At 44.0% G+C, this 72,089-nt stretch overlaps 1 protein-coding gene across 2 annotated transcripts; it reads left to right on the top strand.

The window, feature by feature from the left end:
- Window positions 1-43,939: 43,939 nt before the first annotated feature.
- On the top strand, window positions 43,940-67,357 carry ISX (intestine specific homeobox). Of its 2 annotated transcripts, none has more exons than XM_081928808.1 (4): window positions 43,940-45,082; window positions 61,844-61,995; window positions 64,563-64,679; window positions 65,589-67,357. In XM_081928808.1, the coding sequence occupies exons 1-4, from the start codon at window positions 44,896-44,898 to the stop codon at window positions 65,826-65,828; spliced, it is 696 nt and encodes a 231-aa protein (XP_081784934.1). In that variant the 5' UTR covers window positions 43,940-44,895; the 3' UTR covers window positions 65,829-67,357. The 2 variants fall into 2 exon arrangements, with proteins under 2 accessions (XP_081784934.1, XP_081784935.1); XM_081928809.1 differs by having other exon boundaries at window positions 44,910-45,086.
- Window positions 67,358-72,089: the final 4,732 nt, after the last annotated feature.

Genomic DNA, 72,089 nt, shown 5'->3' with positions numbered 1-72,089 from the left:
CCTTACCCTCCATAAATTTGTCCAGCTCTCTTTTAAAGCCATCCGAGTTGGCAGCTGCCACATTTCATATATATTTCACATTTATATGAGAACCATCATAAGCCAATATTGTTAACAAGGCCAGCCAAAGTTGTGAGCAAGCTTTTGAATCCTCCAGAACACTTCTTCAGGCTGGATGACTTCACCTGGTGCATTCCCTGAAGTTAATTTTTATCTTCGCTAAAGTCTTCCACATTTCTCTTTTACTTCTGCTCTCTGCCTCAGAACTGTGAGTTCCACTCTATAGGCTTGTCTGGGGTTCCTTATGTTGTTTATTTGTGAGATACACCACAGCTGCAAAAAAGTAATCTCAATTCAATACGTTTCATTGACTTTTTATATTTCAATAAAATATCGTTGACATGGGGAGAGTGCTGCTGAAATCAGATGCTTCCCAGAGAATAGAATGATGGTGCAGATGGGCCTTTGAGAGCCAGTGTGGTGTAGTGGTTAAGAGCACTTATAATCTGGTGCATCGGGTTCGCGTCTCCGCTCCTCCACATGCAGCTGCTGGGTAACCTTGGGCTAGTCACACTTCTCTGAAGTCTCTCAGCCCCACTCACCTCACAGAGTGTTTGTTGTGGGCGAGGAAGGGAAAAGGAGAATGTTAGCCACTTTGAGACTCTTTCGGGTAGTGATAAAGCAGGATATCAAATCCAAGCCGCCGCCGCCGCCTCTTCTTCTTCTTCTTCTTCTTCTTCTTCTTCTTCTTCTTCTTCTTCTTCTTCTTCTTCTTCTTCTTTGCCTATGATAATATGATTACACCTGAAACAACATCCCATCCCTTACATACCCAAGCAATCACTGTGCTCTGCAGATAAGGGCTTCCTACAAATTTGATCTTATCAGGAGGTCAATTCCACACAATGTAGGGATCTGGCCTTTAGTGTGTAGGTGAGTACTTTAGTAGGTATGGTAGCACCGACTCTTTAGAACTCCCTCTCCTAGAATTAACAGACATCATCTTTATAGTATTTTTATCGCTTTAGAAGACCTTTATCTTTTAACAAGCTATTTAAGTCCAGAACTTTCCCAGTCTTCATCTGTAGTGGAATCATTTTTAAGATTAGATAGATAGATGATAGATGATAGATAGATGATAGATAGATAGATGATAGATAGATAGATAGATAGATGATAGATGATAGATATAGATAGATAGATAGATGATAGATAGATAGATAGATGATAGATAGATAGATAGATGATAGATAGATGATAGATAGATGATAGATAGATGTTTTTATGGTTTTATTACTTGTTGTGTACCACCCTAGGCTCCTTAGGAAAGAAGTGTGGTATATACATTTAATTTTAATAATAATAATGCCTCTTTTTTGCCTGGATAGAGGATAGTGAGAGGGGGGTAGAAACAATATTACTGTATGAAGATAAAGTTCACATTCCTTGCTCTGCCCACTTTGGCCTCTAGCTTTGTCCACAGTGGCATGTGGCCCCTGAAGGTTACATAAAAGGTTTCCCCACCTCTGCCTCCATGTACCTTTGGTGTCCTTCCTGTCTCTTTATGGTTGCTCCCCCAGTCTACTCTTCAGCCAGCTTCTCAGAGTGAACGTCACTCTCTTCCTATGCTCTCTGATGTGATGTGAGCTCTGACCGAGGAACGGAAAAGATAACTACTACCTGAATCTGAGTGATTCCTAGAATACCGAAGAAGCCAAAGCAGGTGGGGATGGGGACTGCAGATGGGAACATAAACTGACTCAATTTCACATGCCGTGGCATTGTGACAAGGCTGATGCTGTCTGAATGACTTATGAATGACTTTCATGTGCCTAAGGTAAAGGGACCTCTGACCGTTTGGTCCAGTCGTGGCCGACTCTGGGGTTGCGGTGCTTATCTGGCTTTATTGGTTGAGGGAGCTGGCGTACAGCTTCCAGGTCATGTGGCCAGCATGACTAAGCTGTTTCTGGCGAACCAGAGCAGCGCATGGAAACGCTGTTTACCTTCCTGCTGGAGCGGTACCTATTTATCTACTTGCACTTTGACATGCTTTCAAACTGCTAGGTTGGCAGGAGCTGGGACTGAACAATGGGAGCTCTCTCCATCGCGGGGATTCGAACCGCCAACCTTTTGATCGGCAAGTCCTAGGCTCTGTGGTTTAACTCACAGTGCCACCCACGTCCCTTTACCTAAGTACAACACTAAAAGTGGTTCTAGGACTCCCTCTGAATTTTCAACTTTTCTCTCTCTCTTTTTTTGAAAAAAGGCTGTCAACCAGTCTTCCCCAACCCATTGCCTTCCAGATGTTTTGGACTAAAACTCCCACCAGACCCAGCCAGCTCAGCTGTGTTGATGGGAGCACGCCGAACCCAAAAGTAACCAAAAATGTCTCTAAACACATCACTAAAAAGGTGGAATGGAAGTTGGGTGGAATGAGGGCAGGATGTGCTTATCTGCTGACACACACAGGGCTGGCAACGAAACCCTCATGCAAATTGGTCACTGGCTGTACAAGAAAAAAGCCCAAGACTTACATATATCCCCCCCTCCTCATTTAATCCCTCCCACAACCCATTGAGGTATTTTAGGCCGTGACTGGTCCAAACTCACCTAGTGAGGTTCATGGCTGAGTGGGAATTTGAACCCTGGTCTCCCAGGTGTTGTACATATCTGAGAACACCCAGCCAGAAAAGGATGTGGTTATAGTAAATGTAATGCTTATTGTTTGCATAGCTCTTTTCCTGCATCTTATTTTCAGCATAAAAACTCATCCAGTGTGCTTTTTCCGCCCTTTACTCTTTTTTTACCTGAATGCAGAAGCTACCCCTACAAACAATGCCGGCTAAATCATTCCAGGGAGACTTGATATCTTAAAAATAGAATGATTAATATTAGAGGAGACAAGGGAACGCAACAGAATTGGGGGCGTCGTAAAGCACTCGATACCATGTCTCGCAAAACCTTCCTTGAAAAATTGACTTAAATTGCCTCTGGTTAGAAGTGCTGCCACATGGATTGTAAACGGACCACGAGCCCATTAATGAGTGGTAATGATAAATGGCGGTGTGCCGAGTTTTTGGAGGAGGTAGCTACTTGGGGTGCCAGAGCAATTGGTGTTAGGTTTCATTTAATTTATTGTCTTCACTAATTGATCTGGAAAAGAAAATAAACAGCAGGTTAATGAAATCTGCAGAGGTTACTAAACTGGGAGAGTTTTCAAATGCTAGTAGAAATGGAGCAAAGGGAGAAAAGAAAGAAAGAAAAGCCCAAACAAAAGGATTTAGAAAGATAGAAGAGGATTGGAAATGAGTCATTTTGGCAACACGGGGAAATGAAAATTCCTAGTTAAAAGAATAATAATGTTGCAAGATGTAGGGACAGAGCTGATTATCTCCAGACCCTCCAGACTCTGTTAGGGTACAGCTCCCTTCAGTGGAGATTGGTTTCCACTGGGACTGGTGGGATGGAAGAAGACTGGGAGGCCACCAGTAGGTGGAGCCAGTGCCAATGACAGGTGGAAATTTTGGCTATGTTTCCATCCTCCTCCTTCTTGAGTTCTATGAAGCCAACACTGATATTAAGGAGAAGGCCAACAGCCCATGCTGCCCCCTGGACTGGTTGTAAGCAAGGACTAGAAAGTGGGAACTGGTTGAGCTTAATTGGGCAGTATCCCATTTGTCCCAACCAATCACTGGTACACAACATCCCTGAGCTTGGGCTATATTGGATGGAGCTGTTTGGAATCCAGCAACATCCAGAGGACCACAGGTTCCCCACTCCTGATCTATGGAGTGACAAAACAGCAATTTAAAAAGTACTATAGCCTGTATAAAGCTTAGTATTTGAGTCCTATTTAAAGTTATCTTCTCCTCACATATGAAGATCCCTGGGCAAGCAGTCCTGTGTAGGAACAAGTTTCCCTAATGGGAATGCAGATCCACAATTGCATTAAAATACATATTCAGGCAGCTCAACGGAGCATAGATGAACATTGCATGGCAGAGGGAAATGTGTGTGGTCAGCTTTACCAGCAATGCACATATTCATTTATTTTATTTATTTTACACATTTTTTCAGTCATCACTCAGGGCAGAAGCTCTCCCAAAGCAGCTTCTGTAAAAGTATAAAATTATAAAACATCATTTCAATAAAAGTATCATAATTTAAAACAGCTCCCCTTAATGGCCCATCACCCAGACAATCCCCTCATCAGGAAGCTAGTCTGACTTATATTTTAACACTTGCTTAATCCAGGGAGTAGAAGGATTTCTCCTCCCCACCACAAATCCATAACAATATTTTTGTGGAGTGTGTGAGGGTTTTTTGTTTTTGTTTTTCCTGAGTATGGAGCCATTTATTTTGGAATTTTGAGAAACTTTCCCTCCAGCAAGCAACGCACTATGTAATTAAGCCCTCATTCAACCTGGCAGATGTTTTTCTAACATTTTTTGACTGCAGATAGGCATTGTTTCAGACCTGACACATCTGTTTCTGAAGCTTATGTATGGCTTGGAGTAAATGGAGAGTGAAGTTATTTTTGACACTGGAGCCAGACCAGGAGGAAAGCCATTTTTCCCAGTTTCCCTACCGTAACTTTCCAAAATGTCCTGCAATGACAATAAGACAGTCATTGCTCAGTAACAACCATATCCAAAGTCACATTGAGACTAACCAGAGGGGGGGTCACTATGACCCCATAAACAGCTTGTTGTGGGTGATTTATAGGTGTGTGTGGGAGATCATTGAAAGTATTTGATCTAAGGGATCTAGTGCTTTCCTGGGTGACTGACACACATACACAACCCCAGGAGAAAATGCTGGCTGGCATAAACCAATCTCATTTATTACCCTCATTTTTAAAAATGGGGAAAGGTGGAGGAACACAAAGGCACTTCTTCACTGATACTTCCAGCCTACAGCAAGAGCCTTGAAGGGTGTTTGATAGGGTGGAGAAAAACTCATTCAGCCATACACACCCATGCACACTTTGTTGTCTAAGTGATTTATTTATTTATTTATTTTGATGCTTTAGTTATCAAGGAGGTTTTTTGCTCTCCATTTTAATAACCTCCTGAACCACTTCATTGCAAGGGTCTGGATCCTCCCCAGTCGAAAAAGGATGGGAGTGTCTGGCCAAGGAGGGCATGGAGATTCTGGCATATGCTGCTTAGGGATCCAGGTTTTAAACAAAACTTGGATGCATTGCCTGGCTTGCAGATTGCTCTGGCATTGCTGGGACAAGGTTGGGATTGTAATTGCAATGCATTTGGTGGCCGGAGTTCAGAGGCTATTAGGCAAGAAGCCACTTCATAAAGGGAACCAGCTTTGCACCTGTTTCTTCCCAGCTGGCATCCACAGACCTGAGAAAGGAGCCATGCAGCTGAGTTAAAAGGTGCTTTTAAAAACAATAGGAAATCCCTTTCAGAGGAAGCTCTGAGCCAAGGACCTTCTCCTTTTCCTTGTCTTCTTTTGCCTGCCTCATTTTCTTCTTTCCCTTGTTACAGGTTTTTCTCTGACAGCTTTCTGCAGTTGTTCCAGACAACTGCATTGGTATGCCCGCAGGAGATAATAAGAATTAGTGGGAAGCATTTGAGAACCTGGAAGGGAGGGCTGTCAGTCTGTGAAGTTGGAAGGAATTGCATGAGATATAACTTCCAGCCCTGAGTTAGAACTGTGTTTGCTCTATCTCAGTGAAGGAGAAGGCCTCATATTGCTTCCATCAAAGGAGAGGAGCCTGTTTTGGCCAACGGCCTTCAGGGCAGAGGGTTGCCTGTAAAAGGCTGCTCCCCCCCCCCCCGTCTCCTTCATTTCTGTTGCAGCATCTCGCTCTCCGAGAAGAGTGGGCTTTGCCAGTTGCCATTTGGGGCTGAGTAATAATTTTTTGGGTACACCCTGGGTGCACCTTTTTTATTAATATTGTGTAGTTTGAAGCAACTGGAAGCATAAGAACTGAGTCCTTTTGGAAGAAATCATTGTCCAGGCCCATAAAAATGCTATTCAAACTTTTACTTGCGGAACTCTTGAAAACAAAACAGAATACATGAAATGATACATGGCAGCTGGGTAGCCACAGTGTAAATTTTGTGGGGGGCAAGGCCTGCAGGCTCCCAGCCCCCAATATGGCACCTATGGCAGGGAACTATGGGAACTGTGGCTGTGTGAGAGGAATAGGGATCACCTAACACCTCTGAGTACCCCTAACAAGTTACAGTTCTCAGCAGGGGTACCAACATGAATGAAATATTGGGAGACCCAAGGAAACCCCGCCTTGCATAATCAATCACAAAATATGGTGAATGACAATGCCCATCATCTTTGGGGGGCAGCCCCCTCAAATATTTTATTGGGGGCCCCAAAGGGACCTTAGCCCCTAGGAGTTGGCCCCTATGGTTCCCAGGATTCTTTGGAGGGAGGCATGACTGCTTATGTGGTATGATACTCCTTTAAATGTATAGAGCAGATGAGACTTGAGTTCCTTGGGAGACCATGACAGTAAAAACAGGAAGGAAGGAAATTAAACATTGCTCTCCCTAGGGCACTTCCACACAGCAGCTTATTGTGGACTTGCATGTAAGGTTGTGTTTTGTTTTTAACAGCATCCACACGGCATCTTCCTCATCAGAATATTGTCTTGTATTTTCCCATTTAAACCAGATCGACCATTTCTGTCTGCTGAAAAACCAATACAAGTGGAGGGCATGTAAATGGTAGATTCTGATTAAATTGCGGGGAGGGGAGGGATTGCATTTGAATGAGGATGACATTGTGTCAATGCTGTGAAAAAGCATGAGCAGGACCAAGTCCACAATAAACTGCCCTGTGGACATGCCCCTATTGATTCTGTGTTTATTGAATTCAGTATCCCCCCGCAAAAAATAAAAAAAAAAATCCTGTATTATGACTACGGTGATACACCTATAAGCTGAAGAAGGTATCTAAAGAAGTGTGCATGCACATGAAAGCTCATACCAAGAACTAACTTAGTTGGTCTTTAAGGTGCTACTGGAAGGAATTTTTTTGTTTTGACTATGGCAGACCAACACGGCTACCTATCTGTAACAACACCTATAAGCTGTAAGCCAGCATTCAGGATTTTGCTGTTAGTTAGATGTGTTGGGTTCCGGTGCTTCTTTGGTACTTAAGAATATGATTACTAAAGCAATTTAGTGTAATTTAGTGCCCAGCTTTGTTTTTCCTTTGGGCTGGCTTTTGTGTGGCCAGATTTTGTATAAAAGCCATATTTATGTTTTGGATTTAGGTGTGCGTGTGTAATTACAAAAACAATAAAAAGCTATTCTTGCCTTCCCCAAGAGTCTGGGCAAACATTCCCAGAAATAAATGAACTTTTCCCTTGGTCATGCACCAACAAGGATAGTTTGCTGAAGTCTTGATTCTCATTTGAAACGCTGTGGTGGAGCTTATCTCATGATGTCTGTCACTGATTGCAAATAAATCAGTTCTGTTACCTCGGGGAGAAATATGTAAGCAATTGCAGCGGTAAAGCTTATAAGCAAACCCAGAATCCTCTAAGGAAATGAACATCCCAACTGTGGAAAAGGCAGAAATGACAAACATTTCATCTTTGAAAGGAGGGGTGGGGTTTTGAAGGAGGAAACAGATGAAGGTATCTAAAAATTCTTCTTCTCCCCTCCTCCCATCCAAAAAGCAATTAGCAAAACAGGCTTCTCTGTGAGAAAATTAATCTTAGTTGCAACCCATCCCTTTTATCCTTCATTTGCAATGCATGGTATGTTTTCCACCACAGATTCCTAAACACCCCATATGCAGCCATTCCAGCTTAGGAGAGAATGGTTATTTATTACCCGCAATCTCACTTCAGCATTTTCTGAACAGTGAACTGCTGGCGGAGAAAAAGCTCTCTTCGGCAAAGCTGTTCCCATCTGTGGAGCATTCCACCAAATGATTTTCTCCCATCCCTGCAAAACTCCAAATTGTGTTCCAGTGTTTTCCTTCAGCGAGGGGATCATTTTGAAACATCTGTAGGCGGATCATTCAGGGCCAATCCACATGCTGGCAAAATCCAGTGAAATTTTGACAATGGAGATGGTGATGATGGCAGTGATTATTATTATTATCATTAGACATTATATACCACTAACTTAAGGGGGGAAAACATGTCATAAGGGGTTGCTGGCTGTCAAAAATCAAGGGTTGTCACCAATGCTAGCCCTGCTCAGAGTAGATGCATTGAAATGAAGAGCCATTACTGACTTTGGTGCATATATTTCAGTAGGTCCACTCCGAGATGGTCTGGACTCTATTATTGTTTATGCTCCTAGAACACTATAATCATGCCTAATAACTACATAATAATACCTAATGACTAATAACAACAATAATTTGATTTCCCTGCTGCAAAATGAGAGCGGGCCTCCAATGATGCATGGACATTGATGACTTCCGAGTTAAATACCGAGAGCTGGAGAATAAAGTGTCGTTTGCAAATTATGAAGAGAGTGCCTCATTAGCTCAGAGCCACCCCATCATGTTACCACTCCATCTGTACACTTCACCCTTTACCTCTGCCTCCATTAGAAGCTACATGAGTCGGGGACAAGTTATTATGTACAAGAATCTGTTTTCTTTAGCAGAGCTGCCATGCTGCTCCTGAATAAGCAGGAGGAATGGCTGTCCCCACGCATTGTGACCATCAACCACAAAGGACAGGACACGCAGTAAAATGCCATCTATCTTGATTTGTCCAAACGAGCTTCTTGCATAACAGCTTCCTCAGAAGTCAGTACAATGGAGAGCAATACCTTTATGTAACTCATAAATAATCATTTACATCATAATCTCTATGCTATGCAGCTATGCCCTCTTAAGAGCCAAGCTTTGCAGTACATTCTGTTCCCCCAAGGAAGGATCACTCAGAGCTCACATCTATTCTTTTCATGGCAGGAGCATCAATACAAGGATTGTACTGACTAATTTCATGGTTGTTGCAAACAGTGGAATGCAACATTTTGTTTCTACACAACTGGGCTGCAGAGGTTGAGCATCATCAAATATCATGCACAACATATATATGGCATCAGTTCTGTAGAGCACTAATTTCACCTTTGGAGAAGATCCATGGCTATCATATCTTGCAATCTCATTCATTGGATTGCACGATCCAGTGCTTCACACATACAAGGATGCCCAGAACCTAACTAGAAAATATGTTAGTTTTGTATTGGGGGGTGGGGGTGGGTAACCTTATTGCCAGCATGGGCCCTCCAGTCTTGATTAGAACCTTTATGCATACATGTCTATAAGGGGTAGGGCTTTAACTTTTTGTCCCCTGCTATGGTCCTAAATCAGATTAGATGCCTCATACCTGAGATTTGCATGGGGAATTGACCCACTGAAGTAAATGAAAGCTTTTCCCCTATGCAGCTTGCCAGTGCAGTCCCTCAATATAAACTGGGGACATATGGGGGGGGGGGCAAATAGTAAAGTCCCAAATCCCCTATGCTAGGTTCTCTGCCTGGATCAGGGTCCCTATGCAGATAATTAATGTATTAAATCTCTGCACTTAAGACCACACATATGCAGTTATTGTCTAGTTTGTTTCTGAGCAGCCTCGTGTGAGTGCAGAATTGTATGAAACAGTGTCTCTCTCTCTGTGTGTGTGTGTGTGTGTGTGGTATCTTTGAAAGGATAGCGACATTCTCCATTGGGAATTTTCTCAATCCTAGGAAACTGGAGAGACGTTTTGTGGTACAGTGGTTTGAGCATGAACAGGTAGAAATGTCTTTAATGTCCCAATTTTACTTCATGGGTGAGCAACCCAACCATTTGCTGAAACATATTGGCCCCCATGTTGCCATAGGATGGTTGCTTCTCTAATTTTTATGGTGTCTTCATTAACCTCAATCCCAAGAAATGTTAGTGTCTTCCCATTTTTCTTGATTTGTTGCAGTTGCTTTATGCACAGTTGCCTTCATAGAATTTAAAGATATCAAGAGCCTACATAATGTAGATCTTTGTGGTGAGATTGGACAATTGTCTACCAGCTAAACCAGTGTGTCCAACTAGAGAAACACAAGCACAGAAAGCTGCACTGTAGAAAGTTGCTTAGAAGAAATCACATGAGATGAATCCCTCTCCTGTCTTCAAACCCCTTTTCCTTTTGCATTGTGTAAGCCTGAGGGCAGGGAATGCTTGTTATTGATTCTTGTAAGCTGCTCTAGGAATCTTTTTTTCAGCTGAAGAGCAGGGTAAAAATACTTAACATAAAACAAACAGTTTTGGGTTATAATTCCTTGTTTAGATGAATTGTATCATTATTCCCATTATCCGTACTATATTCTTTCCTACAGTAACTTACACCTTCGACTTTTCTGCTGTACTACCATCAAGAAATTTTTGGGAATGAAAAGGGAATGAAGGAGAGTGTCTTCTTTAAAACCGGTACAAACACACTTACATAATGCTAAACCGATGAAGCTAATTGATTGAGAATAATTCCAGAAGATATACAAATCAATACAACTGGAATCTTCCAGACCTCATCCAGCTGGGAGAGCCCTGAATGAGGAACTGGTGGCTCTTAGGAGGGAGCATGAACTTGCTGTAAGCTTCCTGGGCCATGACACTAATTACAGTTGCTCCTAAAATGACGCTGTCATCTCTGCTTTACTGGAAAGTTGTCCTGCCTCTGAAAAACATAAAACATTTGTATGTCCACTAAGAATGTCCATGAAGAATGTCACCCCACTTTCTTGACCTATGGATGGAGCTGCAAAAATGAAAGGGCATTCTTTCACTTTCTATCTGTGAAGATCGCTCCTTCACACCGTAATGGCTGAGGCCTGATCCCAGTTACTACAGGCAGGCAGGCTGATGATGTGATAGCAGCTGTTCCCCGTTACAGCATCCTTACAGAGAGAGTGAAAATGTCCCACATCATATATCACTGTGTGAATAAGGAGCTCAAGCAATGGCTGTTTGAACACATCAATACAGCTGTCAATGTTTACTGTGAAGATGCTAGCTTGGACTTTTAATGTCTCCTTATTTATTGCCACTAAATGAGTTTTATGCAATATTAGGATTGCACAGTTAAACATCCAATTTTATGAAAAGTGTGATCACATAACCATAAATCTGTCTTCTGTGTGTCAAGCGGGCCTGCAATAGAAGGGGTTAGATAAGAACCTCATTAGGGCTGTTACACACACACACACACATACACACACTTTTTTTGTTTTCTACTCTTAAATTTTTGCTCCAAGATTTTCATGCATTTTAGAAATATATAAGGAATGCATAGGTAATAGAGTGGGCATACCAGAACAGACCAATTTTACACAAGTATGGACATCAACAGAATCATTTGCAACAAGCACCTAAGGATTTATGTATCAAGCGCCTCAGATATCCATGTCATGTCTACACTGGGGGCAGGGTTTGTCTTGGATTCACCAAAGCAATGTATGAGATTGTAGTCACATCTCCTGCTCCTAGGGGATATCCACGGAATATTATTCAGGCAAAGTGTGACACAGATAAGACAGCTGAGGTCAGGACCATGGAGAGTTCTCTGGAAAAAAAAAACAAGAATCAAGATTAGGCTGAATACATGAGTCATTGGAAGTGTTGCTCTAGCACTAGTTTAAGAGCTGACTGGAGCTTTATTATCAGGTATGGAAACCTGTGTCCCTCTGGATGTTGTTGGACTCCAACTTCCATCAGCCCTAGCCAGCATGACCAATGGAAAGAGATGGTGGGAGTTGTGCTCTAACAGCACCTGGAGGGTCATACGTTCCTAACCATTGCTTTCTGTAGCCCTGCGGAGAGATGTGGGTGAAGTTCCACCACCTTGGAAAAAGCCTTCTTGGTAGTTTCAAAGCAGGGTGTTCTTGTATGCAGTTGTGTACTCTAGCAGGATTGAAATATAGCCCCCACACATGATGAGGTGGAGGAAGGCTTTCTGGAGCTGCAGGTAGTTCAGGGGAGAAGTCATATGAATTTTTGCAGGAAGATAGAACTGCCTTCTCTGAGGAGATTTCACCCCTCCCATACCCAAGAATCTCCTGATCATCTCCTGAGGTCTCTGCTGACTCTACAGAGAGGAGGAGCAATGTACTGCTCTCTACTTAATTAGTCAAGTGAGTGAGTCTCTGTGTGTGTGAGAGAGAGAGTCAGTCAGTGTGTCGGAGAGTGAGTGCAAGAGATAGTATTTAGAGATAAGATTGCTGCTAAGAGCAGCTGCAGGCACTCAGAGTAGCATTGATGTATGCTCAGAATATTTAGCTCTGTATATAGTTTGTATTATAGCTGTAGTTATAGAATAAAAGAAGATACTTTACAGAGTTGCTCTCCGAGTGGTTTATACTCTGCAAGACTCTGCAAAACGCTGCTGCGCAACGACTGCATTATTGAGACAGTGAATCCGGTGCTCTCAGCTCCAAGCTGTGAGTCCACAGCACTGTGACCAGTTCCTGTGGGAAAGGAGGTCTCCGGCAGTGCTACCCAGCTCGCCTAGCCCAGTTGGGGCTGTAGTGCATGAGTCCAGTTGGTACACTGGCTCAAGGGCGATGCTGACATTCTCTAGAGTCAAGGCCTCACTGTCTGCTGGGGCTCCACCTCCAGGAAATCACTGCTTTGGACACTGTCTCCTGGGGCTTACTCATCTCTGGCTTCAGTATCTTTAGAGCTCTTTTAAAACAACAGCAACCAAGGGTTAATATCCTGGCTCATGATAACACAAGCTACATGACAGCTATGCTGATCCCCACTCTCTGTCTCTCACCGCCCCCCCCCCCCCAGACAAACAGCATTTCTCAAAGCTCAGTCCAGGTGGTACAGTCCATGCAATGGAAGAATGCACAGCACACATAACCTGCTTTCTTGGGGGGGGGCGGGTCTTGAACTAACTGTCTTCTGTCTTTCTGCTAAGCAAATTCTGCCACTGGTACTTTTAATTTGGGGCTGAGCATAGGATTGTGCCAGTAGTTTGAGAAGGCCCATGGGATCCTGCACAAGGAGATTTTTATTTTTTATTGCCTTTATGATGTCTGAGTGGGTATATAAGGTGGTGTCTGAGTGGGGATTTGAACCCTGGTCTCTCAGGTCCTAGTCTGATGCTCTAACCACTACACCACACTGGTTCTCAATTACCCCGCCCCCCCCCCCCGCCATTGGCAGCATTGTTGCCCTTATGCACTATGCTGGAGTCAAGGAGTGTCACTAGCACAACAGTGATGAATGTGCCAGAACATCCGTTGTGGTCTTATACAACCTAACTACTGAAACTAATTCTAGGTATTCTGACAGCAGAATGTTGGATTCCAGAATCAAGCTGCAATATGCTTCCACTTCCCTGCTAAATGCCTGATTCCCAGCACCAATGAATTCTTCCTCTCTCAAATAACACCCTCCAAAGTGTTATGTCAAAAAGCTGCCTCTTTTCCCAGCTTTAAATGTGTAGCTTATTTCATTAGATGTCCCTTTGTTTTCTTCTGCTATATGAGAGGGCGTACCTGATCTAGCTTTTCAGTGCTATTCATTATTTTTATGCCCCTCTTATGTCTCCTCACTAATCTAAACAGCCCTAATCTTTTCAGTCTCACCTCTTCCAGGACTCCTTCCATGCCCCTAATCATTTTCATTGCCTGTTTCTGACATTCCATTTCTGAGTTCTCTTTACTTTTGGCAGAGAGAAGGAAAGCACACCAGGTTGCCTGGACCTGAAAACTGTATTCCTGGTAAGGGCGTAGCAATGATTTATGCAGAGGTGCTCTAGCATTTATGGTATTGCTTTTGCTTCCGTTGTCTAATGTTTGGTTTCATTCTCCTTGGCTATTGGAATGGAAATGTTCATTATGCAGTCCACAATGACATCCAGTCTAGATCACACAAACACACCTAAGCACTTGCGAGAAATGAGCAGACAATGCACAATTATTTAGGTTAGCCTAGGCTACGGGAGTTTGGGAGGAATTCCAGAAGGACCTAAGAAAGTTAGATAATTGGGTGCTACAATGGCAGATTTAATTCGCTGTTGGCTTATGAGATGTAATGTGTGTCCAAAGGAATTTGAATTATTCATCTACTTTACAACCCAATGCTGCTCCTGTAGCATTCCACCTTCTTATCTCCCTTTCCGGTATTCTCAGGTCTCGTAGCATTAGTGGAAACAGAGCTAACCCTTTGCTATTGCTTAGCAACAACTCACTGCTAAGCCCCCAAGCTGCTGTTTTCCTTTATTTATAACTGGCCAGGAAGATGATGGCAGAACATTGCTCATCTGCAGAAGCCATTCTGAGGCTTCACAAATAAGGTTGGAGGTGTGCAGCAGTCCACGGAGCCTCATCAGAGGGAAAGGAGGGCATAAAGCTGGGTTTGAACCTCCCGCTGCCACTGGAAGAGCATTCCAAAGCCCTCTTTTGACTGGAATCGGGCAGTGGTATCTCTCCACCCAAACCTGCTGACCTTCATTGGTGTCCTGCCAGCTGCTGCCTGTGGAGTGATGTGCAGGTGGGGTAGAAACTCCATTGGCAAGAGTCCCACTAGTAACAGCCAATGGAAAGCCACACAGCAGGGTTTTCCAGGGACAAGGAGGGGGCTGGACTGTGCTGACCCAGGATCTGATGAATCATGAAATGGCCCTGCTGCCATCACATGGCAGGCCCAATTTAGGTCTGATCAGTGTGTCAGCTCTAGGCTTGCACAGAAATCTGCCTGCCTCATCCACCCTGTCCCCCACCATGTATGATGGAGCTGTGGATGTGCTGGTGCCCCCTTGTTGGGGTGAGGGAGGGTTAGGATTGATTCCTAAATACATTAAAAGTCTGAATTTTCCTGGCACAAGGTAACTTGGTGGCAATATGGGTTTGACCTCAAATGCACTTGCTGGCACAGTAGTGTCTCCTATAGTGATACCAGTTTATTGTTTGATTCCTCCATCCTAGCTGCATACGAATAATGGTCACATTAGGGGCAGTAGTGGTAAGTTGCATCCCCTGTGGTCAGTTGTTTCACAGCTGCTTACCTGGAGGTAGAAGGGGAGGAGCCAAGCAGCAGTGTCGGTGGTGCGGTGCAAATGCACTGATATAACCAATCATTCACCCCTGCCAGTGGATTTGACCTTGCCAACCTTGCCACCACCTCTACCTCTTAGAAAGCAGAAGTGGCACAACCAGCCAGAGATCAGGTGAGTGGCATTGCCCGCACCATGGTGTCCGCTACTGATCAGTGGAGATTTGATTTCATTGTGTTTGTTTCATATAAGTGTGGAAGAGACCACCCATAACAACTCCGTTCTTAGCTTAAGGTCCTCCGGTTCATGTGGTCTCATGGTTGTTGTTTGCTATGGCTACAAAACTTCATGATTATCAGTCTTCTCTTGAGTTCATGGCAGTGATCTGAATGACCTTGGATTTGCTGTTCCAGCCCTCTACAACATGCATACTTCCATCTCTTTACATCAGTTGATGGTCAGGTAAATTATTGGGGATATGTTGGCAAAGTAGTACCTACATGCCTTGCAACCCACTAGCCAGGCCAGTGCCAGGTGCTTGAAAATCCTCCTGCATACCATAGCAAAAAATAAAGGGGTTGTCAAGCATCTGGTTGGCCGTAAAATATTTCTGGGTGGGCTATGTTCAGTTTGGTGAGTCATAAGTTGCATTTGGTGGATCACAGCTTATGTTGCTTGATATAAAGACAGCAAGGCATTGCTAGATTAGTTCATGTGTGGAGGTGATGGTGGGATACATAAGGCAGAAAAAGCAGCAATCTGCCAATCAAAAGAAACTTCATGACTATCAAAGGTCTTTTGCTGTCAGCTCTCTGTAAAACTTGAGAATGATAGCCTAGACACCGGTACTTAAAAGGGAAGTTACTTAAAAGGGAAGTCTGTAAAATACCCCTGATGAGAAGCCACACTTCAAATATGCTAGGAGGACTAAAAATAAAAAATAAAAATATTGCAAGGACTTCAGGAAAAAAGGTGGTTCATGGGGGAGCTTTTCCCTTTTAGGCATCAATAGATGGACACAAGGTCAGGAGGCCAAAAGCAAGTCAATTTTTTTATTTAAAAAAATCAACACAATAGAGAGTCCGTTAAGAAAGTTGTGTTCTGTCGTGATATAGCTATCAGACTGTCTCTGGGGTGCACAGAGCAGTGGGGAGAGTGACACTAGCAAAAGAAGAGAATTTGACAATGGGACGCATGCAAGCACTCTAGCAAGATTATGGTTAGACTAGCAGATCAGGAGTGGAGAGGTAGTCAACATGGTATCCCCCAGTTGTTGTTAGACTACAGCTGCTGTCATCCCAACATTTGGTTATGTTGGCTAAGGCTTATGGAAGTTGTGGTTCAACAATATCTGGAGGGTATCATGCTGCTTAACCCTGCATCAGTATAGCCATAGCTTACTAGATGTCCGGGGCAAAATTGAACCAATTGACCCTTGAAGTTATTTAAGGCATGAAGACAACTCACATATGGAGTTCATCTTGGCCAAGACTGCCCTGGGGGCATTTGCTAATCCTAATCGATGTATACCGCTAGCAAACTGATAGTCTATTGGTGTGTGTGTATACGAGAAGCAGGAGAATGGCATAAATGCAGCAAAAATAACTGCTTTGCCAGATTAAATTAGTAGTGCACCCAGCTCAGTAATCTGCATACTAAAAATGGTCAACCGGTCATACACTTACCAGGCTGTTGCTTCAGTTTCCATGCTGGAGGACTTGTGCACCTCACTTCAAACACACATACCTAACATGTCATGTGTGGTAGAAGCATGCAATAGCCCTGTTGGGATTATTCTGTTCCATCAAAAAGGAGGGCTGAAGATAACACAGAACCATAGACTCACAGGAGTTGTAAGAAATCAATCTTTTTAGTGTGGCAGCACTTGGACTTTGGAACTCCCTGCCTATTGACATTAGTCAAGCGCCCTGAGTGAACTCTTTCCAGCATCTGCTTAAAACCTTATTGTTTAGGCAAGACATGTAGAAATTATGTGCATTTTAATCTGTTTTAGCATATTGTTGATTTTAATTAGTCTTGAGTGTTCTAAAAATACCTGTTTTAACTATATTCTAATGATAATTGCAATGTTTGTTTTGTAAACCACTTTGTGGTTTTATGGCAGTCAACTGGTGCATGAATTTTGTTACATAAAAAAAAAAAGAGATACATCCTATAGTCCAACTCTCTCTTTGGTGCAGGATTTGCAACGCAGGAATACCACAACAGTATCCTTAACAGATGGCTGTCCAACTGTAAATAGGAATCAAGCAGCAACTGCATAGCATCCACTCTGCACTTTTCTTTGGATTTGTGCTTGTGGAGAAGAGCCCATATATGATCTCTTCTGCCCTGTTGTCTGAGGAGAGAGAGAGAGAGAGAGAGAGAGTGTTTGTATTTGATATCCCGCTTTATTACTACCCGAAGGAGTCTCAAAGTGGCTACATTCTCCTTTCCTTTCCTCCCCCACAGCAAACACTATGAGGTGAGTGGGGCTGAGAGACTTCAGAGAAGTGTGACTAGCCCAGGGTCACCCAGCAGCTGCATGCGGAGGAGCGGAGACGCGAACCCAGTTCCCCAGATTTTTCAGTCTATCGCTCTTAACCACTACACCACACTGGATCTGCAGGATCCAAATACTAATTCAGATCTCGCTGAATCCAGTCTTTAACACATAGAATGGCCTCCAAAACTGTGAACAGTAAGTATCAGGTATAAAATGATTTGGGACTGGAGGAAAAGATTTGAGTTTTGTTTCTTCCTTCAAGCACACACACACACACACACACAAATTACCAAGGCTGGAAACAGCAGGCAGGCAGCAGCAATGTCAGTGCAGTGCTGGAGTTCATCTCAAATGTTCCCTAACACATTTCTTCAAGTTACCTGGAAAATTGTACCTCTCAGTTAGATGCCTTTCTAGTTCTGGAGGAATCACCTAAGCTAAGCCATGCCTACTGCAAAGCATTTGATATATGGCAGCAGGTGTGCTAAGTCCTCCAAAAGTGCAAAGATTTATAACCATGTTTAACTTTGACTTCAGTGGCAAGATCATAGTACACAAAGAGACTATTTATGAGGTACTAACTTAAACATCAAAATAAAGAAGTGGGGGGGGGGTTAAGGAAATGGAGGAAAATACATGTCAGTGCCTGCAGAGTGTGAGATATTTTCAAAATGCAAAGCTCAATGCAATTAAATGAATAATGTCATAAATACCAGTTCCTTCCAGGATCATGGAGCACTGCAGTTCATAGATATTTAGACTGCAATTCTATACACACAGGCCTGGAAGTAAACCCCAATGAACACAGTGGGACTTACCTCTGAGTAAACATGCAATCGTCAAACACATTACACACGTATATACTAAGCACTTATAAACTTCCAGATGTTTTGCTAATAATGCAAAGTTGTATCCAGATCAATCCACATTGCACCACAGTTTAGTGCTGTGCTGAAAAATTATACTGTCCCCTCTCCCCCTACCATTCCCCCAAAAAATTCAGCTGCCCTGAGACTATGGCAGAAATATGGGTGCTTCTTGTTACAGAGGAGGGAGGGACTCTTGAGAAATTAAAGAGCATATTTCAGTGCAGCCCTACCACAGCCTCAAATAGATCTGAATGCATTGCACCCCAGAGAAATTGATATTTGCTGAAGCTTCTGATGGTTTTCCAGTGCCAGCGTGATAACAGGTTGACTCTCACCTGCCATGCTGCACGACAGCAGTTGCGTCAACGTTTAAATAAGGAAGTGAACAGTGATTCATTTTGACACTGATGGATAAAAACCTCAGCATTCTCAAGGTAGATAAGTGGTACAGATCTCCATGTGAATTTTATCTTCATGTGAGTAGAAAACTCTGGAAAAAGAAAAGAAAAACCCCACACACATGAGCAGCAAGGCTAAGAATAGCACCAAATAAACATTCAGGACAATACATAATTCCAAACCTGCTCATGGGATGTGTTGATTAAGCTAATTTGCATATTAATTCAGGAGAGAAAACATCAGCTCTTTTCTTGGGATAAATATACACAGCTGAGGCACCAAGGCAAGGCAGCGACTGGTTTATTTGCTTTCAGCTTTGTTTCTTCAGCAACAGCAAAATCTTACCATTGCAGGAAAAACACCTTTTACTATCTCGGGGGCAATTCAGATTGCCTGCAATGTGCAAACAACTGGGAACTGCTATGGCTGGATTTGAGAGGAAAGATGCCATTTGCTAATTACATTTGAAATACGGCTATACTCATCCAAGAGAAAAGTTTTGGGAGTAAATCCCAAGGAAATATCTGTTCCCGCTGCCTTGTGGGACATCTTTGGGGGAAGAAAAGGCTAAAGAGTCAACCTTACACAAATCTGGTGTGGAGTCCCTAAGACAGTTGGGTGGTGCCTTGTACACCTCCTTCTAGTAACTCCTACAGCCAAGCTGGTGCCATACATGTTGCTCTGCTTTTCTTTGGACTACATATGTGAGGCCAAGAGGGGGGTTTGTTTGGGCAGCCCAGGACCTCCATTCACATGGCCCAGGCTTGCGCCCTAGAGAGATCACTTCAGTGCTGCTAATGCAGCAAAAACAACATGGGAGGCAGCAGTTATGACTTAACATCTCTGCAGCCACAGCAGGCGCTGTGATTCTCCAGTGGTTTGACTTCACTCCCGGAGGTGTACTCCATTGTTTTTTGAGACAGATGGATGCCAACAATCCTACCTTTTCCCCAGGGAGCTCAAGTGGGCATGCAGTGTTCTTCCCCTCCCTTTATCCTCACAAAAACCCTGATGCCCTGCCCAACCCACAGCCAGTCAAGGAAGAGACATGTCACTCAGCCATGACACAAAAATAAGCATCACTACAAATAGCATATAAACCAGCATGTGTAAGACAGGCAACATTTCCAGCACACATTCAGACACATGGAGGGATTCCATAAATGGCTTATTTACAAGAGGGAGCTGCTTCTGTAGGTCTCTGACATTAATAGTGCAAAACAAAACATTATAAGGAAGGGTGCACAGCTCTCATGGGACAGGAGAGGCTAAACTCCTGCAAGAGTGCAAATTGTTTTCACTCTCAAAAAATGATCTTTCTGCAGTTAAAAAAAAAATCAGCACACAGTTTTGAGACTGACTTCTGGCACAATGCAAAGTGCTCACTTGGAGACAAAATATAAATCCACAGATGCACACAGGGGAAGGAGATAAGAGAGAATGGAAATTATAAGGTAACATTTATGATTTATGGGGAATTCTTCATTTTACTGCTAATCATAATGGACTCCTGCTGCTTATAACCTTATTGTAATCAAAGGGGTCTATTCATTTCTCACACAGTTATGTGCACATAACTCTTATTAGCTTCAGTGCAAGCTATGCTCTCGCTGTGAGGGGCAGAGAGGTCCCATACAATTAAATCATTTGCTGTAGCTGCATTGTAAATGATTAGAGTGGCTTGTAGCATTATAATTATAGATAACAATATACAGTTTTAATTTAAAATAAGATTTGCAGCAGTGGCCCGGTGGCTTCACGCTAAGGGGGAGGAAAGGGCTAACATTGTCAAGAGGTTACATTCAGACCAAAGTGTGAGTTGGTCTAGGATCTATTTATTCCATCATTAGCACCTTCCTGCAGTAGACCTGCTCAGCCTGTAGAAGGAGGTTTCTTGAACCAGCATACTGAGATCCAGTAGGTGGCTGCTTTCATTTCACGCCTGGGATGCGGGAGAAATTCAGTCAGTTCACCAATCTAATTCACACTACCCAAACCAATGCCTGAAGTGAAGGGCAGCCATCCTTCAAAATATACACTTCTCCAAATTTTGCTATGCAGTTCTCCAACCCAAAAAATGTGTACAAAAGCACATATATGCACAAAAAGTGTGCACAAAAAAGAATATATCTTCAACACATACCTGCCAAAGTGGCCAAAAAGCCAATTAACCCATTTCTTCTTCAGCACCCATCTGAAGTGCTTCTTCCCTTGCCAACACAGTGGAGCAGGAAAGGGGGAACCTTCATGATAACAAGACAATTGATCATTACTGTTGACATTGATGGACACCTACTCTCCTTACCTGGAGATGTCAGGGACTAAACCTGGGATCTTTTACATATGGATCATGTGGTCTGTCACTGGGCTATGGCCCTTTCCCTTAGACAAAAATAAACACTGCACTACCAAGTCAATCTCAGTATGAGTCAAAATTCCTACCAGGCATCATGCAAGGCTACCTGTTAATCTTACAGTAGAAGGTGGGGTGAGTGCTGGCAAACACCAAAGAAGGTGGGGACTGGGCAGAGTGGGTTTATATACCCGCACTTGGCTTAACCTTTCTCTGTCAACATGATATGTGTCCGCACATCATGTCAGGGGTTTCCTGTCTCTCTCCTGGCCCTGCCTGCAATCCCATCCCTGCTTGGACCTGTGCTAGGCCAAGAGGAGAAACAGTGTTGTGAGTAAGGCTTCATCTCTTCTGAGAGTGTGATCATTTGTTAGCGACCCACCAATAAGTTCTGCGATGCAATATGGAGTTGCTGTTACTGATTCCCCATCAACACCAAACAAAGCACTTCACGCTCCCTCATCGGTTGTGTGAAGGGGGTGCTATGAAGATAGCTCATTGCAAGAGAGTATTGCGATGACATGTCAAAAGTAAAATAGCCCTACATATTTCATCACCTTGTCACAAGTAAAATAGCCCTATATATTTCAGTACCTTGGACAGCAAACACTATGGTAGAAAGATGGAAGGAACACGCTTTGAGATTGGAACTGCAGAGTTCTCACTATGGAATTGCTATGCTCTCACTTTAGCCACTGAGAAAAGAGTTACTAAGGGAGAATGCTGTACCACTATAAATTCTGTAGTGACAATGAACCAATGTGGTCTAACCAAGATCACCATCTAACTTGTGGAAGATTAAGATGCACCTAGAGCATGCAGCCCTGAAAAATGCTTCATGCTGAAATGTCCCCAGAGGTGGCTGCTTTTCATGTTCCCTCTGAACCCAGCCTTGGTAGTCTACACATTGCTAGTCTTTCTGCCCATAATACCTGTGATAGTCATTCTGGTGATTCAAAAAACAGAACAACCAGTGCTGTTTAATTTTGCAAAAATGCTCTTGAATGAAGAGGTGACTCACACCCATCATATATTACTGAGCTCTTTTACAGACCTTTCTTACACTGAGTGATTGAGATACAGTGGTACCTTGGGTTACATATGCTTCAGGTTACAGACGTTTCAGGTTACAGACTCCGCTAACCCAGAAATAGTACCTTGGGTTAAGAAGTTTGCTTCAGGATGAGAACAGAAATCGTGCTACGGCAGTGGGAGGCCCCATTAGCTAAAATGGTGCTTCAGGTTAAGAACAGTTTCAGGTTAAGAACGGACCTCCGGAACAAATTAAGTACTTAACCCGAGGTACCACTGTATAGAATTCCCCTTCTCACCTCTCTTGCCTTTTTCTAGTGCTAAATGCCCAACATGGCATTGGAGGACACCACAGTAACCTCGGACACACACACCCTTGGTAGCCACCAAAGCCCCCTGGTTCTCTCTTTTAAAAAACCAACAACAAACCTGTCAATTTCTTTTGGTCATTGGCTGGAAGGGGTTGTCTGTTTTCATGCAATGTTGGCTGCTTGTTTTCCCTCTGTGTTATTTGTTTGGGTCAACACTGCCAGTTTTTCTCTTCTGCGAAATGGGTATTTTTCTGTGACCACAATATGGTACATCTAGAGATTGTATGTAATGTGAAGGAGATTATGCGTTGAAATATTTTAGTTGATATTGTTGTGACCACAATAATTTCTTTCCAATGTGCCCCCAGGGCCCAAAGGGTTAGGATTCTCAGTTCTAGTGGGAAATCTGTACACTCATCAGTGCTGTCAAATATAATCTATAGAGGATACTCATAGAATTGGAAGGGACCACGAGGGTCATCTAGTCCAAACACCTTCAATGCAGGCATCTTTTCCCAACATGGGGCTTGAACCCATGGCCTTGAGATTAAGAGTCTCATGCTGTACCAACTGAGCTATCCCATCTTGGAAGCTGCTGCATGCATATAAAAAATGTTTATGACTACTGCATCTCCAGGATATATATTTTTAGCATGCCTTAAGTACTACTCAGAGCCAGAATGATTATGGGATTAGGCCCTTCCTTTTGTTTCTAGCGCTGAAAACTGTAGCAACTGCAACAGGAAGGACTCCCCAGAATGCGGATTAAATGTAAAGAAAACCGGCATCTGCATAATTGTCAAAATAAGCATGACTAGGGCCAAGTCAAGGGCTTACCTCCCTTTTGACTGAAATAGCAGGTGGTTCCTTAAGATGCTGAGATAAAAATTATATTCTTTGGTTGAGATGTACTGATACCAGCAGGTAATTGTATTAATTTCCTTTGAACAGGTGGACAAAACATTAGCAAACTGGGGTATGGGTGGAAATACACTTTTGTCTTCTCAGTATTATTCCACCAAGATCATCAGGTTACACAGCTCTATTAATCCAACACATTTCTTTTCAGCTTTTTAACTGAAGTCACGTCATACTGCCTATTCAAAAACATGTGATGGTCTTAGGCGTCTGAGTCACCAATGCTTCTTATTCACAACAACCAGAGATATGCTAAACTGATGACAATACATCAAAGATTAAATCAGCCAGCTATGAAAGATGTATACTGCTGGCAGCAAGTTTCCTAACCTGATATTATGGTTAAAGCAGATGCAGACTTAAAGACCTACAACATCTACTGGAAATCAGCACCAGGTAGTGTTCACATCTGAGCACGGGATACATGATATTCCATTGTTCAAAGGGGGAAACTGTTGTTGGAATCATGTTTGTTAATAAAGAAGGTCGGGACAGGCTATATGAGCCTATCTGGCTACTGAGATCTAACTCTGAAACCCTGTTCCCAGCTGAATTAACCCCCCTCACTAGCCGAAGTCACCAGAAATAGCTTATTGTGGTATTTTCTTTTCAGAGTGGTTCAACCAAGGCTATCTTTATTCCTTTGTTTGTTTGTTTTTTGGTGCAAGCTAAAAACATATATTTTAAAAATCTAAGGTTTTACCTTTTTTTTTAAAAAAAGTAACCTTTTAAGCTTTTGGTCATTGTTCTGTTTTGCTCTGGATTTCACTCCTCACAATTGCCTTGTTCTGTTGATGTTATTGGATTTTATGTTTTCATTGTAGCTTCCTCTAAGGGCCATTTTTATTTTTTTAAAAAATCTTACAGCATTTTCACCCATTCATCAGCTGAAAAAAGACTCTCAGAGTGGCATACACATATCAGTAATTAGACAGTACCTACCCTCAGACTCACAATCTAAAATGCACCACACAAGAAGAAAGGGGTTGGGAAAGGAGGGGAGGAAGCAATCACATACACTAGTTATTAGCTGCACAGCTCTTGTAACAACCAGCTAGAATGGGAAGAGTTTGAGGAGTGGGGGAGCCTGAAGTTGAGGTCTTTCAGTCAAGTCAATTGGGGGCTCCAAACCCTATGTAGATTTTTCAAGTGAGTGCAATAAAGAAGCAAGGTCTGGTGGCGGCAACAGTTTCTGCCTCAACATATATGCATGAAGGTGTAGAGCCCGCAATTGGCTAAGCAGATGTTATTGAAGTCCTATGAATGGGTGAGGGAGAAAGAAAGAAAGAAAGAAAGAAAGAAAGAAAGAAAGAAAGAAAGAAAGAAAGAAAGAAAGAAAGAAAGAAAGAAAGGTATTCTTATTTATTTATTTATTCATTAAATTTGTAAAGAAAGAAGGAAAGATTTCCAGATTAGAAATGACACAAGCACAGAATGTTGGTTTCTGCTTCCCTCACTGAGCAGCAGAAGTGCTTGGCACAAGACAGGTGTTTACATTCCACACAGTCTGTACTGTTGGAGGTTTTCCCACGGGAACGGGAGACTGGATGTGACGTATACTGGTTTCCTGTTTTTCCCTGCTCTTTGCAGTTTCAGTTTGTGATTCTCTCCGTGCCTTAGAGGAGAGATGACGCTTTCTCTGCTCTGGCAGAGGGAAGATGTTTTTCTGTAACTTACCAGCTTTGAACTGTAAATAAAGTAATATAGAGCATGTTGGCTCATACTTCTCATCATTCCGCTGTGCACTGGACACTGCTTATCAACAACATTTGGTTTCGGGCCCAGAAAAATGCAGTGTTTTGAGATTGGTCTTCAGAAGTCGGGCTCCTGGCAAAGGAATAAAGGAGCAAAGAGGATCGGAACAGCGGCAGAGGCACGGATCGCAAGGTATCTGCTCTGCGCGTCAAAATGATTGATGAAGGTATGTGCTACTGCTCCGGGCAGCCTGCCAGCTTCTAATTAATGGCTTTATGGCTGGACTTTGAACTTTTATAGCCGGTTTTGCCGCGGCACAGGCAAATGGCTCAAAGGGACGCTATGCTGGGGGAAAACGAAAGTAAAGTGCTGTTGTTTCAAAGCAGCTGCAAATGTGACGCAGCAAAAATTAAAGGGCAACATTGAGAAAGCACTTGGGGACTATCACTTTTGAGCTTGCTTTTGGAATGCAGTTTGAAACAGCTGCAGATAAGCAACGCAGCATACAGAAAGGCGCAGGCTCAAAGGCAGAGGCTGTTTTGAAATTGCCTTTGGATTAAAGCAGCTTGATTTAAAGCAGCAGCAGACAAGCAGAAATGGCGACTGCAAAGCTAGCTGATGCTTGTGGGATTCCTAAGCTCAATAAGAAAAATTATGCGGACTGGGTTTTGTATGCAGAGGCAATTCTGCGGAAAGAGGGTCTGTTTGAGGTGATTACAGACAACCCCCCAGCTCCAGTTACAGATGAATGGAAAGCTAAGGATTCCAAGGCAAGGGGAACTCTTACATTGATAGTATCCCCAGAAGAGCTCTGTCTATTGCGTGATAAGACCTCAGCCAAAGAAATTTGGGATGCTTTGAAAGAGGCTCACTTAAGGACAGAAGCTGGGTCCACTATGTTTTACTTCAACAAGCTGCATAATATGGCTCTTGCTGAAGGTGGAGATGTGCGTATACATCTGATGGAGATGCAGAATCTGAGACATGAGCTGCAACAGAGAGGACTCAACTTTCCAGAGGCTGTGTATTCCTTCATGATACTACAATCTTTGGGTTCAGGTTGGGAGTCTGTTGCGACTCAGATTGCTATACAGCCAACTGCTCAGCTGACAGTGAACTATGTTACTGCCGTGATATTGAATGAAGCGGATCGCCGCGGTGCTAGCTGCATCAACAATGGGGAGACTTCACAGTCATCATCCCATAGTGCAGTGGAACCACCAGATGGCGCCAAAGCTTTGAAGGCAGTGAAATGCTACTCATGTGGACGTCTAGGCCATATGAAGAGGGATTGCAAATATCCCAGGGCCAAGACAGAGCAGCGCAGCGGAAGCTCATCGCGTGGAAAAGGCCAGAGCAAAGGCAAAGGTCCGGTGTCCAGGACAACGCAGCACAAGGCAATGGTCTCACGCTTCGCTCCAAAGGTTGCAAAGATTGCAGAGGTTGCAGAGGTCCAGAAGACGTCTAGATCTTTCTTCGTTGTTGATTCAGCTGCAACGCATCACATGTGCAACGATAAGCGACTGTTCGTGTCTTTTACACCGCAGGAAGGTGCGATTCACCAGGCAGATGGCCACACGATTCCCAGTAAAGGCTACGGAACTGTTGTTCTTCACAGTTTGGACTTGTCGATACAGGACGTGCTTTATGTGCCGGACGCGAAACATAATCTGCTTAGCGTTGGACAGCTGATGGAGCGGAAAATAGACGTTTCCTTTAAGAACAATAGATGCATCATCACCAAGAAAAATGATTATCAATTGTATGCTGAATTTGTTGATCGTTTGTTTCTTTTGTATTATGATGATGTTGTGCAGGATGACACTTGTTGCATTGCAGGTTCTAACAAAAGTTTGCATGCAGATTGTATTCATGCTTTTCACAGGAAATTTGGACATTTGCATTTTGAGGCAGTATCTAAAATGCCTGCCTTGGTTGAAGGTATGACTATTAAACCCTGCAGGTACCACATGAAGTGCAAGGCATGCGCAGCAAACAAGGTGAAAATGGCTGCGAAAGGTAAGGTGTCTAGTAGGCAAGCTACAGAACCATACCAAATTATTCATGCTGATTTGGTTGGACCACTAGCGCCCTCTTTGGGTGGGAATAGGTACTTCATGGTTCTTATTGATGCATTTTCCAGGTATATTTTTGTGTACAATCTCAAGCAGAAATCAGAGGCTTTTCCTAGGTTCAAGGAATTCTGTGCTTGGTTGGGAAATGTGCATGGTAAGAAGATTAAGATTCTTTTCACCGACCGGGGGGGGAGAGTTCACTTCTCAGCAGTTTGAAACTTTTCTGGCTGAGAAAGGAATTCAACATGATTTATCTAGTCCTCGCTCGCCATGGCAGAATGGACTTGCAGAACGAGCAAATCAAACATTGCTTCAAGGGTTAAAAACCTTGCTGCATGATGCAAATCTTCCAGAGAGTTATTGGGCCGAAGCTCTCTCATGTTTCACTTACAGTTATAATCGCAGGTTATCTTCAGCGATTGGTTGTACCCCCTATGAGAAGATGTTTGGCAAGAAGCCATACATCAAACACATGAAAATTTTTGGTTCGGACATGTGGGTTCACTCACCACAACACTCAAAGTTAGACAAGCGTGGTTTGCATGGTATCTTTCTAGGTTATCAGAAAGGGTCTTACAGAATAATGATGACTGACTCTAAGGAAATTAAGCTCACAAGAAGTGTTGAGTACAATGCCAAGTGGGGGGAGAATGTGGGAATTTTCCAATGTTATCCTGATGACAATGATGAAACTGAGGATAGTCAAAAGCAACCGCAACAACCCACACCCACTGATGAAGGTTCTGATTCTGAGTCTGAAACTGAATCAGATGATTCAGAGGATTTCAAGAGTGCGAAAGCCTCTATGCGACCCTCTGAAAGCTCTGATCAGGAATTGGAGGAACCATTGTTCACAATAGGTCACTTTTCTCCCAAGAAGGAAGAGGAGAGTGTTGAAGACTTAAGGCTAATTCGCAGGTCACAGAGAGCCACAAAAGGCAGACCTCCAAAGAGATTTGCTGATGAGTTTGCTAAGATAGCAGTAACAGCTGTTAAAAGCTCCAAGAAGGTTTTTGAACCTTCAAGTTTCCAAGAAATCCAGGATTTGGATTCAAAGGAAGCTGAGCCATGGTTAAATGCCATGAAGGCTGAGCTTGATTCCTTGGAAAGGAACAAAACATGGGAACTTGTTCCAGTAGTTCCAGGAATGAAATTGCTTGGAAGCAAATGGGTCTTCAAAGCGAAGACTGATCAAAATGGCAAGATAGTCAGACACAAAGCCAGATTGGTAGCCAGAGGATTTGCACAGGTACCAGGTGAAGACTATCACGAGACCTACTCACCCACAGTGAGGTATGAGAGCATTAGGCTTATGCTCAAGCTAGCTGCAGAGGAAAATCTACACATTAATCACCATGATGTGAATACAGCTTTTCTGTACGGATCTCTAAATGAATCACTTTATATGCTTCCACCTGATGGCGTACAGGTAAAACAGGGATTTGTTTGTGCTCTGAAAAAGTCCCTTTATGGTCTCAAACAAAGTGCACGGTGTTGGCACACAAAACTCACTGAAGTATTGTTTTCTCTAGGTTTTAAGCAAGGGAAATCTGATCCATGTGTATTTGTCAAAGAGGAGGGGCAAAAGAAACTGTATTGTTTGTTTTATGTTGATGATCTTTTATTCTTTTGGAAAGATGTCACAATGTACAATAACGCCCTAGCTCAACTGAAAGAGCACTTTGACATGAAAGATCTTGGAGAGGTAAACAACTACCTATCTCTTGAAATAGAGAGAGATCAAGATGGTAACATTCTAGTACACCAGTCACGGAAAATTGCTGATGTGATAAGCAAACTAAACCTGATGGATGCTAACCCTGTGGACACACCGATGATAACAGGTTATCAGGTAGATGACACTGAAGAAGCATTTTCTGACACTACACTGTACAGAAGTGTGCTAGGCAAGCTAAACTTCGTTGCCAGATGTTCAAGACCAGACATTGCTGTTAGCTGTAATTTGCTAAGCAGACAAGTCAACAATCCTACTATTAAGGATTGGAAAGCTCTGAAACGCATAGCGCGGTATTTGAAAGGCACTATGCATTACAGACTGAGATTTAACAATCAGAAGTCTGGTGGTCTTGAGATATTTGCAGATGCAAGTTTTGGAAGTGACACTACAGACAGGAAAAGTACATCTGGAGTTGTACCCCCTATGAGAAGAAGTACAATCAGGGTCTATTTGATTGGTCGTGCAAGAAGCAAACAACAGTTAGCTTAAGTACTTGTGAAGCTGAACTGAATGCACTGTCTTATTCACTTAAAGATTGTGAATGGTTGTTACAATTGTGCAAAGACATGAAAATTCCTGTCAAATGTCCAATCCAGGTTTACCAGGACAACAAAGCATGTTTGGCTTTGCTGAATTCTGAAGGTTGTAAGCAAAGCACGAAGCACTTGCAATTGAAGGTGCAACATGCTAGGGAACGTATTCAGAAGGGACTCGTAACGGTGTCCTATATGCCAGGTAATGAAATTCCTGCTGATGTATTGTCCAAGATTGTATCAAGGGATCAACACTGTACCTATGTGCAGAAGTTGGGTTTGTACTGATATTGTACGAACACGCTGCCCAGTGATGTTCACAGAAAGGGGGAGGATGTTGGTTTCTGCTTCCCTCACTGAGCAGCAGAAGTGCTTGGCACAAGACAGGTGTTTACATTCCACACAGTCTGTACTGTTGGAGGTTTTCCCACGGGAACGGGAGACTGGATGTGACGTATACTGGTTTCCTGTTTTTCCCTGCTCTTTGCAGTTTCAGTTTGTGATTCTCTCCGTGCCTTAGAGGAGAGATGACGCTTTCTCTGCTCTGGCAGAGGGAAGATGTTTTTCTGTAACTTACCAGCTTTGAACTGTAAATAAAGTAATATAGAGCATGTTGGCTCATACTTCTCATCATTCCGCTGTGCACTGGACACTGCTTATCAACAACACAGAATTCATCTGCGTTATGGTGAGATAAGTAATGGCATGATTACCTTCAAAATTATAACATTTTTACATTAATTCAGCTTGCCAAAAAGAAAGAGAGAGGGGCAAAGTGATGGTGAGTGACTGTGGAGCAAATAACTGTGTCACATCTTGCCATCTTCCTTAATTACATGCAGGCAGCCAACTCATAGCAGAGGAAAAGAGTTTCGTGAAGCAAGCAAATCTATATATTCCTGGCCATTTACACCCTGCCAGAACTTGGACTGAATGCTAAACACTTACTCTAACCATGTATTTCAAGAGTCACTTTGGCCGAAGTGACTGAATAATGTTAGTTAATACAACATTAAGGTACAGTAGTCCTCAACACACTTGACAGCCCTGTCAAATTATGGGTTTTTCTGCACCAGTGACTTGCTGCAAAATAATGTCTGTTTAATGCACATTGCACTCATGGAAATCACAGACTTGTGGGGCATATTTACACAACAGTCTGGAGCGCATTTAATAATCGGCCTCTTCCAGAACCCCTAGCATCAGTGACTTTGTGAGATGGAATAGGGAATCTTTAAGAGAGACTTTCCAGTACAGTGGTACCTCAGGTTAAGAATGTAATTCATTCTGGAGGTCCGTTCTTAACCTGAAACTGTTCTTAACCTGAGGTACCACTTTAGCTAATGGGGCCTCCCACTGCTGCCACACCACTGCCGTGCGACTTCTGCTCTCATCCTGAAGCAAAGTTCTTAACCCAAGGTACTATTTCTGGGTTAGCGGAGTCTGTAACCTGAAGCATCTGTAACCCGAGGTACCACTGTATCCATTGATGAAGCCATCACTGCTAAAGCAATATAAGACTGAGGCACATTTGTAGTGCAGAAATGTCCATGGAGTGGAGGGGATCTAAAAGAAATCTGCTGTGATCCAACTAGGGCAATGAATATTCAGAAGCCATGCACATCAGTTGGTACTATGCATACAATTCTGGACAGCATCAACTTCTGAGCTGCAATGTTTGGGTCTCATCTCTAGATCAAGAGCTGCAAATATAGCCCTGATCAAATGATCAGAGAAGCATCAATAGGCTCAATATTACCAGTTATTTGGGCAGAGAACACCAACATGAAAATACCTTCTTGAATCTTGATCCCAAACATGACACATCTGCAAAGTGAAATTCCAATGGCATGCAAATCTGTGCAACCAGAAACTGGTCTCAGACTGTGCCTGCCCCTGATGCTCTGCCCTGATGCTCAGAATATCACAGTTAAACAATGGCATTTGTTCCCACAAGAGAAAGTGGTGGCCTCCAACTTGGGTGGCTTTAAAAGATTAGACAAATTCCTGGAGGATACATGGGTGGCGCTGTGGGTTAAACCACAGAGCCTAGGACTTGCCGATCAGAAGGTGGGCAGTTTGAATCCCACGACGGGGTGAGCGCCCGTTGCTCGGTCCCTACTCCTGCCAACCTTGCAGTTCGAAAGCACATCAAAATGCAAGTAGATAAATAGGTGCAGCACCGGCGGGAATGTAAATGGCGTTTCCGTGTGCTGCTCTGGTTCACCAGAAGTGGCTTAGTCATGCTGGCCACATGACCCAGAAGCTGTACACTGGCTCCCTCGGCCAATAAAGTGAGATGAGCGCCGCAACCCCAGAGTCAGCCACGACTGGACCTAATGGTCAGCGGTCCCTTTACCTTTACCTTAAAGTACCAATGCCTTCTATCCACAATGCCTATGTCCTACCTCCACTGTCAGAGGCAATATGCCTTTGGGGACTTGTTGGTGACGATCAGATCAGTCGCTTACATTGCTGTGTTTTACATGTGTACTTAAAAGTAAATTCCACCTAGATCAATGGCAGTTCCTTCCATGCAAGTAGGAGACACTCTGGGGCTGGAGCTGGGACTTGAACTGGGAACGTTGCAGAGTAAGACTGGAACCTATCCTAGTCTGCTTTCGAAGATAGAGGTTTAATGAACATTCAGACCAAGGTGAGGATAGTGCTGAGCCAAACTATTCAGCCCAGACTCTCTTTTTTTGTGGGGGAGGAATTAATTGGCTAATGGCGAGCAACCATGACGCATATGTTCTTCCTTCACTGTTGGAGGCTGTATGCCAGTTGCTGGAAACCATAGGATGAGAGAGTTGCATTATGCACAGGTCCTGTTTGTGGGATTCCCATAGGCACCTGGTTGCCCACTATGAGAAGAAGATGCTGGACTAGGTGGGCCCCTGGCCTGATCCTGCAGGGCTCTTCTTATGTAACTGCTAATGTCTCTTTCTTGCCTAGATGGATCTTTGGTCAGTGACCATAATAAATCAATTCATTAATTCATTGCCGAGATGGAGAGGAAGTGTAGGACTTTGTGTGTTTGTGTTTGCATAGAAACATCTGACATTTGCATGGCTGGAATATAACCTACTGGTTACAACGTTTAGCCTTGCCCACCACTGGAACATAGATCTCCTAGAAGGTTGTCCACGAGGACTGAAAAATATTCCCCATCCCATAGATAGATGATAGATGATAGATAGATAGATGATAGATAGATAGATGATAGATAGATAGATAGATAGATAGATAGATAGATAGATAGATAGATGATAGATAGATAGATACTGGATTTGCCTTGATTTCATTTTGTGTGTTCCTGATGCTTTAATTGACAGCACTTTTGCTTGGTGCCTGGAGACTGTGAGCGCAGCTCCATCTGGTGGCTCCTATGACTTTAGGAACAGCAGATCAGCCTGGCCATCCTCTCTCATCCAGGCCAAATCAGAGGGGGGTGGATTAAATGAATTAGCATCAGCATATTTATTTAAATTCTGTTTTAATTAATCACAGATTGAGTGGTAAATGAGCCGCTAAGTGGAAAGTGGGCAGAGTGGGGAGGGGTGGTGAAGTGAGTGATGGCTCACAGATAATGAACCTCATAAACGAAAAGGGCAGTTATGCTTCTAATCGTACACTTCCTATGGCCAAACTGCACATGATATCACACGTGCGTCTTTGTATCTAATATGCAGGATCTGTCCTTTTGTTTAAAGTAGGAGGGGAGTGATAATTCATGGGACCACAGTGTGCATGGAGAGTGGGATTTAATCCCTTTCTCCCCTGCTGGGATCCTGTGGAAACTCCCACTTCCGAAACTGGTATTCACAGTGGGGTGGGAGGAGGCAATCCCACACTGATACCAAAAAGGAATTTCTTCCCAACGGCAATCTACACTGGAGGATTTTCCTCAGGGCTGCAACGGAAGGGGAAAGGGTTAAACTCCCACTCTGCCCCTGGTCTGATCCCATTATTTCTCTGACCATGGTGGTCCAAATTATATTTTAAAACAAAGAAGCAAATACACATATAATGTCATGGGTAGTGTGGCCCTGAGAGACATGCTTTCCTCTGAAGTGGGGTCACTCCCTGCTCCCTACTTCTGCCAGCCAGCACCCCAATTTGCCATCTGCTGTGCAAGAGGTTTGTTTTTCATGTTTTTTCTCCCAAAGCATATGAGTGTAACAAGGGAAAGAGAAGAGGAGGAGAGAGTGTTTTTATTATTATTATTACCGAATAAGCAGGAGGAGCAGATGACACTTGACAAGAGCGACATGTTTGCAGCTTAGTGGTCCTAATAACAAAAAGTCTTTTAAAAAAATAGTCCAAGGTCTAACTAGACATTATGGGGGATGCCTTGTTGCTGCTGCCTGGTTTCTCCCACACATCTCTTGGCAAGCCACTCAGAGCACAGCCTTTGTAGCCATTGTTTGTCTTTTAGATTTCAAGGCTTCGAGCAATAATATATTTGTGGCATAACCAGGAGCTGTAAGACATATTTAGCCAGCACAGCTAAAGCTCAGAACAGTTTTATATGAGATTTCACACTGTGTTTGTACTAAAATGTTGTATGCCACATAAGATCATGTAGCCATTATTGTACGTTTTATTGGCTACCAGTTATATATTCATTTTGGGAATATTTTTTAAAACTCTCACATACAATGCAATGAGCCCTGCTTCCTGTCTCTCCCACTGAAGCATTCTGGGAGAATAGATGACTGCTGAGGGGAAAGAAAACCTGAAGAATCTGGCCTGTCGCAGCAGAGCCAATGGAATGAGCTTTGCTTCTGAGCTCTCCCAGTGAAGCAGTCAGAAGCCAGTATTTTTTATAGTGCTCCTTTATGGCGGTTAACTAACTAAAAAAAAAAGAACCCTTTCTTTTCTTAAATAGTATATCTCATACACTCCAACATTTTTCCAATGAAAATAGGGGCGTCCCATTCCATAATGATAATTTTACTATTTATACCTCACACATCTTACTGGATTGCCTCAGCCACTCTGGGCAGCTTCCAACATATGTAATAACATAATAAAACATTAAACATTTTTTAAAAACAAAAAACTTCCCTATACAGGATTGCCTTCAGACAGCTTGGGGGTCAGATAACTCCATACCCTCCAACATTTATCCAATGAAAATAGGGACATCCTAAGGAAAAGTGGGACATTCCGGGATCAAATCAGAAACCAGGATGACTTCTCTAAATCAGGGATGTCCCTGGAAAGGGTCTGATATCTGTGTGGCCAGCTTGCCTCCCTCCCACCTCACCTCCAGTTCAGGCCAGCCACAGCACTGGAAAAGTTGAGTTTTTGCAACTGGAGACTCTTGCAGTGTGCAGAGGATTGTCAATTCCAGCATGTTGCACTCGTGGCATGACAAAGCGCCGCCAGATCCCTTTCTTACGGGTAGCTGGAGAAGGCTTTGTCAGTAATAGTCTGTGCAAAAATGCACAAGGCATCCTTGAGAGAAGCACAGCTGGGGACATAAACAAAGCCTTGTTGCTTTTAGCCCCATTTTGTTTTGCTATGTCAGGCTGCGGGAGAAATTATTGTTTTAGCTTAAGTAGCTCCAGAGCTGCGATGGGAGACTCATCCAACCGAGGTGGCTGCTGTGTACAGTGAGAACTAATTTCAATCACTACATCTCTTAAACAAACTGGGCAGAGAGAGGGGCGCCCCTGCTTGGAATTTACTTAGCTGTCGAGAAAGGCAATTACCCAAATTCTAAGCCGTATGCGCAGTTGCGAAAAGGACTTGCATACAGCTGCTGTAAACCTAATCAAGTTGTCTTAAGCTGCAGTCCTATTCAGTGAGGATCCAGCTAATCTAGGTAGCCTGGAATGGAGGGGGGGGCATTCAAGCAAGACTCCTACCATATTTCAATATACTGTTCTCACTGTCTGGGAGCCATTATTCCTAACATATCGCTGGGTGATTTGACATGGGCATGTTCTTTCTTAAGAAGCATATTCTTTCTTAAGAACTGAGAAGAAATTTCATCATAAGGCATGTTTTTCTGAGAAAATTTCTGAGATCTTCTTCTTCTTCTTCTTCTTCTTCTTTACTAACAATCTCCACATTAAAAAAAGAGCACTTTGAAGAATTTTCTCTATTTTGAACCTTAAAAAAAAATCAACAATAAGCTAAAAGAAACTAGGGAGTTCTGAAGTGTGGGTACAAAATGGTGGACAGGCTGCCAACATAGATGCTGACATAACAACAAGAAGAAAAATTGTTTAGGTCCAAAGAAAGCAGCTAGGCTACTGCCGCTGCAAATGGAGAGCCCTACATCTGAAAGACAGGAGAATTTGGTGGAATAATCCCTCCCACCCTCCTTTAGTTTTTCTTCCCATATTCAGGTTCAAAATGACCACTTGCACATAGCTCTATTATTTCTGGGAAACCTGGAGTTGGTGGGGCCAGAGCAAAGGTGGGTGATAAAAGAGCCTTTTCTCTCTATCTTTCCCTTTTCTTTCTCCATTTTTCACACACACAGTTTTTCTGCCCTTATCGTCTGCATGATATTAGACCAAGGGCAATAGATCCATTGCCACACAACTCTACTGTAGGCTAGAAGGAAGGACCAAACAGCCCTGATTGTTAGCTTCTTGTTTTGTCCTTTCCATGAACTAAGACGATTTCTAGGCTTCTCTAAAGCCACCACTTCAGCTTCCCTCTCCACCAACCAAAGTCTATGAAGGCAACCAGTATAAGAAAAGCCTCTGCCCTGGAGTCTGGGAAACTGTAGCCTGTTAGGGCCTTCTCTGTTGTTGAATGCACTCTCCAAGGAGGCCCACCTGGTCCCAACCTTGTCACTGTTTTGGCACCAAGCAAAGGCCTCTTTTGTTCTCCTAGGTATTTGGGCACCACCAACAATATTTCTGATTTATCATTATTATTTTGTTAAACATGTTCTTAACATGTTTTCATAATTTGATTATTGTATTTATTTATTTTTACTATGCTTCTAAGGCATTTGGGGACCTTTTTAGTAGGAAGCAATGGATAAATGGAATGAACCTAAACCTAAGTATTAGAGTTGATGACCCTGGTCTTATTCAATAAGAAGCAACTCTTACTGTTTTATATATAGCAACTGGGAAGCAGACAACAGGGTGCACTGCAGAGCCTTCATTCTCTTTCCTTTACAGTACACATCTCCAGAGGTATCTAGAATAGGGTCTCCGTGTTTCCATTAGGCATCCCTAAGATTTCCTGAGTAGCAATGATCCTTGGCTATCTGTGCCCTTTCCTGTTTCAGCATTCTGGTTGTCTCTGGGGAGCAAAGGCAAGGAAGCCACTTAATAGGTCCCCTTGGGATAAACATGAGCAAAGCAATACAACAAGAACAGAATTCATGACTTGCCTCAAGCAGGAGGGCACATTAAAGCCATCCTCCCTCTGGAGTGGATTAAGCGGGCAATCCAACTGGAACCATTAGAAAGAAACCACTCCAAGCACTGAGCGTCCAGAAATCTTGCATTATTCACCATGTTCCTCCATGAGCACCTACAAGAAGAGTCTGGGGAGAGTGAAGCTCAGCAGGGAGGAAGGGCAGCTTCAATCAAAAACAAATGAATGTAGCACGTTCCTCACAATAGGGAGGCATATGAGGAAGAAGCCTGCATGTGAAAGGAGTTTCTTCTGCCCTCTCCATGGCTCTTTCTTTGCAACATGCTGCTTTTATTTGATTCATGCTTTGAGAAATGAAATTCCTGCACCTGTTTTGCTGGACGTCAATGTATTGCTTTCTTTCACTGGCAGCTTGCCAGGCTGACATAACACTGAACTGCGCAGACTGAAATGATGGCGCATTGTCTGCATTTGGAAGTGAAATGCACAGAAAGACACACAGAGAGACATTCATGAGCAGGACAAATTGCTAAAGTTCATTCTTATTTGTCCTGGGAGTTTGATGCACATGAACAGGGCCAGCTTTGGGGTGAGCTGGGCATTGGCCCAGGACTCTAAGCTGAGCTGAAGGGGATGCCAGTCTAAGTTCAGTGGTTTTGGTTGTGTCAATATACTGTCTGCAGAGTGCTTGGGACAGCAAAAAGTGTCTGCAACTTTCCCCGCCAATCTTCCACAGGTTCCCTTGGGCACTGACTACAAAAATGATATTCCTCCGTTAGCTAGGAGTGGTGTGAGGTCAGGTCTTAAGGAAGGAATCCTTCCTGAGTGAGACGTTGAGAAGTCCAACAGCAAGCCATAGCCAGAAGACCTGTGAGACTGAGCCCCAGGAAGCAGAAATAAGCTCTGCCAGAGGGAGCTTGGAATTAGGAGGAGTGTCAGACTTCAGAGAATCCAATCCCTCCCATGGTAGGCAGCCAAGTATTAGATAAACAAGGAGAGTTCTTACCAAGTCTTTTATTCAATGCATTCACAGAGAGAGGCTTGGAAAAGGTGCCTCTTGTAGTAATGGCATTGCTCCGAGTGAAACCCCACACCTTCCGTCTCTCCCATTATACGTCATTCCTACAGTGGCTGATCTGTGCCTTCTGCCTCTGAGCTCTCTGCTCTCCTACTTTCAATGCCCACTGGGTTCTACGAGAGGGGGGTCTGGCATGTTTCTAAAGACACTGAGTCTGTCAGCTGTCTCTCCCCTGGTGCTTCTTCTTCTTCCTGCTCCTCTCCCATTATTTCCCAGCTTCTCTCCTCCTCTACCTCTGAGCTACGCCCTCCCACAAACCACTGTTGCAAATCTCTACTGTCTTCCTCTTCTCTGGAAAGTTCAGGAGGAGGGAGAGGTGATCTCCACCTTTCCTCCTCCGCTGTCCAGTCCCTGACAAAGAGGTACTCAGGAAAAGCCCAAGCTGATCTCTATTCCCTTATCCCTCTGTAAGAAAAATGAAGCACACCCGTCATTCTGCTTGATCCCAGGACAAAGTGGAGCTGCAGGTGAGAATCTTCTAATGTAGTCTATGCATGTAATAATTCTTGCATAGTGCCCCTAGCTTTATACACACATGCATGGGAAAACAGCAAAACTGTCCAGGTGGCCCTGCAAAGCTGGCCATGGGTCAGGGATGCCAAAAAGAAGACCTTTGGAAACAGAATGTACGTGAAATGACAAGGATTGAGAAAGAGCCCCAATTTAATTTAATTATCCTTCTGCTGAACAATGAGCATGGAAAGGGAAATTCTCACCATCCCAGCGTAAATTAGTTTCTTACCGATCAACAACTGCAGTGGTTGGAAGCCATCACCAAAAGTGTATAATCAATTATCTAGATTCAAACCATTTAACATTTTCCTCTCTCTCCCTACCACACAATAATTATTATTGTTATTATTTTATCATGAAGTAATAGCTTTTTGAGGCCATTTCACCTTGATGGATTACAAGACTGCCTTAAATGTCAATTGATAATAATTATGCCATAAAAAGCACAATAAATGTTATTGGTTTAAACCCACAGTGCCATTCTATTAATATTTCTAATTTACAGGCTCGTTGGGACATTTTACAGAGACAATGGGGGTAATAAATCCCAAGGGAAGGCTGAATGAGCTGTCGAGTAGATTGTCGGCAGCCATTAAACTTGAGAAAGTTAAAAAAAAAACCTGGCCCAGGTACAACCTAAAGTCCAACAGGACACAAAACTATCATTGTGAAAATATGATGTGTCTCGGGGTCAAACTACACATGACGTGGAAGTTGGAGAACTGGAACTCATAACATCTTATTGAACATAAAGCAACCAGGCAAGGTGACTTTATTACCAAAAGGGCATTGGGAGATTCTATCATGTGCGGCAGATGGGCCATAGGGCTTCCCCCCAGAGACTTGGGAGGGCCACCCCAGTAGATCCACATCTTGTGGAGGACCCATATTCCAAGGCTCGACCTTGTCATGTGTCAGCCACCACCTGAAGGCTGAAAAGGGAGATACATCCAGTGCCTAAGCCTAAACCGACCTCCATCTGGAAGCAATTGTCTTGCCAAAGGTGGGTCTTCTGTTTGGAATTCAGAACCAATACAAACCACAAGTGAGTGAGAAGAAGTTTTTATTCCTAAACATCAAGCAATATATACATACCAGGTATGAACTATCTGCTACTTGGAAACCCTCAAGAAGTGGCGAAGTGAGTCCCCCAGGTAGCCTTAATTTGCATGGCCCTGCAGCCAATCAGTTCATGCATGAGCTTCTAAATCACTCTGCTCAAACCATTTGATTTTATAGATAGCCACCTCTTTTTAATGCTCCACCCTCCAACAACTATTTGCAACACTAAAGAAGGTTCCCAGCACTAACCTCCCAGACTGATTAAGACAACTGAGGGGGGCTTCACCTCCTCCCAACTGATTAGGACATCAGAGAAGGTTCTCACACCTTCAAAAACTTAATAGCTGCCAGGGAGGGGGAAGGAACAGAGGGAGGAAGGGTAACCATGTCAGAATCACTACCTCCTTGATATACAATTGGTCTTCCGGTTCAGATTTTCCCATACAGCAATATAGTTGTGGCCAGAACATTGTCTTGTCCAGTTTGTACACCTTCATAGACTAGCCATTGCTACCCAGAGGGGTCGCTTCAAGTGGGTCTGCAATGAAGTGCTTAAAAAAAGGGTCTCCACTCAGTTTGTCTAAACATACAGCAAGCATGCTTCACAATAAAGAACATGGGCATCTATAGACTGACTGCCAGAGTTGGCAGACTTGTTTTCCTGAAGCCAGATTCCCAGCTGTTTTATCGAGCTATGAAGTATTCTTAAGCACAGTCTCCTTTTCAATGCCAGAGGAGAGGAGCATGTATATTGGGGAAGTGTTTGCTGAGGAAGACGCTAATTCTTTGTCCTTAAATAATCATGGATTGTTCACATACTGGCTGACTAATATGCCTAGATCCCTCTTTATGTGCTTCCTTTATGTTTCCCGAGGAAAGGTTGCACAAACATTTGCTGTTTTACAGGGTAACAAACAGAGTGGCTTTGTGCGTTACTCTGTAGAGGACAGCCCCATACTAGGAACCATCATCAATGGTCAAGGATCATGACTGTTGGATTCCAACATCAGAAGGGCCGCAGGTTTGTCACCCCTACAAAAAATAAAATATTTAATTCCGTAGATGTTTCTCCTTAGATGTCTCCTTCCTTAGATGTTTCACATTTGTCTTTAGATGAACATTTCAGTGATAACCAAGGCCCTTGTTGCTTCCGGCTCTACTTGTTTCAGACAAATGGAGTCATGTGTTGATATTAAGACTGCAATGCTAGCTGTTTTCAGCTTTCTATAGTTAACACAGTAGAGCATAGTTGCTCACCACTGTCAGCATATACTCACCTTTAGCCATACTAACTTATTTTACTCTTCTTTAATATCTATCTGCACCTAAACAGAAGGAAATGACAAATGGGCTATGTTTTAAGCAGTACTGCTGTGTTGAACTCTAAGACTATTTATTTTCACTTCTCTAGGGACTTGCTGAATTGTCTGTATGTTTTCTGTTGTAAACAAAATCTGCCCTTTTTCCCTTATGGGGTATCCAAGAGCCCATATAGAGGCCTTAAGTGGGTTCCCTATTGGTAGGAGAAAATAACAGAGGCCAACCAGAGAATATTGAGAAGCAAAGCAGCTAGTAAGCCTGATCTTTATTGATCTGTTGCAACAGGGTGCTTCCCTCACACGCAGGAAAGAAGGAGGACTCTGAACAAACGTCTGCCTGCCCTTATATAGACATTTTAAATTCCCTGCCCTGGAGCGCAAGACCACCCCTCCATACATCATGCATACATCACAGAAGGGGTGTAACCCAAGACCACCCCCCACAAAAATCATACCTACATCACAGAAATTTGAGTGGTGTTGTTTTTCCTGTCTGGCAGGTTTTCTGATAATGCCTTATCTGATTGCCTTTCCTGGTAGTCTGCCCACTCCTTTGAAATGGTGATTACTATTACCCACTCCCTGAGACAATGGGAAAGTTCCCTCACCCTCCTTGCAGAGAAAACATTTGATGAATTTTAACAGGGAGAAATGTAAAGTATTGCACTTGGGCAAAAAAAATGAGAGGCACAAATACAAGGTGGGTGACACCTGGCTTGAGAGCAGTACATGTGAAAAGGATCTAGGAGTCTTGGTTGACCACAAACTTGACATGAGCCAACAGTGTGACGCGGCAGCTAAAAAAGCCAATGCAATTCTGGGCTGCATCAATAGGAGTATAGCATCTAGATCAAGGGAAGTAATAGTGCCACTGTATTCTGCTCTGGTCAGACCTCACCTGGAGTACTGTGTCCAGTTCTGGGCATCACAGTTCAAGAAGGACACTGACAAACTGGAACGTGTCCAGAGGAGGGCAACCAAAATGGTCAAAGGCCTGGAAACGATGCCTTATGAGGAACAGCTAAGGGAGCTGGGCATGTTTAGCCTGGAGAAGAGGAGGTTAAGGGGTGATATGATAGCCATGTTCAAATATATAAAAGGATGTCACATAGAGGAGGGAGAAAGGTTGTTTTCTGCTGCTCCAGAGAAGCGGACACGGAGCAATGGATCCAAACTACAAGAAAGAAGATTCCACCTAAACATTAGGAAGAACTTCCTGACAGTAAGAGCTGTTCAACAGTGGAATTTGCTGCCAAGGAGTGTGGTGGAGTCTCCTTCTTTGGAGGTCTTTAAGCAGAGGCTTGACAACCATATGTCAGGAGTGCTCTGATGGTGTTTCCTGCTTGGCAGGGGGTTAGACTCAATGGCCCTTGTGGTCTCTTCCAACTCTATGATTCTATGATTTGGTCAGTTTGGGAGTCAAAATGGTTTCAGGGAGTCAAAATGGTTTCAGGAAGGTCTGTGCTGCTCCAGACATTGGTACATTTATGAACATTTATTTGTGTGTGTGTTTGTGTGTGTGTGTGAGAGAGAGAGACCTTAAAATTCTTATAACAATATGTACCTAAATATGTAAAATTGTGATGGCTTCTTTTTTTCTTGTGAAGGAGGGAGGGATCTAGTTTTTTCCTCTTAGTTTTTCCTCTTTATCTTTTTGTTCTGCTTGCATTCTGATTTACAATTTTTAAAATGCCATTTATTTTTTTTAAAGAGCGATGAGATACCTTGTCTCCCAAGGGAATGAGATAAAGGCAGCGAGATACACATCAAACAAGACACTGATAGAGCATCAACAACGGGGCTTAGGCTGCAAGAGTCCTTATTCTTGGCCTTTACAACAGGTCATGGATCATAAAAATGGAGAGGGCAAGAAGCTTCTGCAAAGGAAAGTAAGGTTAGATTATATGTTCTTGGATGGCAGGGAGCAGGTATTGCTGTTCCCCATCCACCTACATGGCAGCCTCTTCTTAATGAGAATAGAGCTGCTGAGAAGGGAAGGGGAGAATTAGCAGTGCCTTAATTAAACAGAGAGATGATTGCTGGCAGGATTACCGGCTTCTGTGAAGTAATCCTGTGAAGAAACCAAGCCAATAACCCCTCCCCAAACACATTTAGAAAGCCATAGAATGTTTAATCAATCAAAGGCCTGGTTATAGAAAAATGTTTTCGCCTGGCACCTACAGATATGTAATGAAGGTGCCAGGTGACCCTCACCTGTAGGTTAACCCAGTGTGAGGGACAATGGCTGCATTCATTCAAAGGGGTCTGTAAAATACCTTGACAGCAGAGTTGTTCCATATAAACAGAATCAGATTAACTGCAATACGCAATAAAACAGGATCTCAACGAAATGGGACTTCTGCAAATTCTTGGGTCTGCCTGGCTTTATTATCACTATTTAAATCCTGCCTTTTGACCTAAATTGCTTCTTCTTGGATGATGATGATGGTGATTCATTGTGCTCCCAGGCTGCAATACTATAGACGCTTACTTGTAAGGAGCCCTCATTGAATTCAGAGGTACTTATTTCTGGGTAAACATGCATAAGATTATGCTATTATGTGAGGAGGCTTATAAGATTAGTTAAAACATAAAATTCCAAATGAAGTTATCTGCAAAGAACTGATAAAGGATTGGTGCTACTTTAGTTATCAGTCTGAAAGATAGTCAATAGCCTATCTTGCTTTGTAGAATAGAACTTTGATTAGTACATTCAGGCTGAAATCTTATGCCCACTTATTCAGGTCAGGACTAAGCCTCGTTGGAATGAATGCAGTTTACTTATAAATAGACATGCACAGGACTGCATTGTCAGGGTAAAAACCTGTGCATACTTCTCTATGAATAAAATCCACCCAAAGCATGGGATGGTGATGTTAGATTAATTGAATATACACATTTTATTCTGCCTGACATGCTGGTGTTCCACCATAATTACTGTCCCTGGGAAGCTAACTTTACCAGCCCTTGGGAAAAGCCAGAAGTCTTTCATCTTGTCAGGTGAGTTTTATTGCCACCTTGGTTACACAGTAATTTCAGCCTAAGCTATACAAAGAATCATATGATGGGATATCAGGTAATTGGACAAGTAAGAATGGTCTGTCAGTACAATTGTGGGATAAAGATAATGAAAGGAACCAAAGGGAAGAGCCAACCAAAAAGGGAGTTGACTTTCATAGGTGGGGTACAAAACTTCATTTAAATGTGTTAAAAACAACAAGAGAAATCCAAAGGAGTGGGAGTGGAAGATGAGCCTCTGAAGTTCTTCCTCATGGAGCTTACACGGAGAGGATTCTCTAACCTTTGGGATGTTTTTCAAGCAAGATCTGTCGAAGTATTAACAGCAGGGGAAATGATTCTTCCATTTGCTCAGGCATTCTAGGAATCTTTTTATATATTTATTTTTCATTACTGCCATTTTGGCAAGAGCTTTTTGCAAAGCAGCAGTTTTGGGACTTTTTGCCAGTTGTAAAACTTGACAGAAGATAAAATTCCCAAATCATTTCAGAAAGGATAAGTAGTATGAAGGTCCCGAGAAGCTTGTTTATTTATGCTCAAGACTTTCAAAGACTTCCCAAATAACCTTGAAGAAAATTATATTTACTCCAATTGCTTTTTCAAGCACCATACCGCCTATTGGTCGAAGAAGAACGTGCTGGTTCTTGTTTGTTGATCTCTTTGGAAAGAATAAAAAGGAAAGTAATCATTTCTAAATTCTTTCTTACATTAAGCTTCTCTTTAGTGGGTCTTTCTAGCAAGATCTTGGAACTGTTAAGAAGAACACTCCTCCTCTTGGGATTACAATGAGAGTGGATGTATGAAGAGGCTTAGAAATTTAAATGTGGGGGTGTTGTTTTGATAGGGGTGGGGCTGCACACACTGCTTCTATTTGGTTGTCATGCTGTTACTTCTGACTCAATTTTTTTCCTAAATATTGTAGCAGACTTCAGGGATCCAAAAGAGAAAGTGGGCTTCATTCCTCCTCCCATTTTTTGAATTAGTCTGAGTAGGTGTCAGCAAGGAGAGAGAAATCAACATTTATTTGCCTTTTCCTTGCATAAAATGAACAACAGCAAGAGTGTGGTATACACAGTATATTCTCCATATCATCATATATAAATTTGACTCTGCGTTTCCACCTTCATAATGGAAAAAAAGATGAGTGACTCAAAGGAACGTGATAACGGGGAGAGGCCCATCCTACATTTTTCTATTGAAGAGATCTTAAAAAGAAAATCCAGGGAGGTCTGCTTACGCACAACGACGATCTGCAATAACCATGCTGAGGATGCTCAAATCCTCAGAACAGAGCCAATTTCAGAAACGGCTAAGGGTAAGTAAGTACCGCTGCTTCTAGTTTATGAAACTTATATGAGCCTTGATCCTCTTATGCCCTTGATCCTCTTATGCCCTTGCATGACTCCAAAGTTTGATTGCTTAAGACAGCCACCAGCCACAATTTATTTCATGACTTAATATCATCATGCTTAATATCTTCGCATTCAAAATTACTTTATTTATGATACCAGCGTATAACCCTTTGGGCAAGATGATGGAGGGGTGGAATTCAAATGTGTTCTCCAGTCGGCAAAACACTGCAATAGGTTGGCCTGGCTAGGGCTGCTGCGATGTTGCACCTTTAACAGAAGTGCGCTTGGCAGAGGTTCAACAGGTGCAGCTTTTCCCAACATGAAAATGCATTGATGACATCCCTTGTACTTGAGAACTTTGACAAACTTCGTACAACGAAGCCAAAATTTTGGTCTTTTTGTTAAATATTTGATCTGGCAACCCTACAATATATGTGCAAGTGCAGATGAAACGGGAAAGAATGGAGCGGGGGAGGGGTGTCCTGACATCACATCCCGACCCTATGAAATGAATTGAAATTTGAAATTTCAAGCCACTTTGTTCCATATGAAAATTGCAAAACTGTCAGCCTGAGATTTCAAAAAGATGAGATGCTTGGAAGTGAAAAGGCCCTGTGCTAACATACACGAAGACAAGCAACTGCTAATTCTTTAGGAAGGGCTGTGCAGTGTGAAAACACTGTAATTAGCAACTAAGACTGGAAGACCTGAGGTGATTTCTAGTGTTGTGAATGTTTACTTCTGGGTGGCTTCCAACATATATAAAAACAATAAAACATTAAACATCAAATCCTTCTATGATCTATGGCAAAATTAATCTAGAACTGTTTTTTCCAAACGAGATGATTTTGCTGCAAAAAAACTTACTTCCGTGTTGAGAAAAAGGGCATGCACAAAACACGTACATGATATCCTATAACAAAAGGAAATATCTGTTTTACGCAGTTTATGCATGTAGCAGACAGAAACAGATTTAGGGGCATGCAACCAGTTCGGATCCACGGAGTGCAGAGCCTCGGAGATGCCTCAGGAGACACCACAACTATGATTTATAATGAAGAGAGAGAGGCAGGGGGCACCAAATTTTGGCTTTGAATAGGGCGCCATTGAAATTCGAGACCCCAAGGTCCACCACTGTGGTGGAGACCCACCAACAATTGCGATTTCCCACCATTTATTAAGGGTGTTCGCTGATTCCATGCAGCCCAAATTATGAAGTGAATCAGATTGATTCAGGGAAAGTTAGTGTGCTTCCAAGTCAGATCACACAGTTACAGTGGTGTAGCATGGGGGGGTGCAGGGGGGGCCGGCCGCACCGGGCACAACATCTGGGAGTTAGGGGTGCAAATCCACGGGTTAGTGGGCACAAATTACTTGCCTTGCCCCGGGTGCTGACAACCCACGCTACGCCACTGCGCAGTTAACAAGGTGCCTTAAGGCAGATCAGGGATTTCCTACACTTCCAAGTAGGGATGGAATGAGCTATCAAGTTCCATTCTCTAAATTTCTCATTTGTCTAATATTAACTTCAGCTTTCCACATTTCTGCAGCGATTTCTGGTGTGTTTTTTATTATAAAATCCTCATGAACATTATCGGAATTTTAGTGTGACTTTTTCTCATGTAATTCACTTTGTACATTCTTTTCAGTGCTGTGTTCATATTTTATGCACTTTTTCCTAATATAAGCATTTTTGTAAACATTGGTTGACCAATAGGTTGGAAAACTACATTGCAGAATTCGGATAAGCATGAATTTCAAATGATGGCTATATTTCGCTTCCCAAATTGTTTCAGAAAGTATGAAATTGATAGATTTGGCTTCAAATGCTGACTGAATTGAATTCCCCCTGTAGACCGCCCTGAGACCTGCGGGTTTAGGGCAGTATACAGATTTAATAAATATAATAATAACTGTCCAAAAATGCATTAGGGGGAAATCTCATTCAGTCAAGCCTGGGCCTTCTCCCACATGTGGAGTCATCGCTTCCATAGCAGAGCTAACTGGTGTATTTCCTTTCCACCATCACCTTTGCAGCTAATGGCCTGAGAGCAGTTTCAGCAGAGTTGCATGAAGCAGAAATCTTCTTCAAATAGTACTGCAGTAACAAAAGATCTATTGTATCATTTTTTTTCCTAGGCTCCCAAATTTGCATCTGGCTTTCAGTCTGACTTTTCAGTCATTACTTTGAACTAAGGCTTCCAGAAGTGAATTCAACCATCCTATCTTACATCTTGCTGCAAAGGCTGAAGCCAAGGCAATTTGAAACAAACCTCAAAGCCATTTCTCTCCCGATTAGTAACATTTCTCTCAGCCTGCGCCAGGCTAAAATGTCACAATTTCTGGAAGTCAAATGCTACATTTACCAAAGTAAAATGTCATCCTGGCTCCAAAGACCTCCCCCAGCCCAACATTCTGCGTTTCACCTGCTCCACTTTCCTTTTTCCTCAAAGAGAATATTCTAAAGGGTGCAGAGAAAGTTAACATTTTCCTACTCGTGTTTTAAAAGCTTATGCAAATATGGGACTAGAAAGGAGCTGAAGAGACTGGGATCTTAGTATTGTCAGTCAGAAGGGTCAGATGGAAAACTAGGACCCATTGCAAGAGCTTTTCGGAGTACATTTTTAGCCCTGATTTCTTAGGACAGTGCTGACTGGGGATGATGGGAGTTGTAGCTGAAAACATCTGGAGGTCACCAGGTTGGAGAAGGCCAATTTAGGGTCACCGCTTCTTCCTTTTGTCTAGCAGGCCTCCTGTTCAAGTCCATCAGGCCTATCATCACATGGAAGTAGGGGTTCTAGGCTTATTTCCTCAGTTTGTGAATGTGGCAGCGTTACTGGGTAGTTCAGAATCTACAGAATTTCCATCCTGAGGAAAACTATCTCAAGGCAGGGCAGTGGTAAAAATATCTATCACTAGCCAGACACAAATTGTTAGCACTGGTTCCAATCTGATCAGAAGCTGGAAACTGGCATATGGAGCTGTCTTGTACCAAGTTAGACCCTTGCTCTGTCTAGCTCAGTATTGTCATCAGGAAACGGAGACATGAGTCTGTCCTGCCTGGAGATACCAGGGATTGAACCTGGAGCTTTTTCCATGTAAAACATATGCTGTACCACTGAGCTGCAGAGTGGTCATGCAACCTACTTTTCAGAGGACAGTCCTCTATTTTTGAAGGTGTCCTCTGTTGAGGGGCTGTCCAGTTCAAGTCTGATTTAAAGAAATCATAAAAAGGAACTTTGAAGTTACCCATCCGCAGTAAACAACACCTGGTCAGCAGACTGAGCAGGCACACATTGGTCACCTGGTGTTTTCCCCACTATGGTGAAATGTATTATATTTGGATAAAATGAGAGATTTGCAGGAGGTGGGTTATTTTCATTGGGACCACAGCAAGGAGGGAAAGAGTTCAGTTTTATCTCCTGAACTCCTGCCTTCCCAAACCTAACTGCCCAACATGGCTGCTATTCAACATTCCTCCCCAGCCCTTGCCACCCTAGACCTAACTGCAATCTGAACCTGTGGCTGTATTTTTTTAAGTGCACATTAAATAAATTTTAAAAAGTAACACTGTAATGATTAGCTTGGCTCTCGGACTCCTATCCAATACCTTACCACTGAGTTAGACTGTACTCAAGTCCTGTTTGTAGGCTTTCCATAAGGCTCTGGTTGTCCACTGTGAAAACAGGACAATTGTCTAGATGCAGCCTTGGCCTGATGCAGCAGGACTCTTCTTACATTTTCTCTGACTTGCCAATTCCCCTCAGATCAGCCTCTATAACCCAAGCAGTGTGCATTTCCTGGGATTTCACATATGCAGGTCACATTTTATAAGGCTGTTCGGTAAACTTATGATCACAGCTGTAGGGCTTCTGCTAATAGATACTGGGTTATGGGACTATTTTACAAATTAATAACATTGTTGACCATTTCCTCTCTAACATCTTTTGTGGTTTTATTGGTCTTTTCCCAAACTGATCTAAGAACTTGTCATTGCAGGCCAAGGATTTGATTTCTTGGTGTGTGTTTTTTTTATTATTCCTTGGCTAAGAATTGAGGGTATGCCTTTTATCTGTTGTTTTAACAAGAGTTTTATCTTATATCAGTAAGGAGCAGAGGCCAGGTATACTGAAGTAATGACAAAATTACACTGCAGGAATGGAAAGGGAGCAGGAAACCTGATTGAGACAGAGATCTGAAAGAGGCAAGAGCCTCTGATTGATGTGTAGAGCTTTGTAGGTACAAGTAACAACAGATAGCAACAGGTAGCTTGTAAATGGTCTGACAGAGAAACCTATAATAAATCCAACTTCATTCTATAATTCTATTTCAAAAACACAAGTATCATCTGCTGTAGATTTTGGAAAGGTCTGTGCAGAGGGTGTGGGGCCGCTGGGCACACTGAGCCCCAGGCCTCATGGGGCTAAACTGTCCAGGGCCCCCCTGTCAGGGACCAGCAGCTTTATCTTTTAGTTTATAACTTTAGTTTCACAAGACTTCTGCCCTGGGCAAGCTCTGTATGGGCTATTTCTGTTCACTATGGATAACCAAATTTTGTGTGATGGTTTCTGAGATCAAGGGGCAGGCTTTCATCTGAGATCAAAGAGCAGGTTTATGTTGGCTACCATTTTGATCAAGACAGCAGACTTGACTTTTCAAAACTGCACTGGTTTTAACCAAATTTTGCATACCATTTGCTGAGATCAAGGAACAGGTTTTCTTCTATGTTTGGATATAGTTGGGTGCCATCTTGAATCAATATGGTGGAATGAACTTCTCATAACTGTACTGATAATAACCACAAATTTCGGCACTGCACTGATTGTTTGGTTTCTTGGAATTTCCAAGCACAAGGCACAAGGCTGTTAGTTAAATGCAAGAAGGGGCTTGCTGGATCAGACTAAAGACTCACCTAGTCCAACCCTCTGTTTCTTACAACAGCCCAAAGCTCCCAACAGGGCATGAGAGCAATATCGTTTCCCCAATCTTGCTCCCTAACAACTAGGGAAGGTTGAATTAGTCTATTTCCATCCCATGCCACATGTATTCAGTAGTGCTTGTCCAATTTCCTCAACAATCTGCATTTTTTAAAGAAATGCATTTTTTGCAATCTGATGTGTGAAATGGACCTGAACCCTGAATTCTAAGGCTATATTTGCATCCTCAGGAGAGCCAGGGACAGCTCCCAAGTTTGGTGCAGTCCTTGAGCAAGATTCCCTTGTTCAGGGCGGAAATCCCCAACTAGGATTAGTCTTTGTCACTTTCATCCCTGTCCATTCAATTGGCCTCTCCCACTTGGCCCAGTGCACAACACTGCTCCAAAGGAGAGGGGAAGTTGCGAGGAACTTGCTATTCCTTTCCCTTGTGTCGCCATAAAGCTTGCTGGGTTGCCGTGAGAACTGGTTGGGACAACTTCACTGCTCTCATATAGTTTTGAACTTCTTAGCCTAACCTTGGACTTTGGAATTCTGGTTGTGTTCCTAGCTTGGTTAACTCCTCCGTCCTGTTTGTAGGTGCTCTGGGACAGAATTAGCTTTTCTTGCTGCTGTTGCAACTATATCATACTTTGCTTTAATAAAAGTCCTTCTCTTCCTCTGACCTCTGGGGTCATGTCTGGAGCAGGAGGCAGGACGCAAAACTATTAAATACTGGGAAGCTCAGAAGCCTCTCTACAAATGCCCCCATCCTTTCCAGGATGAGAGTTGCTGTACATTTGCCAGAAGCAAATCCATTCCAACCATACCAGTTGCCAGCACACCCTTGCTGGCAATGAATTCAGTGTGTGTTTGGCCTCCAAAGGTATCTTCTTCCACACTGCATTTGGTTTCAGCACACTGAACAGGAACTTTCACAAAACATGGTGAGCATTTCATAGCTTTGCATGAGGAAGGGAGGAGTTGGGGAAGGGAGGGAGAAAGAGACAGAGAGCTCCCAACCCTTCTCAATATCCATTCCCACTTCTCATGTTTTTTTGTTTTCATTTGTTTTTGTTGAATGATTCTCTGCTCTTAGTGCCTGGGGCCTTCTGCTTACTCTCTGTTCCAGCCCTCCTCTCCAATAATTAAGCAATCTATGATTGGTGTCTGGGTAAAGGCAGCTTTTTGTCTGAAAGTTTTGAGCTGAAAGAAATGAAATGGAGCCTTTAAATGTCCCAGCATCCTGCTGCTCTATTTTTGCAATGCCTCAACAGATAGCAGCAGGATGCTAAATGCTATGCTTCAGTAGCAGAAGGCTGTACCCTGAGCAATTTGTATGTACCCAATTAGAACCATTCTCCCTGACTACACTAGTCCCTTTTAATAAGGGGTGAGAAGCTCCTTTAATAAAAAAAATTAGCCACAGCACCATACTCCCGCCTCGTCGTCTCTCCACATGCTTTCTTAAATTGGAAAGCAAGCTCTTTAGCTTGGAGGAGAAGCCCCAGAGCAGACATATCTCCTTATGTATACAAGCAAATTTGGTTTGCTTCACTGAAGCACAGCATGGTTACATCATTTTTTTATATTTTTAATGAACTGGCTGACCTGTACTTTCACGGAAGGGCCAACACTTTAAAAAGCCTTGCCACACCATTCAGACACCAGTGGCCATGATTAGGATCATCTTTTTGAAGAAGCAAAGCTGATGTCATCTTCACCATCGCAGACAGCACCAAAACTGGCCTCACCATCAGCAACACCATATAGATATATGATAACTCATAGCAGGGCAGAAGTGGGGGACCTTTTTCTAAGCTAAGGGCCATGGTAGACTTCCTGTGGTAGAGAAGACCAGTGATAAAAGACAGCAGATAAATGGGTGTTACTTTTCCCTCTATACAGTAGACTATATTCTAGCCATGCAAAAGTCAGAGGTTTGCACACATGCATCTATCTAGGCAAGCAAGAAGCATCATTACAGTTCAAGGACACATTGCAAATGAGCAACAGCAATTGAGAGGGACATGGAGCAGGACCAGTGAGGATTGTGACCTGGAGAGAGACCCAAGAGACCTGGAGGTCTCTAGGCCTGAAATACCCTGAAATACCTTAGGGACCACTTTGTTTCATACCAGTCTGTCTGCAGCCAAAGATCTGTGTGGAACTGATGAGCCTATTTGAAATACTACAGCATGCTAAGGTTGCTCTTTGTTCCATGAAAGCATGGGGACTTTTGCTAGAGGTTTCAGGATCTACATTCAGAAAAAGGAACTGCACTCCTAAACCACTTAAGCTTTTATTCTGAATGACTTCCCTGCAGCTTTTAAAAAATGCATTTGAACATCCCAAGCTTTTGCATATGGAAACATTTCAAAAAAGAAATGGTGTCTTATTTCCCCAGGGATTCTGGAGCCAAATTTGTAAATCTGGCGTTACGCTCAACATTCTCTAGCCTTATATCTTCCTCCCACATTCTTTATTAGACTGTAATTTTGAGCGCTGTTGTTTGCTGTGGGATCTCCGAAGTTGAAATCCCAAAGGCACTTACAAATATTCGGAGCTGCAGTCAGAGAAAATTTCACCTTGTGGGGGTGAATGCTAACACAGACGTGCCACTTCTTTCTTCCCCTTCCTCTTCCCACACCCAAATCTATCTCTCTCTCTCTCTCTCTCTCTCTCTCTCTCTCTCTCTCTCTCTCTCTGAAACATAAACAGAATTATTAAGTTTAATCAAAAATGCACCATCTCACTTTCCTACTGGCGAGTTCTTGATTAGCTGACTGTAACTATATCAGCAGCAATTTCATTTGGAGCTGAAATCAAAGCCAGTCTACTCAGACTCTGTTGGTCCACAGCTGACCTCAGGTTATTTTATTCTTTTAATTTGGTGAGTTCCAGCTTTGAAAAAAAATGCTCTCAACAGGACTGGCACTCAAAAACTGTGTGTGTTGTTGTCCATATGCAACGCATCAGTAAACAGCTTGTCACACCAAGTGCAGGAAGCAGCAAGACCTAGATTACCTTAATATCAACAACAGTGTTCTTTTAGAGCAGCAGTTCTCAACCTGTGGGTCCCCAGATGATGTTGGACTACAACTCCCACCATCCCTGAGCTCTGACCTCGCTAACTATGGAAGATGGGAGTTGTAGTCCAACAACATCTGGGGACCCACAAGTTGAGAACCGCTGTTAGGGTCATCTGCAGTAGGACACCCAAGGTGGTGAACATATGTACTCTCAAGGGCCAATCTGTTCTCCAGACAATGGCCACTGCCAGTATTCTGTGGGAAATCTTCAGCTTCATGCTGGAAATGTAGGTTTGTGCAACTGAAGTAGATCAAAGCACTCTGGTGAATCAGATCTACTTTATAAAAAAATACTTTTGTGATTAGGAAAGTGGTGGGTTAACACATTTTTTAAAATGTGGCATAAATGACTGATTGATGGAGAAACCTATAAACACCATACAGGCAAATCAGAATGAATACCTCAGGTTGGGGACAGCTGGGAGGGGTGGCAGATCTGGGGGGCAGCAGCATACCAGTCACCGCCTCCTTCACTTGTCTCCCACCACCTCCAGCATGTCCTGGCCTTCCTGGGCTGCCTCCAGTCACCTCAGGCAGCAGCAGTGGGGGCAGAGGAGCAGGCAAGAGTGCCATTTTCTGCTTTGCCTCAAGTGGCAAAACATTCTTGACCCCTATAGTTTCTAGCCCATATAGATTTTTGTTAAAAACTGAACAGAACTTTCTTTTGAAACAACTTGTTTCAACAAGATTGGAGCTTACAGGACTCCTGTATTTAATGCACATCCAAGGAAATGTTAGCTTATCTCTGATCACTGCCCTCATAGTGTCCACAAGACTTAGTGTGACTGGCACTTGCTCCTTGAGGCAACTTCAAGAGATGCATCTAATGAGTTGTATTTTGATACGCTACTTAAAGGTCCAAGGGTTTGAGACGGAACTTTCTGGTACATAAGCTTCATTCAATCAATCAATCAATCTGACCCTTCCTTCTGAAATGAGCCTGTGATGACAGTATTCGTTACAATGGATGCTTATATTTCTACCTAACTTGCAGCCACACTGAAAACTGAGCTTGCAAGATTGTCGTCTCAGAATATATTCCCTTCAGCGTTACCCCCACCAACCATGTGCTACTGGCTGTAATGCTACAGCTATAAGATTGTGTTGTTTAGTAATAAGATGACTGAGGCTAAACATAATAGGTGATAAAAGTGTGCCTAATATGTGGTTGAGACTGTGACTGACCACCTACATGTGGGCAACTGCTCATTATTAGATGCCACTTTGCAGGCATCTATACTCAGTGCCCCCTTGTTAGGGGCAGAGTTGGTGGAAAGGGCAATATGGACAGGAGCTGTAGACTTGGTCCCAATCAAGCCTTCACATATAGCACTTGCAAACAAGGCTTTATATCTCAGCCTAGCCATCCTCAGTAGCCTGTTGTGATTTGTTGTGACACATGAATTACTTGAGATGCGTATGTGTTTAATCTTTCAAAAAAAAAGCAATGAGATGTGCTTGGTAGAATTGTGTAATAGCCACAAGACGTGGCTTGATTTGATCATGTGTGTCAGGGTTTCTGGGAGAGAGGAGGAGATGACAGAGGAGACGGAGAGCGAGTGGGAGGAGGGGCAGAAGGATGAGGAAGAAGATGACGGAATTCTGAGGGAATCCACGAGTCTGAGCAGCGAGTCAGAGGATTCTCAAAAGGGGGTTACCTTAATCAAGCAAAAGGGAGGAGAAGGGAGAAGCGGAGAGGAGCCCAGTGGAAGACAGACGCAGCAAGAGGCGTCTCAGCCGGAACGGAGTAAAGGGGGTGGAGTCGTCAGCCTCTCGGAGGGAGCAGGATTAGGAGAGAACAGAGAAAGGGGGTTGGAGCAAGGTGTTCAGCCGGAAAGGGTGGAGAGCAGAACAAGGGGTGGTGTAGCGGTCGAAAGAAAGGTCAGCAGCAACGTACGCGCGCCAAGTTCAAACGTAGAGGCGCGCGGAAGTGGAGAGAGCTCAGGGGAGGAGCCCGGCCCTAAAGCCAGAAGGAGGGGGGAAGAGGCGGCAGAGGATTCAGCCTCAGGCGAGTCACGGAGAGAGGGAACCCTGGGGGGCAGGAAGACCCTGCGGAAAAGAAAGGAGAGGAAGAGGTGGTCTAGAGCCAGGCTATTAAGTTGGTGTGGAAGAGGGGAGGAGTCAGAGGGGACTTCAGCGGTCTAACGTGACAGACGTACGGCCACGATGCTGAACTGTACGAGAAGCAGAAATCTTCAATAAACTTTTCCTGTAAATAAACTGCAACGGAGTGAGGTCTCTTGTGAGCTGGGACCCGTCCTGGGTGGCCGTGACAGTAAGTCCCCTCTCATAAAGCAAAAAATTTTTTTTGCGAAGCTCACGAACGGGAGCAGCCATGAGCGCTGAGGAGCAGCTGGTTGCACTGCGGGATCAGGTTACCGCTCTCACATCGGCAGTCATTGCTTCGCAGAAGAAGAATGACGACTTGGAGAAGACGTGCCAGGATTTGCAGGCAAGGTGGGAACACGCGGACAGGGCGGGGGCCCCAGGTTCCAGAGCGGAGGGCATTGCGCTTGGACGGAGGGGGGGTGCCCTGGTTCCGCATTTTAATGGCAACTTGCAAGACTATCCCAATTTCAGAGCGGACGTCGTATATGCACTGCATTTACTCCGTCACGATTTTAAAGATGAGGAGGAGAAAGTGGGGTTCATTGTTTCGCACCTGCATGGGGAGGCCAGGGCTTGGCTACGCAATCTGTGGCGCGAAGATGGACCGGCCCGTCGCAATTCAACTGCGTTCATCAAAGCGATGGATTCTTGTTTTCAATCCTCTGTGGATGTGGACATTGCGCGCCGTCAAATGCACGGGCTGAGGCAGGGGAAAGCGACTGTGCGCCAATACCACTCTAAATTTTTTGCATTGCTCACCGCCTTAGATTGGCCAAAGGACAGTAAGCCGGTCAGAGATCTTTTTTGGGAGGGATTGAGCCCCCCCATCAAGGATGAGATCGCTAGGGGGGACAGACCCCAGACCCTAGAAGACGTGGTGCAACGGGCTTTAGCTATTGGAATTCGACATGAGGGACGTCCGTGGCACGAGGAGGACGGGCCCCAAGCGCGTGCGCAAGCGAGGACTCTCCCTTTTGTGCACAGGGATTTCAGCCGTGCGCACCCCTCGCCAATGGGGAAGGACAGCGAGGAGCCAATGGAGATTGGTGGTGCTAGGGCTCAGAAGCCATCCCAGAGCCCTGTCCCTGGTGCAGCCAAAGCGAAGCCTCCTAGAGGAACCAGGAAGTGTTACATCTGTGACAGTGCGCACCATATGGCGAAAGAGTGCCCCCAGAGGCTCCAGAAGCACACTGCAGCACTGGCAACTGTAACAGCAGAGGTGCAACCAGGGGAGCAGCTTCAGGGAAACGACAGTGCCTGGCTGGAAGCAGAGCTACTGGGGCTCAGCCAGGCGGATCTGTAGACAAGCCCCCAGCATCACTGCAGAGCGTGGACCCTTTGCCTCCCAGACCGGCAGTTCTGCTCACAGCAACACTCCAGTTGCCTGATGGGAGACTCCTCGAGGTTCCAATAACGATCGATTCGGGAAGCAACGCCGACTTCGTGGGACTGCAGTTCGTTAAGCAGCACAACATGGCGCTCCTGCCTGCAACGACGCCTCTAAACGTGGTCACGGTAGACGGCAGGAAGTTGCTGGGGGGGCAAGTGGTGCAGCAAACCCCTCCCATGATGATGCAGATTGGCAACCATCGAGAACTTATTAGTTTCAATGTCACCCACTTATCGGACACACCCATCGTGTTAGGCATGAGTTGGCTGGAGAGGCACAGTCCCGCGGTTGCGTGGTACCAGCGGCAGATCACCTTTTGTTCATCGTATTGTGCTCAGCATTGCTTTCAGACCGATCAGGGAGGAGAAGCCGAGCAGCAGTTGCATCTGGGTATGGTGCAAACAGTGCCTCACAAGTACCAGGACTTCTTGGAGGTTTTCTGTGAGAAGGAAGCTGACAAGTTGCCGCCTCACAGACCTTACGACTGCGCGATTGATTTAGTGCCAGGGGCGCAACTGCCTGCTGCCAAGCTGTACTCCATGTCGGAAGACGAGATGCAAGAGCTTCGGGAGTTCATAGACCATAACCTCAAGCGAGGTTTCATCCAGGAATCTAAAGCAGCGGGTGGCAGCCCTGTGTTCTTTGTGAAGAAGAAAAACACGCCCCAAAAAAGGCTTATAGTGGATTACAGGTTCATAAACAGCTTGACTAAGCCCAAAGCTTTCCCCATGCCCAAGATTGACGACCTTTTAGCGACCGTCAGGAGGGGCAAGATTTTCACCAAGCTGGACCTACGTGGAGCTTACAATCTCATCCGCATCCGGAAAGGAGATGAGTGGAAGACCGCCATGTTCACCCCTCTGGGCACATACGAATACAGAGTCATGCCTTTCGGTCTCCAAAATGGCAGCCACGTTTTTCAAGCATTTATGCACCACGTGCTAGCAGGTCTCCTCTACAAGAAGTGTGTCTGCTTTCTCGACGATATCCTGATTTTCTCGGAATCGCCGGAGGATCACGATAAGGACGTGAGGGAGGTCCTGCAGAGGCTGAAGGACCACAGGCTGTACGCCAAGTTGGAAAAATGCCAGTTTGATGTCAGAGAGGTTGATTTCCTTGGCTACAAGTTGTCCGACGAGGGACTGGCCATGGACAGGGCTAAGGTTCAAGCGCTGTTGGACTGGAAAAGCCCTCGAAATCGGAAAGAGGTCCAGAGGTTCATCGGCTTTGCCAATTTTTACCGCAAGTTTATTAAAGGTTTTGCGAACGCGACGGCGGCTATCACTGACACCCTCAGTTCCAAGAAGAAGAAGTTCGTCTGGACCGAACAAGCGGAGCGGTCCTTCCGGACGCTTAAAGGTCTTTTCGCCTCCGAAGAGCAGCTGCTCCACGTGAATCCCGGCAGACCCATGCGGGTAGAGACCGATGCGTCAGACAGAGCGGTTGGGGCCGTTCTTTTGCAAGAGGATTCACAAGGCAACTGGAGACCGGGTGCGTTCTACTCCCGGAAGCTCAGCAAGACGGAGCGCAATTATACCATATGGGACAGGGAGTTGTTGGCCATTCATGCAGCTTTCAAAGCGTGGCGACACTTCTTAATAGGAGCCAAGCACACGGTGCAAGTCCGCACGGATCACAAGAACTTAGAGTATTGGCGGACGGCTAAGTTACAGACCCAGCGACACATGCGCTGGGCGGAGTTCTTTGCGGATTTCGACTTCAAAATAGAATACATCCCAGGAGACTCCAATGTTATTGCAGACGCGCTGTCCCGAAAGCCGCAATACTTGGAGGAAGCAGCTCCAATCGCAGCAAAGCACATTTTCGCACCGCAGGCGTGGACGTGCGCTACCATCGCAGTCGACCTGGACGCGGTGCGACGCGCGTTGCAAAGGGATCAGTTTGCACAGTCCAAGATGGAGGAGCTACGCGGAGGGTCGCGAGACAACGATGAGTTCCAATTGCAAGATGGACTTTTGACTCGTAAGGGTGCCCTTTACGTGCCCACCGACGATCTTCGAGCCAAGGTTCTGCAACAATTGCATGACGCCCCTAGTGCAGGCCATTTCGGCAAAGAGAAGACGATGGAGTTGGTGGCTAGAGACTTTTGGTGGCCCCAGATGAGAGGAGAGGTGGCGGACTACGTCGCCAGGTGTGATATCTGCCAGAGGTCCAAACCAGTGCACCAGAAGCAGGCGGGATTGCTAGAACCGCTGGAGACACCGCAGCAACCGTGGGAGAGGGTAGCGTTGGACTTTGTTACGGACCTGCCCAGCTCCAGAGGTAAGACGGCGGTGTTAGTGGTGGTGGACTTGTTCACCAAGATGGCGCATTTCATCCCTTGTGCCAAGGTGGCGACGGCAGAACAGACCGCAAAGCTCTTCATCGATCACGTCTTCAGAGTGCATGGACTTCCGCAGTCCGTCTTGTCCGACAGGGGGCGCCAGTTTGTTTCCACTTTCTGGCGAAAGCTTCTGGGCATCTTGCACGTCAAAATCAACCTGACATCGGCGAGACATCCACAAACCAACGGTCAAGCGGAGAGGGTCAACGCGATCATGCAGCAGTACCTGCGGTGCTACGCCAACCAGAGACCTGCGGCGTGGGTGGACTATCTGCCGATGGCTGAATTCGCCTACAACAACACGAAACACGCATCCACCGGGGTGACGCCTTTCTTCGCGAACAATGGCCGTCATCCCAGAACCTTCCCGAGATTTGCGGCACCAGGAGGGGGGGGGCCTCAAGATGCCGACCAGTTTGCAGCGGAGTTGCAAGAGGTGCACGAGGAGCTGCGGAGACATTTGGAGCTGGCAAAACAGGCGTATAAGGTGCAGGCCGATAAGCACAGGAGGGCGGGAGAGGACATCCAGATTGGGGACTGGGTGTGGTTAGCAGCCCACGCGATGCCGGCCAGGTCATTGGCCAAGAAGAAGTTAGGACACAGGCAGCTAGGGCCATATCAAGTTGAGGCTAAGATCAATCCGGTGGCTTTTCGTCTAGCCCTTCCGGAGGGTTCCAGGGTGCACCCGGTCTTTCATAGGTCGGTGCTCACTCCCTACAAAACCCCACACAGGTTTCAAGAGTCAGGAGCACTCCCAGAGCCACGTAGGAGGGCGCCTGAGGGGGGGGAATCGCCAAGACCAGAACCTCTTAACGAGGTCACAGAGATACTGGACTCGAGATGGGGGGAGGAGGGAGTTGAATATTTTCTAGCCAGGGAAGGCACTCCGGCCTCTGCCAATAGCTGGGTGCCGGGTTACGCGTTGGACGAACCCCTGTTGAAGGAGGAGTTCCATGCGCTTTTTCCGCACAAGCCCATGCCCGAGGAGTATTTTGATGATTGGCTTTTCACGCCCACTTTGTCAGACAGCACGTTCGAGGGTTTCTCCTCACCCGAGGGCCATACGCCCGAAACAAGCCCGACCAGGGATCCGAGACTGGGGGGGGAGGAGACAGGCCCTTGTTGGTGGGTGGATCAGCCAAGGGAGGCATGGAGTCAGAGATGGATGGTAGGTCCTTGGCAGGCAGCGCCAGGAGAAGCAGTGATGGAGGAAGAGACTGTGAGGTCTGTGGGTGGGGAACCCGAATTCGAACACACATATACGGAGATGACAGAGGAGAACGTTGAAGTGGACAACTTGTATCCTGAACCGACCCCGGAAGAACCACGTTTTCCTCAACCTGCACCCGGCGAGCGGGAGGGGGGAAGGGGGGGCTTCGAGGGGGGGATGGATGTCAGGGTTTCTGGGAGAGAGGAGGAGATGACAGAGGAGACGGAGAGCGAGTGGGAGGAGGGGCAGAAGGATGAGGAAGAAGATGACGGAATTCTGAGGGAATCCACGAGTCTGAGCAGCGAGTCAGAGGATTCTCAAAAGGGGGTTACCTTAATCAAGCAAAAGGGAGGAGAAGGGAGAAGCGGAGAGGAGCCCAGTGGAAGACAGACGCAGCAAGAGGCGTCTCAGCCGGAACGGAGTAAAGGGGGTGGAGTCGTCAGCCTCTCGGAGGGAGCAGGATTAGGAGAGAACAGAGAAAGGGGGTTGGAGCAAGGTGTTCAGCCGGAAAGGGTGGAGAGCAGAACAAGGGGTGGTGTAGCGGTCGAAAGAAAGGTCAGCAGCAACGTACGCGCGCCAAGTTCAAACGTAGAGGCGCGCGGAAGTGGAGAGAGCTCAGGGGAGGAGCCCGGCCCTAAAGCCAGAAGGAGGGGGGAAGAGGCGGCAGAGGATTCAGCCTCAGGCGAGTCACGGAGAGAGGGAACCCAGGGGGGCAGGAAGACCCTGCGGAAAAGAAAGGAGAGGAAGAGGTGGTCTAGAGCCAGGCTATTAAGTTGGTGTGGAAGAGGGGAGGAGTCAGAGGGGACTTCAGCGGTCTAACGTGACAGACGTACGGCCACGATGCTGAACTGTACGAGAAGCAGAAATCTTCAATAAACTTTTCCTGTAAATAAACTGCAACGGAGTGAGGTCTCTTGTGAGCTGGGACCCGTCCTGGGTGGCCGTGACAATGTGTAAATCAGCCTGGTTTTGCTTGGGAGCAGCTTTTCAAGTGTGTAATAAACATCTCTAAGCTTAAGAAGACTCAGGTCTTCTTTGTTCCCCACCCCTCCACTACTGGAAATTCAATATCCTTTTGACAGAAGGGGTTAAAATTTGTATGCACAGTAGCCCCTCAAGGAGGTGTAAGGTTTGCCAAATTATAGGAAGATACATCCTGGGTCTTTTGTGCTGGACAACTGTATGATGGGGGGCTATAATTGGATAAATCCCTCTCCTCTCAGAAAGGAAACCAACCATACACTTCCCCCCCCTTAATCAGAATTTAGTGGTTTGTTGCTTTTCCAGAGAAGGGTGCCCCCCTAGCAGGAGCGGAGGAAGGGGGGTGCAGTGGGTGCGGGCCACCCTGGGTGTCACCACTGACGAGGTTGACAAAATACCTGAGCCATCCATCTCTCCTAGCAAGAGATGCGGCGGCTTGGGTGCGCACAGGCTCTGCACTGCCCAAATGGTCCACCAGCTGCCTCCCCCTCAGCTGTAGGGCGACTGAATGGGAGGAGGCAGGCAAACTCTGAAGGCCCCGCGGTGTGCCCTGCCTCTATGGGTGACTTGTGCCACCCCAGGCACCCGAGTGGCTTCCTCCGTCGCTGCCCCCTAGATCAACTTCAAACACTTCCCTGTCTTATAAAGATAATCCCCTAAAATACCTATTCCTCTGTTTGTACAGACGAAAAGAAAGGGAAACGAAGGATCAGGACAACATTCACAGCAGAGCAGCTTCAAGAGCTAGAGAGGATCTTCCACATGACACACTACCCAGATGTTAACATCCGCAACCAGCTAGCAGCAAAGATCAATCTTCCAGAAGCCAGGATCCAGGTAAATTATTTGTCCCTCTGATGCAGGGTCGGTCCAATACATTTTGCTGCCTGAAGCAAGCTAAAGTGTGTGGCTGTAAATATGCTCAGGAAATGGGTAGGATGGAATCCTCCCATTCATTACAATCCACGTGCCTGGATATATTGGAACGGGCAATCTGTTTTAATTAGGTTGGTTCTCAGATCCTCTAAATCAGTGGTTCCCACCACCCCCTTGGTTCTATCAATTCACTCCCAGTGCCCCCTATAAAAAGCATTATTCAGAAAAGTGGTTTGCATGACCGACTAAGGAAGGTAATAACACCATAAAATTCACAACAGTAACTATTCATTGCGTATTTATTCAAAATCCAATCAAAACTATTTAAGTAATTCAACAAAATGGATGAGCCAGTGATACCAGCTTTTCAAAGTTTGAAAATCAATTGACACCTCCAGCAGCATCCCCCCCCTTGCCTCTTAGTGCCCCCCAGATAATCCTAGCACCCTCCAGTGCGTGGGACTGCTCACTTTGAGAAACGCTAGATTGTTATATTTTAATGACTATAACCTGCGCACCATAAACATTTGTGTCGGGATTCTTCTTTTTAGTGGCAAAGCCCTGTTCTCATCACCATGTGAGTTTTATTGAGAAATAACTTTTAAAAATGATTTCCCAGTAAACAATCTCCAGTGCCCTGCATTTGTAGCTGAATTCATTATATTTGAGCTTGTATTCAGTTGCAAAGCCATGTGCTTGATAAAAGGTAAAGAGTAGCCCCAGCATGTCCCACTTTCAGGTAGAGATAAACAAACCCACCTTGGCTCACTATCAGAATGGCACGTAAAAATCAGCAAACAGTTCATTGCTTACTCCAAACCCAATTTTCCCAAGGCAGTTCTTCAACGCAGCCCCCAACAAAGCAAGAGCGAAACTTGTTTTTGAATTTAAATTCTTAGATTAGATGAGAAGACACATCTCTCCATCTTGTTTAAATGATCATATCTAAGAGCCATTTCACAGGCAAGGCTCCCCCCCCCCTACACAAGGGTTTCATAGTTTGTGGGGGGGGGGGATAGAGAGCCTTCAGATGTGAATATCATGTGCATATATTCATTGTCAAGAAGTCTACACTTATTCTCAGCTCATTGCCAATCAAAAGAATGAAACCTCAAAAATGTTATTTGCATCTTGGTCTCAGTGAATCTGCAGGGTTGAATTTTCATAAGATGTCACAGAATCATAGAATAAATAAATTGTAGAGTTGGAAGGGACCTCGAAGATCATCTACCCCAACCACCTACAATGCAGAAATCTCAGCTAGTCAATCAACCAGCTACAAATCCACCTAAATTTGGGTTCCTCACGAGTCCTTCCAGCAGTCTTCACCATTTGTAATTCCACAGGTGTTCAAATTAATTTCTTTCCTTTTAAAATATTTTGTTTTTTAACAATGTTCTTATACATTTAAATGATTTTCAATTTTTGTGCATCTGAGATTACTTGAATCCCTGGACTTCCCCCCACCCCCATTTCCAATATTTATCTGTTCTGTCTATTGCATCTAATCATATTTTTCAGATCCGTTTTTGTATCCATTTTTAACTTTGGTCTTATTACATTGTAAGTGTTATAACAATCATCTTGGTGTCCGATCTTCATAGTCATTTTTGTCATTTCAGCATAGTCCATCATCTTGCTTATCCATTCTTCTTGGTTGGGACTTTCTCTTCCTTCCATTTCTGGGCGAAAAGCATTCTTGTGGCTGTCATCGCATACATAAACAGTCTTTTCAAGTCCTTTGGTATTTCATCTCCTATTATTCCCAATAAGAAAGCTTCTGGTTTTTTGACAAAGGTTGTCTTAAACATTTTTTTTTCAATTCAATATATATCATTTCCCAGAATTCTTTTGCTATTTTGCATGTCCACCACATGTGCCTTCTTTTCCCTTACACTTCCAGCATAAGTTGGAAGTGTTTTTTATACAATTTTGCTAGTCTTATAGGAGTCAAATACCAACGGTACATCATTTTCATATAGTTTTATTTCAGCGTACAACAACCCGTGAATTTTAACTCCTCCTTCCACAACTTTTCCCATGGTTTAAGTTGTATATTATACCCAATATCTTTTGCCCAGTGTATCATTACTAATTTGACTTATTCATCCTTAGTATCCCATTCTAACAGTAGTTTCTACATTTTTGATAATAATTTATCATTGTTTTCCAGTAGATCTTTTTTGAACCTTGAAATCCATCCCCTTGTCATTCCTAAATATATCACTTAGTTAGTGATATTGTAACCAGTCCATTAATATGCACTTTTATCATCAATTTTTTTTCTGTTTCAGTTGATTTTCAACTTCAGTTAACAGCTCTTTATAGGTTGCCCATTCCCTTTTCATGTTAAGTTTTTTAACAGATATCACTTTCAATGGGGAGAGCCACCATGGTGACTACAGGTGTTCAAATTAAAATCCATTTCGTTCCTATATTTTACCATAAACAATTCTCAGTTGTGGGCACATTTATTTCTTCTAATATATTTTTGGTTGATTTCATTTTTTCTCTTCCCCCACACATAGATCTGGTTTCAGAATCAGCGGGCAAAGTGGAGGAAGCATGAAAGATTTGGCAATTTTTGTGGTCTTCAGCATCTAACTGAGGTTGATTTTATCCCAGCTCCAAAGGCAGAGACAGTAGTGAGTATAAATGACCATCTGTAAAGGGAGGACCAGCCTTGTTAAAGTGAGACTTTTTGTACATATAAATTGTACTAATTAAGAACAAATACTGAACCTTGAAGAAGCAGGTAATAAACACCCTGAAATGCTTCTGATTAACAATTTTGGGTTAGGCACTACTTGTCATAGTTTTGCATAGCCTTTGTGGGTGTTTTTGTAAAAGCACAAATAGGCTTAACAGTAATAGCCTTGCACAGAGAGGCATCCAAGAATCTAGCACATGTTTTAGCAAGCAGCACTAAAATACCATAAACTCAGACCTTGTTATCCATTCTGGCCTACAAACCTCAAAAAAATACATTCCTTTCTCCACCCTCCAACCCCATCTCTATGGAGCTCAGAGTTTAATGTCTGCAGACCATGGCTAATAGAAACCAGAAACTGAAACAATAGTCTGAGCTGTGTTTGCAAACCATGGTTTTGATTACTTCAAAACTTCATCTCTACACAACTGCTCTTTCTATTCTAATCCCAACACGTTCTAAACCCTGGATTTACATGTTCTGCAAAGGCTAGAACAGCACAATTCTATTATTGTCTACTCAGAAGTAAGTCCCACTGAGCTCCTGTACAGGGCTGCAGCCTGAAAGAGTTATTTGGTTGGCAAACAATATTTCTGTCCCTTCCTCCGCCCACACAAACCCTCGCAATCACTGGAACAAAATGATTTCTTTTCTCCCTTACTGATTGCCTGTCACTATATTTTAAGGACTCCATTTAGAGGTACTCTCTGAAACTTTGTTGCTTTTTTATTGCTAAACACTGAAGGGAATTGATAAGGCAAGTCGTGTGTTGCTCATAAATTGCACCCGGCTAAAAGCCTGCATTAGTGCGCCTAAGATTCTCTTTCTATCTGTCTTATGACAGGATCTCTGCCGAGTGCCATGCAGCCGTTGTGACATAGGCCCCCATGCATGGCAGTACTCATCAATCCAAGAGCATTCCTCCTCTTCTTGGTTACCAGACATGATGCCCTGTGCCCTGCTGCGCACAGATCCAATGATGTTCTCAAAGCCTTATCTACTCTTTGACTACCTCCCTCAGTACAGCCTCCCACCTCTGTCCTTGAAACCAGCATGGAGGCATATTGGTGGCAATTTCACATAGAAGAGGATGAAGAAGGAAGAGCTACTGTGCTTTGTAGCATCATCATTGAACTAGCCTGTTGCGGTGGACTTACACCAGGGAAACCTGCTGGATTCAGATCCCCAAGTGGCCACAAAAGTGGCTAAGTGGTCTTGAATTGATTGCTAGAAGAACATAGGTAGTTGCTTTTTACAGACTCAAAGTCCACCTAGCTTACTATTACACTGACAGGCAGTGGCTCTCTAGGGTTTCAAAGAGAAGTCCCCCTCAGACCTGCCGGGAGATGCCAGAAACTGAACATGGGACCTTCTGCATCATAGGAACCAACTCCTAGGGGTTGAGGCCCCTTCGCCCCTCCCATAAAATATTCGAGGGGACCAGGGTCCCCAAAGTTGATGGGCTTTAGCATTCAAATGGTGTGTGTGTGCCACATCTTGTGATCAATTAGGTGGGGCTTACCTGGGCCCGTCCAATCTTTTATTCAAGTTGGCACTCTTGTTCTGCATGCAAGAAAAATGGTCCACTGCTGAGTTGCAACCCTTCCCCATCTCTCAGCCTCACCTACTTCACACCGGTGAGGATGAAAGAGGGAGAAACCATATGCGTCACCTGGAGCTCCACAGAAGAATGGAGAGATGCAAATGTAATACCGATAATTGCTGGAGGAGAATTCAGCTTAATACAAAGCTAAAATGCTTCTCGTTGACCTTGAAGAATGAATGCTGCTTGACCTAAATGAGAAGCAATTATAGAAGAAAGCCAACACTTCCTCCATTGAAGGACTCTGCTTGAAAAAAATATCACTTTCTAGGTGTGGGGTTAATATACCAAATGGAAAATGCATTGCAATGTCTGTTGGAGAGTTGAGGCTTTACACAGCCCTAAAACTGATGGATAACACTGTTGCAAAAGTGGCCTGGGATGATGAGATTTTATTGGTCAGTGCTGAAGGAGTGGAATCACCTTCCCTCTTTGGGAAAAGCGCTATTATTCTGTTGATCAAACTGGACAGTCTAAAGCAGTGTTTCTCAAACTTGGGTCCCCAGATGTTGTTGGACTATAACTCCAATCATCCCTGAGCTCTGGCCTTGCTAGCTAGGGATGATGGGAGTTGTAGTTCAACAACATCTGGGGACCCAAGGTTGAGAAAGGCTGATCAAAAGGATAAGGCTGTTGGATTCCTTGCCTTGCCTTGCACACTTTGCGTTAGTTGTGCTTGGTGGGGTAAAATGTACATTCAAGAAAAGGGATAAAAACACCAAGGTAGCTTTTGAATAACCTTATTTCTGTGAAGTGACGGATGAGGGTGTTTGCTTTATTGTATTTTGAACCTGAAATAATAGCTTATAGATTAATAGATGGAGGGGGAGAGAGATTAATAGATGGAGGGGGAGACAGAATTATATTGGATGAAATACTGGATGTCTTGCCCTGTTACATTAAGGAGTGTCTTTAAATGATTAAAATCTTTATACAAGGAAATGGCTTTTTGTGTTGTTGGGGTTTCTCCAGTGCTGAGGATCAGTGAACCACCAAAGAACAAAACCAGAAGGAGCCATGTTGGAGGCAGAGCGATTTTGAATTCTCCCAGAATTCCTGTGTGCTTTTACAGGAAAATAGAAAGCTGCCCCATGTCAATCAGGCCAGGTACACAAAAGTGAGGTTCCCCAGGTGGCACAAATACCACAGGCTAATAGCATGAGAAGCACTCGATGTAATTTACAGAAATAGGAATACGTTTGAACTTATATGGGCGCCCCTTTACAACCAGAAATGAGGATTGGGTAACTACTGTTATCTTCTTCAATAGGGTTGTTCAGCAATGGATCACCGTAATTTAAAAAATAATATTAACTAACTACTCAGATTAACTACCTCTCAGATTTTGATTAAAATTGCTGTACTTTATTATCTCATATTACATGAAGCACATTTTACAAAATACTCTTTCTGATTTTTGTAGCAAAATATTCATGAGAACTTGGATTTGGGACTAGGTCTAGCAACATAATAATGTCTGACCCACACACAAAGAGCTTCCAGTCTCTTAAAAGCACTCAGATTCTGCAACAGGGATAAATGAAATGAGTGTGGTTAAAGAAATCTATGCAGACTGTCCAGATTTCAGTCATGTATTCTGAATGCAAAATGTGAGGATTTTGGTTGCAGAATTTGAGGTGGTTCAGAATTGTGTCCCCCCAGCATGCAGGATAGTCTCCAAAGACTGAGAGGCCTCTTGATGCCTCCCCAGATGTAAAGTGCAGGAAGAGACTTTCCACATATTTCAGTCCATCTCTTCAATAGTTGTGTGTGTGTGCGCACGCACGCGCACACACACACACTTTTTTTTCGTGAGAGGGGGAAATAGTGGAGCAACCTGCAGGCTCTTTTCATTTAAATGATCAAATATGAGTCCAGTGTTGAATCTTCAGGGGATTTCAGATTAAACACTTTAAAGGGAAACTCAAATAGATTTTTTATCAGCTCTAATAACATTCCCACCTCTGAAAAGTTGCAAAGAATTTATCGCTCTGGTTCTTGTTTTCATAAAAATTTCAAGGAGAAAATGTTCCCTGCCCCCATGGAATAGCAACAATGGCAATGAAATGCTGGCTAGAAGCCCTGGGCACGGTCCTCAGGAATGCTAATTTAAGTGGGTTTGTGTTGCGGTCTTTCCAGCTACCCCAGTGATCTATTAAAAGAATCAAAGCCTGTTGATTAGACGGGGCTCTTCTGCTTGGGATCTTCGGTGACTGTGCCTCATCTCTGTTTTGCCAAGCCTTCTATCATCTCATTTCTCATCATTGTTTCCAGTGCCTCTGCCATGTCATCAGTGTCAAGTTTATTCAATCATTAAATGTAGGCACTGCTACTCGCAGCCTCCTAAGCCTAAAGCTTTATCATTCTTCAAAGGTCTTAAAAACTTTCAGTAGCTGAAATGGCCTGGCTATTTTTAATGGCTCCCAGTACAATAAGAAAAGGCAATTTAACAACCCTACACCTGCCCCCTTATCTGTCTCTTTCGCTCCAGGAAACATTTTTTTCCATCTTTTGAGTGTTCCTTTATTTATGTCTGGCGCAGAAAACATTGTTTGGGACTTTCAACAATTGCTTCCTTGTTGGCTGTTGATTGTCCACTCTGGTCCAACAACAGCTTTGCTGACCTCTCACCCAAATGTCTCTTGCTGTTTGTATTAACAGGACAACTGTGGCCCATCTGCCAGATTTAAAAAATAAAATAAAAATCTGTGTTTCCTAATCTCCTTTCAAATGGAGAACTATATCCACATCCTATTGATCAGCAAACAGGCTGGTCACATGATCTTCAACTATGAGTTCCCAGATGCTATTGGACCACAACTCAAATCATCCTCATCCAGTTTAGACAATGGTCCTTTTGCTAAGTCTAATTCCCACAAGTCTTAGGGAATGGTGGAGACAGCCACATGCAAAGCTTGTCTGAGGCCTGAAGTGGAAGTCTTGTTGGAATAAAGTTTTCATGCAAACAAAGTAGCTAGTCCCTGGAAGCCCCCCCCCCAGCTGGCCTAGTCCTCTGAGGCATGGGACAACAGTACTTTGCTACCTGCATCTTAACACAACCTTACAGCATATTAACACAGCCTTACAGCAGTGTGGGGTTTTCTGGTTGCCTTTTACAGGGATCAAACAAGTCTTTTTTGCTCCTCACCGTATCGTCTCTCTGTGACTAGACTACACCATAAAGTAAGTTTGAATTCCTTTACTTACACAATGCAAGGTCTCATTCACTGCATCAATCAATGCTACATCAAAGTTCCTTTCAGGTAAAAGGTTGTTGTTGTTGTTGTTGTTTAGTCATTTAGTCATGTCCAACTCTTTGTGACCCCATGGACCAGAGCATGCCAGGCACTCCTGTCTTCCACTGCCTCCCGCAGTTTGGTCAAACTCATGCTGGCTTACTGAGCACAAAACACAGAATAGTATCTTCAAACATGGAGTCTGGGCTTGGAGCGCCAGTCTCACACATCTGTTCAGCTGCATGGTTCAAAGAAGAGAGAAAGAGGGAGGGGAAGAACAGGAAGAAAAAGCTTTACTTCCTCCCTCTCTGGAGAAGAGGAGACATAACCTGACTGACCCTACTCTACCAAATTGCATTTCTATGGTCTGAATCTGCCTCTCAGCAAATACAGCTCTATGGTCTTAGACCCTTCATACATTAACAAGCACTGTGCTTGCTGATTATGTTTTGACTGCAAATTTCCCACAAAATTCCCCTTAGCCCCCAACCCCCACAAGACCTGACCATGGCCATACGCAGACGCTCCCCATGGAGGCTGGGGGTACACTGCAATGTTTTTATTGCAGCTCTCCCTTTATCATAATACCTAACCAGTGTGGTCCCCATTGTTCCAACACGCCCATTTCTGTCATGCCAGCAGAACAACTGCCACTGGAGAATGGGCAGGGAGAGAAATGGTAAAGGCACATAAAAAATAAAAAACGGATTAGAGCAGCTTAATTAAAAGATAAACACAAACCAGATCAAAGCAATCAATGGCAGTTCAACTCTGATTGAATTTTGTCATCATCACAGGCTGAGCTCTTCCCCCTCCTTCTTCAGGCTAATTGCTCCAGAGGGAGAATTTCCCAGATCAAATTTCACATTTAGCTGAATTAGTTTTGGGCATCCTGTTTTTATTTTGCTTTATTTATTTTTTAAAAAACAACAACAGTTTTGCAGATTAGATAAGAGTCTTCTGTTGCAGCATGGCTCAAACAGAATCATAGAATTGTAGGGTTAGAAGGGACCATGAGGGTCATCTTCTCTAGTTAGGGAGGATGCACCGAATTCACCATGTGGAATTTGATGTTGCACAACACCATTGTAATGCCCAGAAGGAAGAATCAGGAGCCCAAGTAGCAGCCAGAAGGGTTGATATTAAGTAATGAAATACATAAGTATTTTTGTTTCCCAAATGGTTTTATTCTAGATTTTTCCACTAAGAGTATTCAAAGTGGTTTACACACAACAGTGAGCACAGATTAAAATCAATTAACAGTGAATTAACGGTTTAGCAGCAAGTATTAAAGCCAACAGATTAGGGAGGGGGAAGTTTACAAACTTTGTTTAGTTTAATTCAGGAAGCTCTGGACCTCCAAAGGTTGTTGGACTCCATACCACATCACCCCCAGCCAGAATGGTTGAGGGACAGAGATGATAGGAGTTGCAGTACAATAATATCTAGGGACCCAAGGTTGAGAAAGACTGCTCTAGAGAGTAAAATAGCCATCACTTGATAGCTAAATGAGAATGATGTCATTGTCAGACATCCCAGGAACCAACACTGAAGGTCAACCCAGGTTAAAGGACCACTGGAAGACTGCCCCATTGTCTGCCAGGGGGGACATATTGGCCCCTTTCATTAGCCAGAGAAGGACCAGTTGACTAATGAATATCTTCAACTGACATTGCTTAAGTCCCTTCCCCTCCAGCTAGGAAAGATGCACCGAGTTCATTATGAAGGGGGTGTTGTACAAAGCCTCCCATTTATTACCAGAAAGAAGATCCTACTGCAATTGCCAGTTGTTCCAGCTGCAGGCATGGGGGAGAATCTAAACACAGCCATCCTTTGATGAAATCTACACTTCACCAATTTTGCAACACAGTTCCCCTTCAGTGACCCCCCATCAGTGACCCTGAGGCACCTTGACATACCAAGAACCAGGCTGTTCTCTTATTAGCAGAGGCCCCTTAATATCAGTTGCTAGGAATCGCAGGAGAGGGGAGTGTTGTTGCGCTCAAGTCCTTCTCCTAGGCTTCCCACAGGCATCTGGTTGGCCACTGAGAGAACAGGATGCTGAACTAGATAGACCACTGGTTTGATCCAGCAGGGCTCGTCTTATGCTTTTATGTACCAGTGGCACTAATGGGTACAACTCAAATCAATTTTAACAGTGATGTTTCCGTCAACATGACATCTTTACAAGATCAGGAAAAGAAATATGCCAGCATCGGTATTGGGTCCTAGACATTCAAAGTTTGTCGAGTCCCTGTAGCAGAGTTAAAGGAAGATCACCTTGCCAGAAGGCAGACTTCTGCACTTCACTTTTGCAGAGTTAATCCTGTAGAAGCAAGTCCAGCTGAGACTAATCCAGGTAAGGTACAACACGTGCTATGTGCTCGCTTGACCCAGAACAGAAGACAAAGTGTTTTGCCTGAGGAAAGACTAGAACTTTGTAGCTTCCTTGGCTGAAGTTAAGCCTCAAGACTCACCTTGAATAAATGTTTAGGGATTTTATTTT

The sequence above is a fragment of the Podarcis melisellensis genome (assembly GCF_964234715.1).
Source record: "Podarcis melisellensis genome assembly, chromosome: 10".
Lineage (NCBI taxonomy): Eukaryota > Metazoa > Chordata > Lepidosauria > Squamata > Lacertidae > Podarcis > Podarcis melisellensis.
The sequence above is the reverse complement of the archived record's forward strand: the minus strand, read 5'-3'. Positions and strand labels throughout refer to the sequence as shown.

What these genes read in the sequence shown, in the direction of transcription:
- ISX (XM_081928808.1), top strand. Translation starts at nt 44,896, where the DNA reads ATGGAAAAAAAGATGAGTGACTCAAAGGAACGTGATAACGGGGAGAGG. An exon ending in AATTTCAGAAACGGCTAAGG is followed by an intron (nt 45,083 to 61,843) that starts GTAAGTAAGTAC and finishes CTGTTTGTACAG; the next exon opens with ACGAAAAGAAAGGGAAACGA. An exon ending in CTCCAAAGGCAGAGACAGTA is followed by an intron (nt 64,680 to 65,588) that starts GTGAGTATAAAT and finishes GTCTTATGACAG; the next exon opens with GATCTCTGCCGAGTGCCATG.